At 37.0% G+C, this 72,089-nt stretch overlaps 1 long non-coding RNA gene across 4 annotated transcripts; it reads right to left on the bottom strand.

Annotated features, from left to right (window-relative positions):
* Positions 1-26,328: 26,328 nt before the first annotated feature.
* On the bottom strand, positions 26,329-48,856 carry LOC308192738. 4 transcript variants are annotated; one of them, XR_013949064.1, is made up of 6 exons: positions 48,646-48,856; positions 43,932-44,013; positions 42,705-42,814; positions 42,459-42,604; positions 37,920-38,388; positions 35,626-36,941 (listed from the first exon to the last, which is right to left on the bottom strand). It is a non-coding gene; the product is annotated as an uncharacterized lncRNA (long non-coding RNA). The 4 variants fall into 4 exon arrangements; XR_013949066.1 differs by having other exon boundaries at positions 35,724-36,941; positions 38,372-38,388; positions 48,646-48,701; XR_013949065.1 differs by lacking the exons at positions 35,626-36,941; positions 37,920-38,388 and adding an exon at positions 26,329-26,339 and having other exon boundaries at positions 48,646-48,701.
* Between the last annotated feature and the right edge of the window lie 23,233 nt (positions 48,857-72,089).

The following is a 72,089-nucleotide window of genomic DNA, read 5'->3' as shown; positions in this document are numbered from 1 at the left end:
CTTTGAGCAACCTGGTCTAGTGAGAGGTGTGTATGCCCATGGACTAGATGATCTTTAAGGTCATTTTTAATCCAAGCCATTCTATGAAGATTATGGAAAGGAAGAAATGGGGAACAGGATGTGGGCCTCACTATCCATGAGGAAATGGTTGGCGACCTGCTACGACACTTGGATGTACGCAAGTCGATGGGGCCGGATGGGATCCACCCGAGGGTAATGAGCGAACTGGCGGAGGAGCTGGCCAAGCCACTTTCCATCATTTATCGGCAGTCCTGGCTATCAGGGAAGGTCCCAGTCGACTGGCGGCTAGCAAATGTGACGCCCATCTACAAGAAGGGCCGGAGGGTAGACCCGGGGAACTATAGGCCTGTTAGTTTGACCTCAGTGCCAGGGAAGCTCATGGAGCAGATTATCTTGAGTGTCATCACGCGACACTTGCAGGGCAACCAGGCGATCAGGCCCAGTCAGCATGGGTTTATGAAAGGTAGGTCCTGCTTGACGAACCTGATCTCCTTCTATGACCAAGTGACGCGCTTGGTGGATGAGGGGAAGGCTGTGGATGTGATCTACCTTGACATCAGTAAGGCTTTTGACACCATTTCCCACAACATTCTCCTCAAGAAACTGGCTGCTCGTGGCTTGGGCTGGCGTACGCTTTGTTGGGTTAAAAACTGGCTGGATGGCCGGGCTCAAAGAGTTGTGGTGAATGGAGCCAAATCCGGTTGGAGGCCGGTTACTAGTAGAGTCCCCCAGGGCTCAGTGCTGGGGCCAGTCCTCTTTAATATTTTTATCGATGACCTGGATGAGGGGATCGAGTGCACCCTCAGTAAGTTTGCAGATGACACCAAGTTAGGTGCGTGTGTCAATCTGCTCGAGGGAAGGAAGGCTCTGCAGGAGGATCTGGATAGGCTGGAGCGATGGGCTGAGGTCAACTGTATGAAATTCAACAAGGCCAAGTGCCGGGTCCTGCACCTGGGGCGCAACAACCCCAAGCAGAGCTACAGGCTGGGAGATGAGTGGTTGGAAAGCTGCCTGTCCGAGAAGGACCTGGGAGTACTGGTTGATAGTTGGCTGAATATGAGCCAGCAGTGTGCTCAGGTGGCCAAGAAGGCCAACAGCATCCTGGTTTGTATAAGAAGCAGTGTGGCCAGCAGGTCTAGGGAGGTGATTGTCCCCCTGTACTCGGCTCTGGTGAGGCCACACCTCAAATAATGTGTTCAGTTTTGGGCCCCTCGCTACAAGAAGGACATGGAGGTGCTTGAGCGAGTCCAGAGAAGGGCAACGAAGCTGGTGAGGGGTCTGGAGAACAAGTCTTATGAGGAGCGGCTGAGGGAGCTGGGGTTGTTTAGTCTGGAGAAGAGGAGGCTCAGGGGCAACCTCATCACTCTCTATAGGTACCTTAAAGGAGGCTGTAGAGAGGTGGGGGTTGGTCTATTCTCCCACGTGCCTGGTGACAGGACGAGGGGGAATGGGCTAAAGTTGCGCCAGGGGAGGTTTAGGTTGGATGTTAGGAAGAACTTCTTTACCGAAAGGGTTGTTATGCATTGGAATGGGCTGCCCACGGAGGTGGTTGAGTCACCATCCCTGGAGGTCTTTAAAAGACGTTTAGATGTAGCCCTTAGTGATATGGTTTAGTGGAGGACTTGTTAGTGTTAGAGCAGAGGTTGGACTAGATGATCTTGGAGGTCTCTTCCAACCTAGACGATTCTGTGATTCTGTGATTCTGAAATAATTTACCAGAAGAGGTAATATTTAGTAGAAATAGTAAATGAAATTTGTCTTCACCTACAAGACACAAAGAATTCACATTTCACAAAATTTTCAAAGGAGCTGTACAAAAGCTAACATGCAAGGGATATATTTTACATTGCCTGCCTAAATATTTAGGAAATATTCTACCAGCATATGAGTGTCTTCATTAACAGGATTATTCTGCAAAATAGGCCATTAGAAAAAAAAATGTATAAGGTATTCTTCCCTCATTAGGGCCCTTATTTGAAATGCCACTATTTTATTGATCTTTTCAGTCTTTATTTGTTACAAAAAGCCAGTAAGATTTTAATTAAATGGCTTTAGAAAATCAGAAATATATCTGAAGGGAGATGGAAGTTATGATACTTGTCTGAGATTATGCTGTAACCGATTTATTAGAGGTTTTCTGTGACAATTTATTTTACTGGGGTATTTTTGTAATTGCTTAGGAAAAGAAGGGGGGAAAGGAAGGTAGTGTTGCTTTGTATACTTTTGACACCAAGAATATACGTAGTAAGAAAGGGGCAGGGACACCTTCCACTAGATCAGGTTCCTCAAAGACACATACAACCTGGCCTTGAACACTTCAAGGGCATCCACAGTTTCTCTGGGCAACCTGTTCCAGTGCCTCACCACCCTCACAGTAAAGAATTTATTCCTAAATTTCTTGACAATTAAGTATTTCTAGCACATCTAGAAGTGGAATATGAATCACCTAAGCATTAAATTCAAATAGACCTCGATATGTTCCAGATAAGACAATCACTTCACATCTGGATTTCTCTAGAATTAATTATTTGAATATTGAGTTTCACTATTTTTATTATTTAATATTATTATTAATTATTTTAATTATCATTATTATTAATATAATATTTAATATATTGATGCTGTTTTCATTAATATGAAAATAATTTTCTTATATCAGAAACAATTTATTAACTTATTGATTTCATTGAGAAAAATAGAGATAAACATTATTTTGCACTTAGATTTGCTCTTTTGTCTAGATTTTTAAGTAAAATTTGACAATAACAAAAATGAATAAAATGTTTATATTTAATGAGCTTAAGCACTGTATATATTTTATTGATGTCAGACCAATTATGCGAGGGATGTCAGTTTACTTAATCTATTCAATTGCTACACTTCCTTTATCCTATTCTGAATAATCTAAAAATAATGGAAAAGTTCAATAAAGTCTGGAGCAAGTTATTTGATATAATCAGAAATGCACTGTGATTTAATTGCATGAATTCAAGATGAGATCACATGATCTTTAAGCTACTATAAATTCAAACTTATTCATACGTGTAAAGATTTTGAAAATCATTTTGATAGCTGTTTTCTGTTTTATTTTTAATGGCAACATAATTTCACAATCTGACTTGCAGAACTTATTTGGACAAAATTCCTAGTATATGGTGTGATGCTATTAATAAGCCTATGGCAGACACTTTAATTAAATGATTATTCTTACAAGCAGTAGAAGAGACAGCTGTCAAAAAAAAAAAAAAAGTCATCTCAAGTGAGAAAGCATAAAGGATATTGGACAGATACTGATGAATCTGTAAGCAACTGAATTTAGCATCTATTCCATAAAATTTCCATAATTAAATTATTGCATCAGTCAAGCAAAAGAAATGTATTTCATCTGGTTCAAATATTTTTCACAGCACAAAGCTGGTCATGCCCTCAATGAAATTGAGAGTAAACAATGTAATAAAATTAAATAAATAAGAATAACAAGAGTTACCTACCACCTAAAGGATTCAGTTAAAAGTATCACCTTAAAAAAAATAAAAGTATGACTAAAATATGATATAGAATTTTTTCTCAATGCAGAAAACTCATTTAATAGTATTGTAAATATTAGAAATACCCCGAAATTATGTTAAAGTGATTGTTGACATACAAGCTAGCAATGTTTTATTCTGTTAAATTGCTTTGCTCTCTTTCATTCTAAAGAACAGAAACATTTAATGCACAGTTTACTTTAAATTAACTACTTGGTTAAGTTTGTAATATATACCTTTCATTATTCAGTGAAATCTTACAGCATTAAATCTCAATCTTTTCTTCTCAGCACAGCAAAATGGCAAGAATATTTGAAATTACCATGAAGTTTCAGCACATTTCTTAAAATACCCAGGGAGGTAGTGGCGTCACCGTCCCTGTGGGTGTTTAAGGAAAGGTTGGATGTGGTGCTTAGGGACATGGTTTAGTGGGTGACATTGGTAGTAAGTGGATGGTTGGACCAAATAATCATGGAGGTCTTTTCCAACCTTAAAGATTCTATGATTCTATTCTACGATTCTATTAAAAGAGTACAAGAAACATTTCCCTTCCTTAAGAAACAGTTTTATCTTTAACAAAATAGGAAGTACAAATTTTATCACATATGAATTGGAAAAAAAATATTTCAAGTGAAACTGCACCCATTTTGCAACTGAGCATCAGAAAATCCATAAAATAAGTGGATCTTATTGGATCTTAGTGGACCTTAATCTCAGACTGAAGCAAAAATATGACCTGTAATTGTATGTATGCATTGTACTACTATAATATGGAAATGGTTGTTGACATGTGTCTCTTCCATGGATACATTCTAATTAAAAAACGGCAAAATAGATAGAATTACTAGACTCAGGGATTTAGACAAGAAAGGGAGCAATATTGCAACTCACAGAAATCCTAAATTAGCAATCAGAGAAAAGGTCACTGTTTAAACAAAATTCATTTTTAAAAATAAATTTATTTTTCATGATTCTTAAGCCAATTTTGAATAGGATTGAAGAATTACTTCAGCATCTTTCAGATATTGTATGCAAATCAGGAAGATTTCTACACTAGCTTTGTATCTCCTCAGCAATTAATAAAGATAATTTATCTGTGCCAAGATCTTAACTGTCTGATTTATTTTTAAAGCCAAAACCAAAGGTAATCCTACCTTGCAGCCCAGTGCAAGGTTCACTGGATGCTGAACACTGCAAGTTCCAGGAGACTATCTAGGGAGGTCCCATGCAGGAACAGTAGTAGATGTAGACACAGCAGGTATTGACCTGTGAGGTAAGAAGACTTATGTAATGAAAAAAAAAATAATTAGACAACTTTTGGAGATACTGAAACAAATGGGTCTTTGAATGCACAGATGTGCAGCTAAGTGGCTCAGTCTACAAAATGCAGGGATGTTTATAACAAGAAGTTATACAGAGCTACAATGGAGCCTTACTGCCTGCATCCTAGTGCCAAAACCTAAACCTGAGCTTAAATTGCAGAGTTTAATGAGTTTAACTTCAGACATCTTGGAACAGAGACCCAGAAACACACAAATACAAAAACTGATTTCAAGTGGAGCTTCATGTGTGTGACTTTAACTAGATCGACAGGGAGGCCCACGCAGTTGTTTGGTGAAAGCGGAGTTTCCGCTCTTGAATCCATTGATGTGGAAAAGGAAATTACCTCTTTGGAAGGAGAAGTTAGAGAAAAGTTATTTCTCACCTTTTCCTTCCATCAGTAGGCAACTCAATTTTGTAGAAATACAGATTGAATTCACTCATAAACATTTTCTCTCTTGCTCCTCCCTTCAGTAAGAAGTGTCATGGCTTGTTCAGAATGATGCACTGATTTACTAGCACACAAACACTTTTCAGAGAAAGTGAGAGAATGTCAAATATTAGTCAGACCCAGACAGTATTAAGTAATTAAAGTTTTTATTGTGTGTTCCTTCTGAAGATCAGTGGTTCCTTTCTATAACAAAGAAGCTGTGCAAGGAAGATATCAGCCACAGGAACAACATGTAGACATGGTGTTCAAAAGTGCACAGCATGGAAAAACCAAAGGAACTGTTAGAAATTTGCTAGTATGTGCTACCTGAAAGAATCATATTTCTGTGGTCTTCATTACTGAACATAGCATTCCATCTCATCCGACAGTGTATTTCTTAGCGTATGTTCTCAAATCAAAGTGATTGGCTCCCACATATTAAAATAGTATATTATCAGGACTCAGAAAAAGCAGATAAATCACCTGAATGCCCCTAAGCTACACTGCTTTTCTGTGTTATGAAATCTTTCCATATGTTATGCAATGCTTTTCAAATCATCCAGTCATTCCATGGCTGGAATAATAAAGCATTCATGCATATCAAAATAGGCAAATATGTGAGTAAGCTTCTGCTTTATCCTAAGGGAGAGAGAGACTCTGCACTGCAAAGTTTGGTAAATGTGAGTTGGTATGATTTTTCAGGTTTGGAAATAAAATTACGGAAGCATCTGGAAGCTGTTATGCTTATTATCATTGTCCATCCCTATAAAAGCAACGTATTTGCTTGTTCCATTTCTTGAAAAAGAAAAAAAAAAGGGGGGGGGGGGAGTAGTGGCATCTGAATTGTTCTTGACGTTATCCTTTGAATATGTGATAAACAGTTCAGAAACTTTGCTGAGCTCTGGTGAGGTTTCTGTGTGTGTTGAAGAAAGAAAGCAGCTGGGCATGTATGTGAAGCATAAGAGCTGGATCTGAGTGTTCCGCAGGGTGTATGTTGCAGAAACACAAACAGTCCAAGTATGCCTCCAACTCCCTTTTGATCCTCCATCTCCCTCCCAAAATCTTCCCTTTGATTTTAGTTAAATATGTGACAAGAAAACTGTCTTTTCTGGTATCTTGGCTTATATATATATATTTCACTGAACATAGCAAGTATTGACTTTGGTCAGGCTTCTTGTGGAACAAGATACTACACAAAACATGTAATGATTCCAGTAGCATAGACTCATTTTTATTTTTGTCCTGGAAGATGAAAAACTGTACTTAAAATGGAATTATCCTGCATAATGTATTAAGTAGGATAGTCAAAGATACTGCTCAAAGAATTTTTAAACTCCATCTTTCCACTTGTTCTGGATACATATATTCATACTGAAATTTTGTTCTGTGGCTGTAGATCTTTTTATATGTTTATTTTTGTGATAAAAAATGGAGTAAGATATTTTTGTGCTATGCTAAGCCTTTCAGTAAAGGATGCTAGACTGTAGAGTTAAATTTACTTGTATCTTCCTAAACTCAACTCATTCATTTTGGTTATTAGTACAATAATTTTCCAACTGTCTTTGCTATCTAGTAAGTAGTCTCTGAGGGTGGGATTTGGTCCTGAATTTAACTATCAACAACATGGATATTAACACTTGGGTGAGTCAAACTACATACTCGTTAGTCAATGGAGAGATATTCTAGGGCACACTTTTGAAGTCCTATTTTAGATTTGAAGATATGATGAGAGGAATTGCAAGTTCAAACAATTTTATTCCTAGAGGGCATCAAGTCAATGTGTTCAGATATATACATTTCATCAAAGGAAATGTAGGATGAGATTTTGATTAATACCTATGGCATTCAATACAGTTAACTGGAATTTATAATGCTCATTTTTTTGAAAATCTTTGAAATTTCCGTCCACAGACACTGAAGCTGCACTGATTTCTGAGCGGTCCATATCCCTACATCTATACAAAACTCAGTGATATCTTTCAAGTTTATGTATTTTCTAGTTATTTAAAACACCTGTATTGCTTTGTTTGTTTGTATATTTGTTTTGGTGAGTGAATTTATCAGGCAATTAGGAATCTAGCTGTTGTGAAAGTAGTGCATATTTTGTATTCTTTCATAGTTCTAAGTCATAGTATGCAGCTTCCTGGCTCTCCTTTGAATATTGGAAAGCCTCAGCAGCTCCAGTTTGTGTTGCTGAGTAATGGAATATTTAAAGTGTGCACAAAGAACAGCTGTAGATAATATTATTCTTTAACAATGAAACTCTTAAAAATGTTCCTTTTTGTGCACATATTTGTAGCATTTACTTCAAAAGAAATTGTCATTTTCAGATTTGTGTTACTCCACACTGGTGAGTAAAGTTATCAAGGGCAAGTTATTATCATGTAGTTTATTAGAGGCAATCAAGTGTACAAGCAGAAGGGACATCCTGATGAGAAGTCAGAAGTCTTGAGAAATTACTGTCATTGTGCATGAAACTGAGGTCATGCCTTGAGAGAGGCTTGGATTAATGATCTGTCACTTTCTGTAAACACACATTTCAAATACCATGAACCATCTACGACTGCATGACAATTACTTTAAATAGAGAATGCATTGAAAGTTTGTTGGTATTACAGCTATAAATATCAATGAGCTGGTTAAAAAAAAAAAACACAACTGCTTCTGAAATATGGATCCTTTGACTTAAAGTATATTCAACTGTTAAATTATTAACTCTTACCAGAAAACACATACCCTTAGTTACTAGGAACAGAAACACACAAGCAATTACAACTATACTTCATGATGAGTGATTTGTTCACTAAGTCATCAAAAAATAAAGCTGCGGTGTTCACCCTTCAGCTCTCTGCAACAGCCAATGAAGTCAAATGGAATTTGTTCATTGCCTTCAGAGGGGCGATCAGTTCCTGGCCTTCATGAGATGTGCAAAATCTTCCCTGTAAAATCTCTCTGAATTGCTCCCTGATTACACTGAATTCTATGCTCTGATTAAATATTCGCTGGTTGTAACATTGACATACACTAATTCAGCAAAGCTTCTAAGCAAGATTTAGCTCATGTATGAATGCTAGATGACAAAATTTCCTCCAGATTTTTAATCAGCCAGTGTAATCTGTTTTGGCATCTCTGTGAAAATTGACTTGATCTCCAGGAACCTGCTTCCTTCTGCAAAGGCAGGACAATAAAAAATAACTTTCTGCCATGGGTTGCTGATGGCACAAGGGGCTGGCTTTGATTACAAAAGGGATTTTATGAAATTATAAACAACACACAAGCCTAATCATTAACATGGAAAATCAAGTGGATTTGTCTGAGTTCCCCTAAGAATCATATTTTTTACAAGATTGCTGTTCCAGGCTTAGAAATAGAGATTTTCCCTGCTTAGAAAGGGAAAGAGAAAGAAATTCAGAATAAATTCCAAGAAGACAACAATTAATAATTTAACGTTATTTCAGCTTAGAAACCCCAGAGTCTTGGACATTTTCAATCACGACTACAGTCTTTCAAAGTGGGAAGTTAAGAAGACTGCCTAGCATCTAGGCAGTACTTTCCATCCTTTATTGCTCATTTCCTGAGGATGTGCTGTCCAAAATATGATGAGATTGATGTGTTGGGTTTACATGGAACAGATTTGAAAATGGGGGCTGCAGGGATGGCCTCTGTGAGCAGAGCCCAGCAGCTGCCCCGTGTCAGATCAGAGCCAGATCCAGCCGGCTCCAAAAGGGACCCGCTGCTGGCCAGAGCTGAGCCAGGGAGCGATGCTGGGTGGGCCTCTGGGAAGGCAGATTTAAGAAAAGGGGGAAAAACAACTGCTGCACAACTGCAGCTGGTAGAGTGGGAACCAGCCCTGCAGCCCCCAAAGTCAGTGCAGAAGGAGGGCAGGAGGTGCTCCAGGCACACAGCAGCAGTTCCCCTGCGGCCTGTGGAGAGGCCCCTGGTGAAGCAGGCTGTCCCCCTGCAGCCCATGGGTCCCACATGGAGCAGATCTCCACGCTGCAGCTCGTGGAGGAGCCCCCGGTGGAGCAGGTGGATGTGGCCTGGAGGAGGCTGCGGCCCATGGAGAGCCCCCGCAGGAGCAGGCCCCGGGCCAGAGCTGCAGCCCGTGGAGAGGAGCCCACGCAGGAGCAGGGGGTCTGGGGGGAGCTGCCACCCGTGGGGGACCCGTGCTGAGCAGTTTGCTCCTGGGGGATGGACCCCCTGGTACGGAGCCATGTGGGAGCAGTTATTGAAGAGCTGCTGCCTGTGGGAAGCCCCCGCAGGATCAGTTTGGGAAGGACTGCAGCCCCCATTCCCTGTTCCCCGAGCAGGGGGAGGAGGTGGAAGAGGGTGGATGGGGGGAAGGTGGTTTTAGTTTGCTTTTACTTTCTCGCTGCTTTAGTCTGCTGGGCAATAAATTACATTAATCTCTTTATGCCAAGTCTGTTTTGCCCATGACAGTAATGGTCGAGTGATCTCCCAGTCCTTATCTCAGCCCTTGAGCCCTTTTCATAATATTTTCTCCCTCTTTTCCTTTGAGGAGGGGGACTGAGAGAGTGGTTGTGGTGGAGTTCAGCTGCCCAGGTAGATAAAACCACCACAGTTGGTCACTCAGCCACTTTTGTTCAACAGCTCTGCTACCTAGGTCAGCCTATGTTCTCCTATGAAGAAAAGCTGAGAAAAAACTGGATTATTTAGCCCAGAGAATAAAACGTTCTCCTGGGACACTTTATAGTGGCTTTCCAGTATTTAGAGGGGGCCTACAGGAAAGGTAGGGAGAGACTCATTATCACATAGTGTAGTGACAGGACAAGGGGCAATGGTTTTAAACTAAAAAAAAATGTAGGTTTGGATTAGACATTACAAAGAAATTCTTCACTATGATGGTAGTAAGGCCCTGGAACAGGTTGTCCAGAGAAATGTGGATGCTCCCTCCCTGGAAGCGTTCAAGGTTGGGTTGGATGGGGCTTTGGGCAACCTGATCTAGTAGCAGGTGTTCTGCTTATTGCAGGGGGGTTAGAATTATATGATCTTAAGGTCCTTTCAAATCCAAACCATTCTGTGATTCTATGTTGCACCTGGTTAAGGTTAACATGACAAGGTTCCTTCAACTATAGTTCTCTGTGGTTTAGGTCTAAACTGTCTCTGTTCTAGCAGGTGTAGCATTGTTTTTCCCTCAGTGCTTAAGACAGAAAAGATCAGTTGTTACTCAGAAGGTCCATTAGTAGAAAATGGGATATAGGGCTACAGAAGGCTGTGCTGTTGTAATTTCTCAGCTGGGACATATTCATGTCCTTATTTTTTTCCTTATCGTTGCTAAAGAGAGATGATAGTATTTTGATCTTCTTACCCAGTTACTCAATTACCCGAATACCCCAAATTTAAATGACACAGTCAGAATCCTTTGATGGTACCTTGTGTGATGCAGCTCAGTGCAGCTTTATGGTAAGAGTTATTTCTGTCACAGCATTGTATTCAGTACTATTTGGCATCCCATGCGATGCCATCTAGCTTGGAAGGTCAGTTCATAAAGAAATATGGAAAACAAAGTCAAACTCCTGAAGGTACAGAAAAAAGATACCAAAATAGAAATATTTCCTGCTTTTAACTTTTTTTTTTTTTTTTGAGAAGAAAGAAGCATTAAATAAAGTTATGACACAACATGGAGAAAAGAATGAGAATGAATCTTGTGGAAAATCAGTTTTGCCTTTTCTCCTTTCTGTTGTGTCAATTAATACTTTCATGGTTTCACACCTCAAATGTAACAATTGATATTGCATATATTTTTAACTGCAAAAAAGAAAAAAATATCTATATTCTCCACTAGAAATACAATTAGGTTGTTATGGATAATAATAAAAAAAAATAGCCTGACTTATTGCAACAGGTCTACATGTTCAGCTTGCAGAATGCCAGTCACTCTACATTTAGAAAAGTCAGACTTGTTGGTTTGCAGCAATGTTCCCTGCTGCACTGAAATGTGCTCAGAATAAACTGTAGTGGAAGAACAGCTTAAATTTTTGTCTTTCTCCTCTCCAAAACACAAATAAAGCAGAGTTGTTTGGGATTTATGCTGGTTAATATACTCATTCCTTCTGACCTGCAGCCAAGGACCCCCAGCCCTGGCCCAGATTAAACATTTATTAGGGAAGGTACTTCATCCAGCCTACTCTTCTCCGGCAGGCTCTTAGCACCTTTACTCCAAATGATACGCTAGCCTTGTCTTTCTCCTATACAGAATTCCTATATAACTCTAATCGTAAGCTTTAATCTTTGTATGTGCTGAAACAACAACATCAACAAATCCCAACCAGGCTGATCTGTATTGGGTTTATGTGACAATGGTTTGACAATGGGGGGGCTGCAGGGGTGGCCTTTGTGAGCAGAGCCCAGCAGCTGCCCCAGGTCAGATCAGAGCCAGCTCCAGCCGGCTCCAAAAGGGACCCACTGCTGGCCAGAGCCGAGCCAGGGAGTGACACTGGGTGGGCCTCTGTGAGAGCAGATTGAAGAAAGGGAGAAAAAAATAATGCAGCCCCCATTCCCCATTCCCCTGCACTGCTCGGGGGGAGGAGGTAGAAAAGGGTGGATGGGGGAAAGGTCATTTTGATTTGCTTTTAGTTCTCACTGCTCTGTCTGCTAGTGATAGGCAATAAATTACATTAATCTCCCTATGCTGAGCCTGTTTTGCCCATGACGGTAATTGCTGAGTGATTTCCCTGTCCTTATCTCAGCCCTTGAGCCCTTTCCCATTGTATTTTTACCCCTCCTTCGTCTGAGGAGGGGGAGTGAGAGATCGGCTATGGTGGAGTTCAGTGAGCCAGTAGGATAAAACCATCACACTAACCTAGATGAAAAACTAACCATGGGAGAACTTGTTGAACCCTATCCTTTCCTTTGCCAGCCCCTTTGCAACTCCCAACTCTTAGGCTAAGGCTGATTTTCTTGGGCTAAGTCTCAGCAAAATTCAAGACCAAGTTCTAAAATCAGAGAGAAATCCTACAGTTTCTGCCATTTATGAACATATATTTGTACACGTATATGCATGTTTTTGTTTAAATCATATATATATTTCACCTATGTATGCATATGCATATGCACTTACATACATACATATGTGTAAGTTAAAATGCTCATTAATTCCAACAATACAGTACCAAGTACCACAAATTTAAAACAATATGTGAAATATTTTTTTCCATTAGATTATATGTATTTGGTTAATTTATTTAAAATATTCTGGATTACTGCTGAGTGAGAGAGGGTAAAGGGAAGAGAAAGTATATTTGGCTATGGACACTCTTTGTGAAGTGGTGGATAGGGGAAGAGCAACTGACATCTTCTATCTGTATTTGTGCGAAGCATTTGACACTGTCCCTCATGATATCATTGTTTCTAAATTAGAGAGAGACATGGATTTGATGGGTGGACCACTCGGTGCATAAGGAATTGGCTGGATGGTTGCACTCAAAGAGTTGCGGTCAATGGCTGATATCCAGGTGGATATCCGTAACAAGTGGTGTTGCTCAGGGGTTGGCATTGGGACTGGCACTATTAAACATCTTTGTTGGTGACATGGACAGTGAAATTGAGTGCACCCTTAGCAAGTTTGCCGATGACACCATACCATTTGGTGCAGTCGACACGCTGGAGGGAATGGATGCCATCCAGAGGGATCTTGAAAGGATTGAGAGTTGGGCCTGTGCAAACCTCATGAAGTGCAAGGTCCTACAATTGGGTTGGGGCAATCCCAAGCACAGATACAGGCTGGGTGGAGAATGGACTGAAAGCAGCCCTGATGAGAACAACCTGGGGGGTGTTGGTTGACAAGAAGCTTGACATGAGTCAGCAACACGTTCTTGCAGCCCAGAAAGCCAGCCACATCCTCAGCTGCATCAAAAGAAGCATGGGCAGCATAGAGATGGAAGTGATTGTCCACCTCTAATCTGCTCTCCCGAGACCCCACCGGGAGCACTGCATTCTGCTCTGGGGCCCCCAGCACAAGAAGCAGCACTATAATGATTTGGTGATGAAACTTAATTCTTCATCATTTCTGATGTTTACAACTGTTTCAATCTCAGCTTCTTTGTTAGCTGTTTGTTTACTTTGAAACCTTAAGAAACTATTGGCATTTTTTTTTTTTTAAATTACAAGTGTAGAAGTATATTATGAAGAAACTGCAAGAAAGAGAAAAAAAACTTTTCTTCATGGCAGATTTTAGAATGCTCATAATGGCAAAAATAAATTAGGTGTTTATAATGTCACATACATACATGCAATAAAACGAGATTTCAGCAGAGATGTACAAGATTTAGTGTCAATTAGTAGCCAGTAGTGTAGCAATAATTGAAGACAGCATATAGCCATGTCCTCAGTGCAGCAAATAATGGTTTAGCAGACCTGTGACTAGCATTAGATAGGATTATACTAGTGATTAATACAGACACACTAGAAACTAGAAAGCTTCTACACCATAAACCTTTGAGATTATGAACATTAATAAAACCTCCAAGTTCTTACAAGGAGCTCAATTAGTTTATGAAACTCCCTAATATATTGTCCTTTGAGTGGAGAGAACAGGAACGTCTACAGCAGTGACCTCTGCTCTTACATTGCTGTAACTCACAGATCAAATATTCTGTAGAAAAATGCTCAATTTTTAAGACAAAAGATATATCTTTTGCTGTACTTGGTCTGTTTTGTATTAGTAGATTTTTTAAAAAAATATGTTGAAAGAAATTGTGAACCAGGAGTGACAGAGTAGTGTAGCAGCAGTGTTCTGCCTTTTCTTGGACCCTGCTTTAACTATCTGCAAAACTGGGATAATGCCTTTATAAAATTTTTCAGGTTTAACAATAAAAATCATTAAAGAAGAGCGTTTAGATTTTCTGACTTTCTCCATCGCTTCTCATGTGATGTTGCTTGGTGTAGTGAAAGCTGTTATAAATCCACAGAAGAAGTGATAGAGCAAGTCAAAAAGACTGAAGGCTTACCTTGTCAGTTATGAACTGAGCACAGTTTTTCAATGTTTTCATTTAATTTCACTTCCTGTCAAATGCAAGGAGGATGCCTTAGAAGGAATGAATGATTAATAAAATAAAGATTAATATTTTAGGAAAGCCTCTTTTAACATTTTCAGACATTGACTGATCTTCCGTGTGAAGACTTAGCTAGTTTAATACAATGGAAGAACTTGAATTACAAGTCCCATAATGCAGCATAAGAAGACTAAGAAATTTGTCTCCTCTGTGAGTTTGTCTTGACTCCACTGGGGTACGTCGTGTATTCATCTTAACATCAACAATGTGATATTAGTTGTTTAATAACAGAAAAACAATCAAATAATTGATACTCTGTGCCATGTTCTATATTTACAGAAAGCAAGCCAATATGGAGAGGTTACTGCTTCCAAAACATCACCAGAGCCTACAAAGCAGAATGCACAGGCTGACGCTTGAAAATGTTAGAATAGCTTTCAAAATAGTAATATCACTTGAATAACTTCATTTTAATCATTTGATACTGCAATTCAATAATTCCTGGTCCAGCATCCTAACTCTTGAAATATCAGTAATATAAATCTGCAGGGGATGTTTTTACAAGATACCAAATCCAGGCACTTACAGACACTAAGGAAATTCTACATATGCCAGAATAGCCTCATAAAGTTCCTCATAGACTAGCATGCCCTGTGATCGATTCCAAAAATTGCCTTGTTTATAGAAGTACCATAATCTGAGCAGTTTCACTGTTCGTGTGGTAGGAATGAGATACAATACAACCAAAAAGAAAAGAGAGTAGAATATCATCGTTCTGATTTATCTCTTTAAAGGAGCCCATCACTGGAGAAAAGGAGAAAGTGAAACCAACAGTAATACATGCCAGAATTAGATGTTGCTTTTATTCTGTATGCTTCATGATGACATTCTGCAAGTCCAAAATAAAACCCTGAAACAAGATATAGCCAATCCGATACTATTATCTGCTGCGGCATTCACCTAAGGTCATAGATCCCTGCTGCCACTGATTCATTTGCTACTGAATAGAGAGCCAAGATGTGAATGTCGGGATAGCCTGTTGTCCATGATTTCCAACTCCTGATGATGATTTGTCTGTGCTTTAACAAAAAGACACCTATGATGGACACAGACAGGCCCTTGCAAATAATGGGTATGAATTCCCAGTGGGAAGGGGACACCAGCCATCAACACCAGTGGCTGTCCCAGGAGCCACCCAGCCTCCCTGCTGACTGCAGGTACTTCTTGTGAAAGGTTGTCACAAACCCCTCAAAAACGAGCTCCACAGCTCTCCTACAGTCTGAACTAGCTTGTGTATACATTGATGCTCTCAGCGATGCAGATTGGTGGGTTTGAGATTCAGAAAGTTTGTTCACATCTGTAACACCAACAATTCCCTTAGAAGTAAAACTATGAAGAGAAAGCTGCGTAAATGAGCACCTTAATGTATCTGGCTTCAGTCCGTCACACTGATAGGCACGTAGTCATACCTACAGTCATTATGCATTAAATAACTTTTGCATTAACATTTTGAGCAATGACTATCCTATGGTTGGTTGATGGAAATAATGTTTTCTCTCCCTGTACATTCCTAGCATAAAGAGAACACCCAGAAATACTATACCTGTTTAAAATATTCCATAGACACCCCTATCATGAAGGGTCACTAAAGAGTAAAAATTTTTTTTTTTTTTTACTGAAAAGAAAAATGCTTTAAACTGTGACCAACAGATTATTTAGGATTGTAATTCTTTTTAGATATATAATCTATTATAGATTTTAGATGCCCAAAAAGAGTTTGATGCCTGAAGTACCTCTCCTACTGAAGGTTTCCTAAATTGTAATCTCTGTTATTTACAGAATTATTTTGTGTTGCTCTTAGAAGTAATGTTTTTACAAATGTTTTTTGAATGAAAATAAAAATTCAACCTGTCTTTAATGCACTACTAAAAATTCAATTTAATTTGTTATTCACATTATTTGTTCTATGATCGGAGATAAAAAAAAATGCATTACTGGTTAGCAAATAAAAGTACAAACAGGTAAACCTTTCCTCTTAGCTTCTGACTGTTCTTATAGTTCTTGAGAAATACTTTTTGTTTCTCTGTAAGATCTAACTGGCCTGAGTTACAGAGCAAGAATATAAGAGATAAAAAGAAAGCATCATGAATGTGTAGGATGGTCCTTTTTATTTCACAGAAATATTCTGTGTAAGCCTAGAGAATGTCCATAACATTACTTAGTGTTGTATAATGATAGGCAAATCTGTCATCACCCATTCAGAATATGCCTCAGCTCTGGCAAGCATCCCTTATACACTTTTGCTGAGAGAAACAATCCCAAAGTCATCTGCCTTCCATGTCATGATCAGTCTACCAAAGTACCAAGTAATTTTAGGCTTATATAATGGAGCCTGCAGAAAAAGATACGTACCCCCATCACAATTACCCCCTCGGGCAGTTCATTTCACCTGACTACTTTAGAAAGGATAAAAGAGCTCTTGGGAATCAAACTTCCATCAACTGATGATAAATAAAATAAAATAAAATAAAATAAAATAAAATAAAATAAAATAAAATAAAATAAAATAAAATAAAATAAAATAAAATAAAATAAAATAAAATAAAATAAAATAAAGTAAAATAAAGATTCTGTAGGACTAAGATCTAATTGCTAGATAGTTAAGTGAGAGTGATCCTCTACTCTAAGTAGATTATGGCACTACAAAAGAGATTTATTGAGAGTCTAGAATACAAGAACTGTACTCTCAGTAACTTCCCTTTACCATCTGTTATTTACAACCCTTAATCAGTAGTTAATAAGCCATTGACCTCGGTAAAGTTATTATGACTGAAGAAGGCTTGAAAATAAATAAAGGAAAATTGCAAGCAGTCTTGGTAGGCTAAATATTATTCAGCCTGTGGTCAGTGGACCACATGTGCTTTGCAAAGCATCTTGAAATATTTTACAAAATGATTATAAAAAAAAAAAAACACACACAATGTGCCTGCAGACATCATCAACAGACAGTTCTTGATGGCAGATGTCAGTCGTTCTGTTACTGCACATTAGTGGAGCGACTGTGAATCATCAAGCAGTGTTGATAGGGTGGTCCATGCCTGGAGGTATGGTATTTCTTCAGATGACTAAATTAAAAATAAACTATTTAAACTGCAGCTGTCTGTATAACAAGAGTTGTCATTAAGAGTGACTGTATCAGGAGACCTTAGAGTTAGAAGCACCATGAAAAATGAACCATCTTCTCAGGTGTGACAGTATTTTCTAAAACAGTGTTGAAGAGTGCTTTCTGGCAGTGGATACTTTACCTCTACAGCCATAGATGCTTGTGTTTTTATAGACCATATTTTTCATTTAACGGTTTTCATTCTGGACAGCTCTTTGAACAATATACTGATTTCTTTTTAAATGTTCTAATCAATCCTACATTGATTTCTTTTCCTTAAACCGATTGTTGTAATCATATTACCATTTAATCACATTAGCATTTAAAAGCTCCCAAACTGGATTCTTGAATAACCACCTTCTTGTGCTTTATTCAAATTTTAGCAGGTATCAGAAAAGTAGATAAGCAAGTGGTTATATTATTTGTGAAAATGTGAAATTTAATGCAAGAAAGGACTACAAACTTGTAGAAAAAGGGATTATGAGATGTTCAGTTCAATAGCAAATGTCTGCTTTCCTGCATAATAAAGCTGAACTGGGAATAGAGATCAGAAAACTTAAAATCATTTCACATTGACTTAATCTTCGTTCATAGTAGTTTGTATTTCCTTTTGAAGTAGAAACATGCATAGAAACTTAGAAACATGCATAGTTTACTCATTGAGTACTCAAATAACAACTCATCGTTTCAAGTCCTGACATACTGATGCTGTGTTTTTCCTTCATAAATTGCAACAATTTCTTCAACATACTATAAGACATAAAGATATAAAAGACTTAAGACATAAAGACATAAGATATAAAACATACATATGTTTTAAAAGTCCTTTTTTTTTTTTTTTTTGACAGATGATAAAACAACCAAATCTGATAATTTTTCGAATGTAAATTGCCAAAAATAAAATAAAATAAAAGTACTATCTAGCTGGGATGATTTTATGTGTGACCTATACCCTCATTGATGGAGATCTGAAAAAAAAATCCTGGAAGTGTGGGATTTGTTCAAATAAACAGAGGTGTTTTCATTTACATATATGACATTGCTTTACAGTTCATGTCATGTTTTTTACTTACTTGACATGAAAATGTTAATATCAAATTAGAGAATCTAACATTGGGTTTTTCCACATCGTAAGACTAAATTTACATTATATTCACTAATTTTTTTGTAAAACATCAGATTATTTTCTCCATTTATGGATTCAGAATTCAGTTAAGTTAGCACCCTTCCTTTTATTCTTTTTTTTTTTTTTTTCTTTAATATACTGTGACATTGCTTGGTGCAGTGTGCCTGATGTTGAAGTTAAAAAAGATGGCCGAGGCAATTTAACAGTTAATCACTGCAAAGAAAAAGAGTCTCACTTCTCTCATCCATACAGTGTTCTTCTCTTATACAACCATATCTGTGTGGTTTTAATTCTCCCAAAGCAGAATATCTGGTACTCACTAGGTGCCTTTTTGCACTTGTTTGACTTACTGATCCTGCAAGAGTAATCTGGTAAAAAAATAAATAAATTAAAATAAAATAAAATAAAATAAAATAAATAAAATAAAATAAAATAAAACAAAATAAAACAGAACAAAATAAAATAAAATAAAATAAAATAAAATAAAATAAAATAAAAAAGAAGGTTCTGCTAGATGAGGGGAATTACCTCACTGAAGGTTCCATCTAGAACCAGAGTGGGACAGAATAAGAAATAGATAGATGTGTGCAATTTGGTCTTTTTAAAAGAATTTTCATGCCAATGGGCTTGCTTTCTACTTGGAATATTCAAAGCATGCAGTGAACATATGTGTGATCTCATATAGCAGTTTAGCTAACAGGTGTTTTATTGTATTAAAATACGCAAACACCAAATATTCAATTACTATTTTTTTGACTACTTTCCTTATAGCTTAAATTATATTTTCAAAATCTGAATTATTTCTTACACTCAATAACTTACTATTTATTTCACCTCAATGTTTATTTGTGATTTGCACATGTAATTATAACTTTATTTCACCTAAACAAATTGACTCGTTCCTATGCCATGGTTATTAAAAAGAGAATACAGTTAGAGTTAATCAAAGTAACTACTTGATTATGCATCTTAGCACTTTCAGCGACAGCATCATAGAAAGACATTTGCATGGTTTATTGATGTGTGAATATTTATGGTCCTTGGTTTCTTGTTGATGGCTCTCCATCAAATAGCTGTCTTGCGTTCTATACAATTGTCTGAGTAAATATTCTCAACTGACATTACAGCTTGCATATTCAGGTTGAAAGTCTGAGAAAATGTACTTTCTACATGTTTCAAAGTACCTTTTGCTTGCTGCTGAAACAACACTTATGAGTAAAATATGCTCATTTAGGCATGAGTAAAATGTATTGTTTTGACTAGCTATTGTGCACATAAAAATGGAAAGAGTTCAACCTAATGGCACATGAAATAACACAGCTGCACTCTCTGTTTTTAATAACATTTATTGCTTATAGGGGAGTGACCAGTGTTTGATAATTAATAGTGTCTGCCGATGAGGAAGCTACATTATTTCATCAAGGTAGACAAAAGCCATTACAAGGGTCTTATTGACCAGCTCAGAGATGGAGGGTGCTACTTCTGTTTCAATATGAGAGAAAGCAGATGAGCAGTCACTGTCCAGGAGCAAGTATGAAAGATCTGGAATTTGAAGTCCACCTAGTGTCCATTCCTTGTCAAGGTGTGGAGGATCTTGTGCAGGTTTCTTGAGCTTATTTCTTTAGGGCTACTGATTGTCTTCTGTACAGTGTTTCAGAGCTGATGCTGGTATGAATGTTTTTTAGCCAACTCTCTTTTATGAGCAAGTTCCTGTGTGTTAATAAGATAAGGTATTGCTTTTACTAGCAATTCCTAGACCAAATTCCCATCAAAAGTCAATGGAAGAGACATTAAAGGCTAGGCTTTCTAAAGTTTTCCCAAAATATCTGTTTTGGTAGACTTTGTCAATACAGCAGTAATACTTCTTGTACAGTCTTATTCAGAATATTTTGCTTAAAAGAACTCTTTATATTTCAAAATATATTTCCATTTCAAATCCAATCAAGAGCACAAATCAGAATCTTGTATTTGTAACTGATCTTTAAAAAAGGCATTTTGAGCCTGAGGACTGCCTCAGACTATGCATCCCTAATATATTACAATTATCATAGAATCACAGAATGGCTTGGGTTGGAAGGGACCTTAAAAATCATCTAACTTCAACCCCCCTGCCATGGGCAGGGATGCCACCCACTAGATCAAGTAGCCCAAGGCCTCATCTAACCTGGCCTTGAACACCTCTGGGTATGGAGCATGCACAACTTCTCAGGGCAACCTGTTCCAGTGCCTCACCACCCTCTGAGTGAAGAATTTCATCCTGACATCTAATCTAAATTTCCCCTCTTTTAGTTTAAAACCATTCCCCCTTGTCCTGTCATTACATGGCTGAGCAAAAAGTTGTTCTCCATCTTTTTTTAGAAGCTCTCTTTAAGTTCTGAAATACCCCTAGTCTTACTAAATCTAGAACTGTTTTCACAGAATCACAGAATCACAGAATTGTAAGGGTTGGAAGGGACCTCAAGAGATCATCGGGTCCAACCCCCCTGCCAAAGTAGGTTCCCTAGAGCAGGAAATTCTATCAATTTATTTCTATTATTCCATCTATATTTATTTCTATTACATCTAAAAAAAAAAAAAAAGCCACAATCCCACTTACTTCAATAGTACAATGATGTGACTTTCTATATATAAACGAAAACCCCTTCAAATTACTTTATTTCCTGACAGTTTATAATAGTTTCTATCTGGTATGTCTCTCAGTAATGTAACCAAAATCTCTGAACTAGGCTTCACCTACCCTTATATCAAGATCAGGAAGGTTCTAGAGGGTTTCCAGATTCCAAACATAGACTTTTCTGAATCATTTGAAACATTAAAAGAAGAAGATCAAAATACAGTATAGTTTGTACCAACTTGTTTTAATGCTGATTGATATGTGAGCAGCATAGGTTTGAATGAACAAGAAAAGAAGGTTTAGGAATAAACCGACAATGTAATAGTAAATCCTTTGTGAAACCATAAGCAGCAGAACACAAGGAGAAATAATGAGTTTAGTTCAAATATACTATACTTATTAATAAGAATAAAAGCTGTTATCTCAGAACTACCTCTGTCATGAACTTTCCAGACTCAGCAGAACATAAAATGAAGAAATGTTTTACATTTCAAATATAATGTATTCATTATGTGCCCTGCAGGGGCCATTGTGATGGCCTTATCTGACCTCCTGCATAGCACAGTCAACAAGACTTCACTGAGTTCAGTCTTGTTTGAAATAGAGAATATGGAAGTTTTACTTCAATGAGTCCATGATTTTGTCACGGATATTCAGAAAGTTCGATAAGGCAATTTGGGGAAAGAGAAGAGCAATGAGCATACAGACAGCTGTCACTAGATGTATCTAGGGCTGTCGTTCATGTGAAGCCTACACAAAGAGGCAATGCAAACTTAGAAGTTTGGCTGTACTCTGGATTCTCACTATCAGTTTTTGCACAGCTAAGGGAGATTTCTGAGCAGAAACTCCAAGGAATTCAGTATGGCATTCATAATATGGCATTTCTATCCCTAAAATCACGGTTTCAGATTTTCATACTGATCGTGTTTTTTTAGAATGCATCTAGATTCCATCTTTCCTGTAAGAACCAAGGAAGAAAATTTTACTTTCATCACTGTTTTTCATCTCTCAGGAGAATGTATGGAAGAATGTTAAAATCATTCATATTAAAGCAATCACGAGATTGTTTATTGTGTATGGGTTTACAGCTAATAAAAGAATAATCTTTATCTTCTATAAAGCATATAAATTGTTAAAAGACACTTCTCCAGGGAATATATTAGTGATCAGAAACTGTCAGAAACTCACATATCTGCATCTATTCAGTCCTCAGAATTGTTCAAGGAATTTACTGAAACCATTTTTTCTAAATGCAGTGATTTCCTAATGAAGAAATATATTCCTGACATTCTAGATGAGTGAAGTTTGGCATTGTTTTACCAAAGCAAAGTCATCCCTAAAAGAGTAAATTTTTTCTTGTCTCCTCTGATAGCGTGATCTGGTTACATCTCAGAAGGAAATGTAGGACACATTTTCTTGCAAGGCAATTTCTTGAAATTAGGCCTAGGTAAGGTTTGTGTGTGTGTGTGTGTGTGTGTGTTTCAATACAGACCACTTAAAAACAACTTGCAATTTGAGGGGTATTCATGCACTTCAGTATATTTTTTACGTGGCTCCCTACCCTGAGCAGAAAAAGTACCAATCAGATGATCCTTAAACACCATACTAGACTGTGAATTTCATTTGTAACCTATTGATATTTCAGCTGGTGCTCCAGAATCATAAGGATGGACATAGTAGAAAAGCATGAATTTAGAAGCAGTCTTATTTATCAAGTAAATATGATATCTATATTTTTCTTTTTGCTTTGTAAATAATTTCATTTTTTAACACTTTTTAATACTGATATGGGAAATACTTTGATTTCTTATTACTTATGTTAAGCCTGTTAAGAGAATGATGTGATGCAGTACTGAAAGTTTATTGGTACCAACTCATCAGGTTTACCCCTGGCTAGAAGATACTACTTGCTTTGAAACTAAATAACAAGTCAAACTGCTCAATAGAAGGGATGAGTTTTTATTTCCGATTATAAGAAAAGTGTTATGATTATTCTTCTGGGTCTTCCAAAGGCATCTTTAGAATATCTATGCTAAATATGTTTGTGTCTGAACTCAGACAGAGCAGTAATAATAACTGACAGTTATATAGCATATTCCAGGCAAAGATATCAATAAATTCTACAAACTAATTAAAAATCGTATTTGCAGGGATCACTTTCCCATCACTGAAATCTTGACAATTCTAGGGTGAAAATCAGAAATTTTTATAACAAAAAAACATGTAAAGCAACCTGTTAAAGATGGAAAATTATAAATGTGTCTCCTTGAAACTTCAGTAGAAATTGTGACAGGCAGAAAACGTAAGCTTTGATGGATTTTAGCCAGAACATTTGGTGATTGCTGCAAAAATTCTGTATCATCTTGTGTTCAGAAAAAATAAAGATAACATGCCTGAAAGAATCAGCATGTATATCTACTTTACATTCAGGTCACTAACCAACTAAACCAGAGCATTCTATGCATTGCACCATAGTTGTCCTGGTTCCAGTTAGGACAGAGTTAATTTTCCTAGTAGCTGGTAGGGTGCTATGTTTTGGATTAGGATGAGAAGAGCGCTGATAACATGCTGATGTTTTAATTGTTGCAGAGCAGTGTTTACACCAGGCCAAGGACTTTTCGGCTTCTCGCTCTGTCCTGCCAGCGAGCAGGCTGGGGGTGCAGCAGGAGCTGGGAGGGGACAGACCCAGGACAGCTGACCCAAACTGGCCAAAGGGGTATTCCATACCATCTGACGTCATGCTAAACAATATATAGGGGTGGCTGGCCGGGGTGGGGGGCCGGCTGCTCGGGGATAGGCTGGGCATCGGTCAGCGGGTGGTGAGCAATTGCATTGTGCATCACTTGTTTCATACACATTATTATTAGTAATACTATTATTATTATTATTATTGTTATTGTTATTATTATTTTCCTGTCTTAATAAACTGTCTTTATCTCAACTCACAGGCTTCACTTTCCCGTTTCTCTCCCCCATCCCAGAGAGGGAGGGGGGAGGGTGAGCGAACGGCTGTGTGGTGTTTAGCTGCCGGTCGGGTTAAACCACAGCAATAGTCTAAAACTGGATTGAGCAGAAGGTACCCGAAATCTCCAGATATAAGTGCTCCAGAGCAAAAGGGCTCAGGCAAGGCTTTTGATGACTCACATCTCGTCGGAGACACCAGCACTGCTTTAGCTGTCCTAGGTCTAGGATAGTAGCCTTGTTACACTGCTGAGGAACACATTGCTAATATTCTTAACCCCCCCCCCAATGGAAGGTTTCTCATCTACAATTCTCATCTACGATACAGACACTCAACCTGTATTGAATGAATGGATAATTTTCCTCTGACATGCATATCAGTTTGCATGTACACGTTATTCTTGTAGTCCCCTGAAGATCATATTTTTATTTAATAGATGATTTTGTATGATCATAAATAAGACACTAAGAATGTGCAAGTGTGTGTGTGAGACATATGGCAAGTGCCTCTGTAGAAGAAAGTCAATATCAAAATGCTTTCAGGGACTGCCTTCAGGGCTTTTAGTATCAAAAGTTGGTCTATCTCTCAGTAGAGATGGAATTGAATGAATAAAGAAATGAAAGGTAATTCCATTGAGCTCCTTAAAATGCCAGAATAAGGCAGTCCCAAATTTAGAGATGGAGGAATATTCCACAGGAAAATGCTTTACTTCATTTTGTTTTCTGAGATATTTTTCATGTTGCATTTACCCTGGTCACAGGCCTCATGCTATACTCATGATATCTGAAAACATTACTAGTGCAGTTTGCTTACCTGTACAAGTAACGCTCTTCTTAACAATTAATATGATTTAAAACCAGAATTTATTTTTCATATAGTTTATAAATTAAAGTTAAAGTGAGTTAGTTTAGAATTGAGTCATAATATCATAAATAAAATTCTAATTTCACTTAACCTTAAATTAAATTCTCATTTTTTTTTTTATTTTTACCTCTTCAAAATAATTGTCTTATATTTCCTTGTCATTCCCTTAATAATTTCCTCTACTGCTTGGTTTAGTAAGTGGTATTCAGGAGGGCAGTAGAGGATGAATAAGCTAAGATATAATAATTCTGTTTATTGTTTTACTGATTACAGGGAGTGATTTGTTTTATGAAGCAGCACAGAAGAAAACAGGCACTATTCTGGAAATTAAAGGTCTGCCAGTGTGCTGCACAATTCTCTTCTGAATTAAATATTAATTAAATACTTAAAAAAACAACAAAGTAAATGTCAGAGGCAGAGAGCTGAAATTAAAGAATATAGAATAGCTATTATGAGCATAGCTAAGAAAAAATGAAATATTATCATAGCTAATGCATAATAATGTCTAAAAAATAATTTATTTTTCAGGTCCAGGATTCAGCATAAACAGATATAGATATGACAACAATGATATGTTGGTGCGTACTTAATTACTGCGTGATAAAAATTGAAGATGGTATCACGTCTATTAAACTGCTTATAATTTCCAAATAAACAATCAATGGACTTTATTTATGTAAAAGTTTTTGATTGATGATAATTATCTAGACCTTTGTTTCTTCTAAGGAAAGAGCAAATAACATGGATGTTTTAAAGCAGAAACACAGGCTGAAATTATTTTAAAATTGTGAACTGTTAATGCAGTTGTGATACGAGATTTTTCTCCTATTATACTGTTTTTTCCATTACTCCATGACATGCCAATTGACTGCTGTGAAATTTGAGCATTTTTCACAGAAAAAGGATCAGAACTAAGAGTAACTAGGCTTCTTTCCAATTTGCATTTTGGTAAGTAGTATACTAGGACAGGAAGAGGAAAAGCATTAAACATTGTGAATACGAAAAGAACAAAAGAACAGCTGTCTTCTTGCAGCTTTCTCCTTCTTTCCCACTTTTCTTTCCCTATCCTAATCTCTTACATGTACACCTTTCTTTTTGTGTTCTTTCTACTCTGTTGCTTCACATTCCAGCTTTTTTCATCTTCCCCTTTCTCTTACATATAATTTTTCATAGTTCTGTAACTTTCGAAATTTCTCTATTATAACTTCCCTGTTGTAACTTACTCTTTTTTTCTCTTTCAGATGTTGAAGAACAGCATTAAAAAATAAGCTTATAGATGGTCCTTCTCTCCTCCTTTGCTTGCAAGCTGTGGTGATTGTAGTCATACTAGCCTAGTATGACCTTCCTCTTAGAAAGAAAGGGACCCCTTACTACTCTCTCTTGCTCAGACAGATGATGACTTGTCTTCCTTTGGACAAGGTCATCAATTGTTTGTAATACTTTACAGCCTTCATGTTCTCGTCAAAATTTTCTCTGTACTCTGAAATGTCACATGCCCCACTTGGTAGACTACACAGTGATAGACAAGACTAAATCAAAGGCCCTATGTGTATGGATGTTAAAATACTTAACTGAAACTGCAGATGAATGAAGGGTATTCAAGTCATTGAATTCATTCTTCAAAGAGTCCTAAGCAGTAGAGGGCTGTGCTTGGGACAGAGGCAAAGAAAAAGGGAAGAAATCAGATGGTGTATTCACTTGTGTTGATTAGAAACTCTTTCACTAAGCTTCTAAAGATATCTTAGATATTCATTTGAGAAACGAGGGATGGTTTTAGCTCAGCAAGTATGTACATTATATGCATCAGACTGAGTGAGAACAAATTCTCACTGTGAATTATCATTCAAGCATCTCAGTTCTCTACAAGTACTTATGAATTTGCATTTCAACAGTATGTGAAGCTGAATTATATGAAATCTATTTTAGATAGCATACTCAAGCTTTGCGGAAGAAAATCTTTTCTAGAGCTACAAATATTTTGTCATTTTTGTCTCTTTTATGCTTGCCTTTTTACAGATAAAAGCCAGGAGCTTACTGCTAGAGGTAATCCAACGAGTAGTGGAAACAAGCAAAAAAAAAAAAAGTGAGAGTAAGCACTATGTTAATAATAATTCTTTACAATTTGTTTATTTATACATTCCAGTGGATGCTATTCTATATGGCTATGTGTGCATTTGTGTATACACTTCATTACATTTTATGAAACAGATTTTAAAATAAAGCAACGGAGACAAATTTTTAGATGGAGTTTCACTGAAGCGTCTAGTAGACCATCTAAGAGGGACTCTAAAGAACCACCTGTTGAAGAGGCCAAGAGAGAGGTTTTAACAGTCATGTTGCCTTTGTCTGTCCATTTAAATTTGCAAGGAAGCATAAATTTTGCATATCTTGAACTGAATTCTCAAAATACAAGCAGACAACAGGAGCAGGAGGGAAAAGAAGCATATCATTGACTGGATACATTTCAACTTCTGGTATCTCCTTCTGATATTATTGTCTATAAGTTACTTTTTAAAACATCTGCAGAACCTAGTGGGGGAAATTGGAGTTATGCTTGCTTACTTCAATTTATTTACTTCTGACTTATCTATCAGGGTAATACTCATTAATTTTGTTTCCGTTACATATGAGTTTCAGGTGATTCATTTCTCTTGTTTTTTTTTGCTTATATAAAATGGTCCATTCTTCCTTTAATAATAAAATAGTCATAGTTAACAGCTGTGATCCATTGGCCACGTGCTAGCAAGGAATCACATTCCTGATTTGACATTAAGACAGACGACTATTAATACTTTGGGAACTTCTCTCGTTTCTCTAACCTGCCACTCTGGCAACTTTTAGATAATATTTTTTCTGATGATTCACATTTGCAATAAAAATTTCTCTCCTTAGTGTTCCTTGGTTTTGTTTTTAAAAGATCTGTATTAGCTGTTGTTGTCACTATTTTACACATTGCACAGTTTATTGGTCCACAAATATTGCTACAGTTTGTTTGCTATTTCATGTTTAAATAAATGTTCACCTTACACATATTCTTTGTGATTGGCTAGCCACATTCAAGGAAACTCTCTCACTAAAAGAGATCTGCCCAAAGATTTGCCTACACATCAAAGAGATTACAGTGCATGCGGGAACTTGAGAGGTTTAAGGCTTCTGAAACTAGCAGCATCCCACTATCTTTATAGTAAAAGTAGAAAACTGTATAACTGGGATATATGTAAATCTGAAGGCACCACTGAATTTCTAGAGGTAGATGAGAACTAAAAGCTCTTACAAACCCACAAATCTTTCTTTCCTTTTTTTTTTTTTTTCTCAATTTTTTGACAATTTCAGAAATAATGCATATTTTCCATTGCATTTTTGCTTTTTCCAGTTATCTCAGGGAAATATAGTAGACAAAACATATAAGAACATTGTTGGCATTCACCAAAGTGCAAAGCAGATTTGAGTTGTGCTGTATTTCTGTGCACAGTTTTAGGCGAGCTTTGTCTTTATCCTAAACAATTAATGCATCTCTGTCTCCCACTCTATCTGGTGTTCACCAAAGGGAAATCATTTCTTTACTTCATTGGGAACTGAATCTAGTTCCAAATAAATATTTCAGACTTGAAGCATGAAGCCGTCTGTTTGTTCAAAAGTATTTCCAGGTCAAAATTTTTTGGCTTGAAAGTTATTTATATACATTATCACACTGATTTTCTTACAGTGCTTAGCATTGGAACTTTGTACTAAATAACTAGCTGCTATGTATTCATGCTTTCTTCTAGTCCTATCATTTTACTTAATTCCCTACCTGAGGGTGCAAATTCTCAGTGGTATCTAGGCTCTCATGGTAGTTAATAACAGAACTGTCAGGTTCTGAGTGTAGAAGGAGTCGTAGTGAGTATCATTGCCTCTAGAAGTAACAGAATAGAAACCAGATCAGATAGAGACACAGCAGAAGAGTTGTGCAGGTTTTATTAAAATATAATTGTTGAACACTTGAATTTTCCCCAGTCACTCACCTTAATACTAACTTGTAAGCAATGCATTCAAGAATATAAAAGGTATTACTTAAAACACGTGATCAGTGTGATAGTGGTCTGATGAAAATTAATGAAAACAGTCTCTTAAAACTTCTTCATTCATCAATGGCATGAATTTCAAACTAAACTTTCTTAAATACCAGCAGAACTTCTTTGATGTTTTGCAGTTATTACAATATTAACAATTTAACAATTTATTAAATCTGTAGTAACTGAAAATATATATATTTTTTTGTGTTCAGACTAGACAGGTGATGAAGATTGCTAACTGGGAAAAAAGTCAATGGCTTTCCTCAGATTCTGGTATGGATTATGGCCGGTGATGTTATAACAGACTTAGACAAAATAACTTTTCAATATACTGAGCATGACAAAAGAAGTGACTATGTTAATATCAAGGCCGACTACTGCCAGCAAAAGTTCAAATATATTATCATTCATCTGTGTCCTGTCATCTTGGCTTTTCTTCATCTGCAGTATTGTGAGTGATGCTCCTTGTGGAGATTGAATTGTAATAAATATTTATATCCAAAGCCAGTACAGGTGGTAATGTGAATATCTGCACCTTCCAGAGTTGTAAAGCGAACGTATGTTATAGTTTAAAAATGAACTCTGTGATAAAAGTGACTGAGTGATTTAACTACATTCAAAAACAGAACTGGAATTTAAAATTCTTAATCAATGGAAAAGAGGGCTACATATTTTCCTTACTTAGTATTTTAATGGAAGTTTCTGTCATCCAGAAACCAAAACCACAGTGTTATTGTTTTAAAATTGTCAGGCATGTTTTTATTTGAAAGCAGTGAGACTTGTGTAACTGGAAAGTGTCCCCTTTCTTCTCAGCTATATATAGTCAGTAACAGAGAATGAGGGGGCAATCTGGGCCAGGAGAGCCTGGGTTGTTTTCATACCAACCTATGTGCTTATCCCCAGCGTCTCTGAATCCTGCCCTAAGCTGTTTACTGGGCACTCTCTTTTCCATCCTCTTGTTTTGCTGTTACAAATATTGTGATCTTAGGGAAAAAAATAAAAAAGAAAAAGAAAATCTGCCATTTTTACATGAAAGTGTTCTTTCTTACAAGATGCAGTAAAATCTGGAGATGTTATGGACTACAAAACACAATGGAAAGATTTCTTTTAACAAGATCAACCAAGTCCTCAAGTGAGCTGAGTCAATAAAAGTGAAAGTTTTTTTTCTCAGTCTATACTTATAGGCTTCTTTTAGCATTCTCAAACTTATGAATCACTCATTTTACTAACATGAGAGCTTACAAAGCCCCTTATACAGCTATTAGTCCATGCTCTCATACATCCACGTAAAGAAAAATCACACAAGAAGTATTTTGCTTAGGATCACAGCACTCATAATAGAAAAAGGGGTTTGGAGAAGAAGGTACCCAGCAATCTATGTGGGTCCAGGTGTGCATAACAGCAGGATTCAGGGTCACTCCCTGCAGACACACACATATTCCCCACCTGTTCTCAGTCTTCTTGCCTTGGACTCACAGCCCTTACTTTAGTGTCCTCTTATTTAAGCTTCACAGCACTTCCTTTTTACATAATTGAGGCCTCCTTGCTTGTACCCAGGTCAGCTCACAGCTCTCTCTCTCTCCTCCCAAAGAGTCCAGTCTCCCTAGGGAGTTCCCAAGAACAGTCCCTTCTTTTGCCTCCCTGAAACTCCTTCGCCATTAAGCTCCACATCTTTCTGCCTTAGATTTCTTGTCCCATATACTACCACCATTTTGCTCCTTCTGCTCTCCAATGGGCACCAGTGCCATCCCTCAGTAACCAGTCCCCATCCCCAAAGGGCAGACTGTATCTCTCCCAGAGGAAAAGCCACAGGTCCTTTTCTTGCCTTGTCAATGACTTTCAAAATGCAGTTAAGAGGCTGAACTCTAGTGGAAGTGCACCCAATTAAATAAAATGAATGAAACTCTGTTCAAGGGAAAAAAAAAAGTATAGATATATACATAAAATAAACAAAAAAAATAACAAAAACAAACAAACAAACAACAACAACAACAAAGTACTCCTATCTTTTAAGGACACAGAATGTTTTCCAGGGAAGTCTAGGAACAACACTAAGCTCCACCGACTCACAACAAATATGTTAAAAAGCAACCGTTGACACAAAATAATGGGGATAACTGTACATATTCACCTTTAGACTGGAAATTAGAAGCTGATTTCTCTTTCACTACTGGTGGAACAAGATTCCAGGAGAGTCTTTCAGCAGAAGGAACTGGAATATGAAGGCAGATCCTGGCCAATTAATGAAAGTTGCTACATGGCAGGTTTGCCTGCTGGAGTTGAGGACCCCACCTGATGATCCAGCAGATCCCTTCTGGTCCTTCTTGCATTACAGCCTGCTCTTCATCCTCTTGTCTTTCCTTCTCCTTTTAGTTCTTACATTCTGTCATGCAATTCTGTGTTTTCTAATCCTCACTAAAACCCCAAGAACAATTTAGTGCTCTATAAGATTAATAGTCGCTTATGGACCATATTAAACACAGCCTAAACTTCTCAATAAGATCAAATCTTGTGTTGCACTTCTTAGGAATAGTATAAATGCATGATAAACACAAGAGGCAAGAAATTATATGGTGTGTTCTTTTGCTGGAAGCAGAAGAGAGAGCAATTTTTTGTCATGTAGTTTAGAAAAACTAATGGGAACTGCTTTGAAATTAACCATAATAAGCAATGCAGGTATCATCTTGTGTTCTGAGCGTGTTGTCAGATAATGCATGTTCTACAGGGTGTAGGTGAAAGAAAGAGTCAGCATAGAATGTTAACTAGAAGCTGGCATACATAAAGCTAAAAATAATAATAAAAAACTCAATATTGAAAACAAACAAAAAAAAACACACAACAGACAAATGATAAAAGTAAGTGGTTAAATATACTCCATAGGAACCTGGATGCAAAAAAGCTTATTAAATATAAGGGACGTATCAATAGAAGTTGTGAATTTGACAAGCAATTGGATGAGTTCTTAGAGACTGGAGTGGAGTATACAAAAAAGAATATCCCCAATAAATCAAAAGGAAATATTAAAACTGTACTGTTCAACTCATCCAAATATAGAGACATTTATTGTTTTAGCAATGCATTATAAGACGCATCTCTTCACTGACTGATGTGCTGTGCAGATCTAAGATCTGTAAGCGGGCTTACATTGTCTTTTCTTCTACAATGGCTAGAGAGCATATCTGCCCTGAACACAGAATCACAGAACGGTTGAGGTTGGCAGGGACCTCTGGAGATCATCTAGTTCAATCCTCCTGCCAAGCAGGATCACCTAGAGCACATTGTGCAGGATGGCATTCAGGCAGGTTTTGAATATCCCCAGAGAAGGAAACTCCACAGTCTCTCTATGCAGCCTGTTCCAGTGCTCTGTCACCCTCACAGTAAAGAACTGTTTTCTGTCTGTAACCCTGTAACTATGAGATTCCTACAGCTGAGTTTATCCAGCTGTCCTGTCAGCCTCGTCTTTAAGAAAAGGGAACCATTCCAAGAGAAGCGTTTTGAGACAAATTGTCGTTTTTTTGTTTGTTTTGTTTTGTTTTTCTTTAGAGCCCAACTTATTCCTCATTCTCCTCTTCCTCAATTGTCTTTTTAATTTACTTCTCCAGAAACCTCAACTTCAATGACAACATGAGATTTATTCAGTAGTCAGTTCATTTTCCACATATTGCTGCAAATATATCTTTTAAAAACTGTTATCATGTCCCATCACATAGTTTTTCAGTGGGCCTAAACTCAGCACCTTAAACCACGAGATTTACTTTCCCCTGCTCAGCTACATGTCTGTGGAAAAGCAAATTAAAAATGATTTCAGCAATGCATTGACTTACATGTTAGTGCCCAAATAGATAGTCTTCTCCCCCAAGTAATAAGATAATTCAGCAAAAATAGTGGTTATTTTGCTCTCTGCTTTCCTCCTATTACACACCAGCTCCTAAAACTATGTAATCCACTGCTTTCACCTTAATTTGATTTACACTGAATAATACAACATGTACAATTCTTTTCTCAAGGGTTTTCTTTGTTATATTTTCACATTTTTTCATTGTCTACTTACTAACACTGTTCAACTTCAGTCATATTAACAAAAATCTGCTGTATGACAAATTATAACTCTACTCAATGGGTAGTTTTTGATCTCCCAGTAGTATCACTTGGGATTTATTGTTCTTGTTCCACCTTATTCTCTAATCATCAAAAACTCGCCTGCCTTTCCAAAGTTGAATCAGCCTTACATCAATCTAACTTTTCTGTTTTTAATTTACTTTTTTTTTTTTTTTTCTGGAAAGTATGTTTAATTTTGTATATAATCATTGGTGATGTATTTCACAGAACTGTATTATGTCAATAATAGTCTGTGTCACATCTTGAGTGTGCAGTTCTTTATCCTCAATATTTTCTATTTAGATTTTTAATATATATATTTTTTGTCTCTTTCTGTGAAAGTGTTATCTCTTTGGTTCTGATTGCCGGAAGTCTTCTGGTTTCAGCTATTTTCTGGGCATGAAGAAAGCAGATATTAAAAAGATTACAGTGACAAATTTCTTGAGCCAATGATCACTTTGGGGACTGAATGTGGTGATGCTGGAAATTCAAGTTACAGCCTTTAACCAGGAATAGAACTGAATAACATATTCAGAAACTTTTCACAAAAGGAAGACCCAATTTGCAGGAGAAAATTCATGGAGTAGAAGAAAACGTGCAAAAAGAACGGGGCTGAGCATGGTAGAATGAAATAGCTAAAACAGAACCAAAGATATTTGAGTCTTAATATTTCCCCTACCAAAAGAATAATCTGTGAAATGCAGATGGTATGTATCTTATCCTTTTTACTGACTTGTTCATCCAAAGGATGATAGCTATTTATGTCAATCGCTTCAGGAGCTCAAGAAACAAAAATCTGTGTCATAAATCAAGATCTTTCAATCTGGTAGATGAACTCTGTGAATATTAATTTCATATGATGAACTGTGTTTGTAATTTGTTTCTGTAAAATCTGAAGAATTACATTCAAAACTACATTTTTACTGAGTTTAGTTTGTGATTAAGATTAAGGTAGTATATAAAATATAAACTTGGAATAATCAGAGAGAAGTCAAAGAATATTTTAGTCTTCTTCATATGTTTGAGAAGTACATTTAAAGGTGTGTTGGGTATCTAGAAACACTTAGGACTTCATGCGATGATGTCACAAACTGATGTTTCCTACGTATATGGAGCCCTTGAACTGTCTTTTATAGCTTTTCCTGCACAACGTCTAGTTTACCCACATCCTCTTCAAATTGTTTAAGAAGGCTTTGCTGGTAACAATCTATTAGACTGATCTTATTATTAGCACTGTGTACAAAAGGAGGACTATCTCCCTAATTCTTTCCACCTTGTTTGTTTGTGCAACATTAGTTACAGGTTTGCAGGAGAAGCTCCATGGTCTCTGAATTCTTTTCTTTCCAGGTGTTACCATTGGCAGATCCTTACTCTTTTGAGTCCATCAGTCAGTGACCTAAGAGTTCTCATTTTTTTATTGTCTTTATTATCTCTCATTAGGTTTTGCATACCTTGTTGTTTAATTTATTACTTTTCTGGTCTCCTGTCTTTGTTGTTGTTGTTAATTTATTTTATAAGTAGCCATTCATTAGATATCCTCAAAAAACAGATATCCTTATCCACCTCTCCTTTACCTTACATAAATACTTACAACCCTGTTATGACGTGAAAAAAAAAATCCTATTTTTCAGCATCATTCATCTGAGAAACTCTAAGCATTTTATGAAAAACAATGAAAGAATAACATAATTAAATCATGTAATATCCTGTGATGCAATCAAAAGGCGACTAATAAAAGCCTAGATTTCCTTGAATTCACCCGAGGTTAGCAGAGAATGAATGGTGTGAATTTAGCATGAGAGGTCAAATTTGTGAAGACACTTGGATGCCTAAAGACAATTAGGAGAGGAAACAGTCTAGGAGGTTTCTAATGTGTGTGGCAGATAACTTCCTGACACAGCTGGTGACTAAGCCAACTAGGGACGGTGCCCACTGGACCTTCTGCTCATCAGTAGAGAAGATCTTGTGGGTGATGTGAAGGTTGGAGGCTGTCTTGGGCATGGCAATCACAACAATAGTTTTCAATTCTTGGAAAAGTAAGGATGGGGGGGAGCAGAACTGCCACCCCAGACTTCCAGAAGGCAGACCTGAGCTTCTTTAAGAGACTGGTGTGGCAGAGTTCCTTGAGAAACAGTTCTGAAAGGCAAAGGAGTCCAGATAGACTGGGTACTCTTCAAGAAAGAAATCCTAAAGGCACAGGAGCAGGCTGTCTCCCCATGCCAAAAGATGAGCCGGTGCAGAAGACCAGCCAGGCTGAACAGAAAGCTGTGGCTAGAGCTAAGGAACAAAAAGAGAGTTCATGACCTTTGGAAGAAGTGGCGGGCCACTCATGAGGACTACAAAGAGAGATTCAGAGATTTAGACAATGGCAGTTTAAACTACAGTCATAATATAGAAACTTGGACTATTTTTCCTTTCTGATTTCACAGAATATGTCTGTAGTCTCCCAAAATGTTTAAATTTTGAAGTAGCAAGAAAATACTCAAAGCAAGAATATTAAATAAGAAAAAAAAAGCAGCTTAATGTATAAAACCAATATTTCAGATGTCACAGGATTTAATTAATTTATTAATGCAAGTACCCTGTCTTCAAAATTGAAAGTGCACTTACCCGTGAGAAGGCAAAATAATGTACATAGCTAAGTGCATGACATGATGAGTATACAATAAACCATCACAGACATTAATACCAAACGAAGCCCATGACTTACTTCATAAACATAATAAGTGCTAGCAGAGCACTTAATAAGTAACAGTCTATTAGAAGTTATGGTGTTTTAAAAAGATCAAATAAATCTACAGCCTTTGACTAAGACACAATCAATTTAATTAAAAGTAATCCTTGATCAGTCACAATCAAGATTAATCAGATAGTTTAACAGGGAAACATTACAACTACAAAAATTATAATTTAACAACAAAAAGCAAATCAGGGAAAAGAGATATATCTACTGTATTTTGTATAGTATGTAGACAATAGCATTGCTGACATGACTTAAATAAGCAAATCGGTTCCTAATACTCAGAAGGGTGGTCAACAAATACTTGATTTTATTTAAAATTTATTAGCATACACACTTATCAACTACATTGTTCTGGTTTTTTTAAAGAAAAATTTTCATTAAAAAAAAAAAGAAATGTGAGATATCATCTGTCCTAATTGCTAATTTATCAGTACTCTAAAATGATAAAGACATTTTCTAGACTTAAAGCAGAAGCAAATGAATAAATAGAAACATTTGGATAAGCAAAACTAAGACTGCAGCAGTGCTAGTCAATTTAATTTTTCTGGGAAGCTTGCAAACCCTGGAGGCCAACTAGCATGCAGTTGCACATATTCATACATTAAACTCTATTGCTGTCATACAAAGGCAGCCATAATCAAAATGCTTCTTAAGAATAGGTCCCATATTTTATATATTCTGAGCTGCTGCTAAGGACTGTGCAGGAGACAAGAAGTTGGTTTGGGCCCAAACCATTTTCTGGGATGTTAGTTATAGCAGCAGAGCAGTACAAACCATCTTATCTAGGAACGGTCTCCTGTAGCCCTTAAGAAATAGGTGACTTCTCTGGGGCCTGCACATAGTTCCCAGTGGTGTCCTTTTCACTTTGTGACCCCAGTCAAAGCACTGGAGAGGGGTTCATATAACTCAGTATTAAAACTCAACTGTATGTCTTAGAAAGCAATTCTTCTCATCGCATTCCAAGTGGGATGAATTTCAGTTGTATACCTGTCAATCCTCCTTTCCTGTAGAGAAAAAGGAGACAATTAACTAAGGCTAGATGTTTAACCTCTGGGAAACTAAGGTTAGGTGAAAATATACCCCACCCGTAGTCTCATTTGTCTAAATGCTAACACTAAGATAAACATGGGCAGAAGATCCAACACAGTGAATATTGTATGAATGTATGGCAGAAATATGAATCTGTTACATATACAGATGAAGTTTCAAGATGCTGAAGTGGCTCATAAAGCATAAAGCTAAGTATTACAGAAAACAGTGGAGAAGATGACTCATGAGCCAAGTTTAAGTTCTGTGCTGCTATGTGAACCAACAAATCTAGTCATTTTATCTTCTAAGTTTATTAAATATCTTCCATTCTTGAAATGACTTTAAAATGGGCAGTGAACAGTACCATACACAAATTCCTAGTAGGAAAATAGGTGTAAAATCTCACTTCTTTTTGTGCTGAAATGCAGAAGAGCCGTTTATTAAAAACATCATACCACAGTGTTGCTGACAATAGGAAAGGGCTTGGATTTCATGGCTCAGCAGGTCTCTCTCATATGTTCCTAACAACAGAGATTTTATGTAGATAGCATTCTGCATCTTCTTTCCTCCTGCCTCTAGATGTAATTATGTTATTAATATTTCATTCCATATTATATACATTATATATTAAAAATCACTTTAAGTCCTCATCAGAACTAACAAACAGATAAATATGAGTGAATTATATTATCATTCTACACTTCATGAATCTAAAATAAAATTAAAATTCAATGAACAATGTTACTGAATAAGATGCAGGTGTTCAAGAACAGTCTGTCAGATATTATATGTGCCTGTAATGATGAAGGCAGGTGTAGTTTGATAATAACTTTGTGATTAATTAACAGGTTTATTGTTTTATTGAGTGGAATAGTATGAAACTGGTAACAGTTACTGGCCAAGATATAAATCATTTTTCACCAACTGTTTTTTTTTTTTTTTTTTTCCGGTACCTGCAGTTTCCAGGTTGTTAAAGGAAGTTAGCTGCTTTTGCCTTTAGTTGTGTTTGCTTATCGTGAACTATCATTTCTTCCTTAGGTCATCCTGACTTCAACTGTATGTTTTGTGTTGTGACAATGAGCAACTTCTGTTGTTTGTTCTATGCAAGGGTCAGGACAGCAGCCTTAACGTTTCTCTGGTATACTGCACTGTTGTCTTTTTTTGCCTTTGCCAAAGCATAAGATCTGGGTTTTACACTAAGTCCAGATCTCTCAGTTTCATGATGATAGAGGACAGTCCCAGACTTCATGTGAGACATCACCAGCCACAGCAATAACAGGTTTCTGTGCTGATTTCAGAACAGGAAGTTTTGTTCTTGTTGTTGTTTGTTTGTTTATTTATTTGAAACACTTATATGAAATATCTGAAGCTGTTTAGCTTTCTGGATGACTTTCCAAGCACTTACAGCAAACAGTTCACTTCCTGGAAGGCAAAAAGCAACAAAATCACCACCCAGTAAGGATGAACTGCTATATGCAACTATCACTCCCATGCATTGAAGAAACCACCAAGCAGGGGCACATAAGCTATTTAACAAATAATTGTAATTGCTGAAAACATGCAATTGAACATGAAGACATGTTAAGACAAAAGCTGATAGTTCAGACAATCTCCCAAAGGTCTTACAACCCCCTGAGTATTCTTTAGTATGCTAAATAATTAACACTAAATGTAAGCCTTGCTGCATGACAAAAACAAATCAAGTGTAATAATAACGAGGGCAAAATAATATGTCTGTATTTCTTTTTTTCTTGACAGGTGCAACATTATTCTGAAAAGCTGAAAGTTTGGTGTTCAGGGCAGCTAAAGATTTAGTCCCTTGGAAGCAAAATCTCCCCGGAAGAATATGTAGACCTTATCTCAGCTTTCACATAGTAACGGTGACTTAATTTATGTATAAACAGGACCTCCGTGGTTGTCTCAAAAATATGCAATCAAGCAATTCTAGCATCACTTTAAGGTTACAAAGTAAGGGGGATTTATGGCACCTTTAATAACTCAAGAAATATGTTTTGAACTAACTGTGGAAATTATTTAAATTTGTTTGCCAAGTTACTCTCCCAACATATAGGTAGCTCAGACAGAAATATTAAACCAGTAATGCCCAACAATGCTTTCATTAGCATATATTAAAATATTAAAAGTAAAACCACTTTTTAATATTAAAGCTATTATTGGCTGATATTATTCAAAATCAAATAGTTTTCCATGTTCATGAATTTATTGCCTTTCACTCTTTTGGCCAGCAATAATCACAATGCAGTAAACACGCAATAATGAGAAAAGCTCCCAAAACCCTGTTTAACTCAACTCATCATGAAGCCCTGGTCTGTGTACAACTATAAAAGATGGAATTTGATCTAGCCAGATCCCAACCTTGTATTGTGAATAATCCTAATTCTGCATGTGCTTAACGTATTTGTGCTGAGAGTCATTCCCAACAGTCACTAAAGTCAAGTGATTTAATTAGCATTTCTTAGTAGAAATGTGTTGATTTTTCAGGTGTTGTGGTAGAGCTGATGAGCCTTTACTTTTGTAACACACAGTACATAACACACAGTACTCTTCAAGTACTATTTTGATGCAGCTTGGCAAAAGACCTCTGTAATTGCTCAGATTTGGATTCATATGGTAGATCTTTGTACATTTCAGTGGAAAGACTGTGTTCACCAGAGTAGACCATGGCAGCCTAGCCATGAGCTCACTAATGTTATATATGGAGTTGATGTAGACAAAATATATAAATAAATAATAATAATTAAAAAAAATCGGATACCAGCTTTCTAATAAATTATCCTGATCCTTAATTCTTTACCCTTTATCTACTGTCTATATGGATCAAATACAAGTACTTTTCAGGCATGTGGGTCACTGACAGTGAATGACAGTCTAGAGGTACAAGAAAATTCTTTCCCTTTCTACTGTTCAGAGAATGGCAGGGCATGTAGGTCAGGGCTACGCCTGGGCTTAAAAGCAATAAGGTTCCTGACTGAGAAGGGAGAGGGCAGCCCAGAAAGCTTAGAGCTCTGTGTGTTCTTGACTAGCCTCATTTCTCCAGGGAAGCAGGGTGCCAGACATAGTTTCATTTACAAAGGCAGAGCACTCACTTACTTCAAACTTAACCTTATGATTGTTCAAAATTATCTCCTCTTATCCAGTTAAAAATTCTCTTACGTTGTACAAGCTGAGCAATTCTGATTTCTGAGGAATTTTCCTTTCCACCAGCTGTAGTTGTACAGAGAATAGGAAGCCATCAGTCTTTATCCAGATTATTCTGTATCTATTACTGAACTGCTGTATCAAATCAATTAATCTAAACAAATGTTCATTTTCCCCTCTGCATATATATACACATGCAAAGTCCAGATCTTAATTTTAATTAGGAAGCTACAAACATAAACCACAAGAATAATTGGGAAATAGAATAGGCATAAAGAAATATTCTGGGATTTTCTTCTTGGCTTCTTGCATTCCTATTCTGGCACCAGGCAGTATTTCAGAAGAGAAAGATATTGTCTGTACTGTCAAAGAGCCTCTCTGTCGAGGAGCAGATTTTGGTACCCAGTCTCAAGTCAGTGCATCCTTGTCAGGATGGTGGAAGAATGCGGTAAACTAGATTCCTGCTCCTCAGCAAGGACTACGGATTCTTGACTATTTACTTAGTGGTAAGTACCTTTGCCAGCCCAGAACTGTATGAGGGATCCAGTCCTAACAATGTGACTTGGGTACGCTGAATTCATGCTTACTTGTTCAGATCCAAGACACTGGTTTAGATCCAAGACACTGGTTTCTACATTTTATTTAGGCTCTTTTAGGATGACAGTTTTGGATTTCAAAATCTGAATCTGTATAAATGCACACATTTAAATCTATCCCTCAGGTTTCACTTGGAAAATAAATAGACCACATACTTCCACGGAAATGTATTGCCTGTGTCATGGCTGTGTAATGCTTCAATAATGTGATTTTTAGCTCACAACATGTAAACTATTGCACTTCAGTCTATAAGTAGTTGTATTTGAAAGAGTATGCTATTTATTCAAGTTAAGCAGCATGCTTTTTTAGCAAAGAGATGCATTTTGTAAGAAATATAGAATTTAAACCAAATTTTTGCTTTCCATTTTCCTTGGATGCCCCTCCTCCCCTCCCCCATATTCCCTTGTAGATACTCAGGGACAGTATGTATAACATATTCAGTGGTAAAAGGAAAAAGTTAGGTATATCTACAATATTACTGCTTCTATTTCTGTTGTGATAGATAGATAGGAGCTTGCTTTCTTTTTCACTTGCCTGGCAAGATATAAAGTATGATATTTTTCAGCTTCTGTGCACCTTGCCTCTGTAGGATTTGTACTATAATGAACACTAATTATTTCCTTAATACTTAATATAAATAATAATAAATTAAAAAAAATGCTTAATATAGTATTTTTCCAGATCAGTGCTGTGTGGCTTCCTGTATGTTTTGTACTTTAAACAAACTAAGTTATTTGAAATAAGAACTTAAATAAAAGTTGGAGGGGCAAAAAGAAGGATGAAAGAGGATTTTGTTCACTTAGTGAACTACTCAGAAGAATGCATAATGGGTCAGATTGGGTCAGGTACTTTCTGGTTGTGCTACATCTGTAGTCAAAACAGGCAGACATAAATTATATCATACAGTATAACATCAGTGGTTATGCTAATTTTTTTTTTCAGTACTGGGTGACACAATATTAGGTATGGCCTGGTAGTGAGTCTAAATCGGATCATTCATTCTTAATTAGATAAATTTGAAATAGCCCCTCAAAGCAGCTTTCGACAAAAGCAAGATTTCAAAGGAACTTTAATTTTGATTTATGCAATCATTTGACCAAATTAGTTTTTTTTTTTTTTTTTTTTTTTTTTTAACAAAGATGCCTATCTCATTTGATAGAAGCAATTCCCACTTTCAGTTTCTGTTCATCTACCTCTCTGTCTGAAAACAGTGAAAAAACTTATTTCAGTGGTTTTCATTTTGCAACTTATGAGGAAAAGGGAAAAGTTTAAAATGTCAACGTTCCTTTTGTTGTATGAAAAAAAATCTTAAAAGAATAAAAAGAAGTTTTCAAAGCTGGTGTGTTATATATGAATATATTCTCTGTATTTCCATTGACTTTATCAGAATTATTCAAAGTTCAGAAATAAGTCATTGCAAAATGAAAGTTTTGTCTATCTAACATGTTATCAGTTTAATTAATTGATACATTATAGAACCATCACTCTGTATTTTTCCTGAAATAGTTGTTCAAGAAAAAAAGATAGGTAGTCAAAAAAATAGTTGTTCAAGAAAAAAAGATAGGTAGTCAAAAAACTTGACTACCTCGGCTTTGGCTTAGGCTATATGGAGGTACATATAGCTGGAATGTGCTTTCATCTTTAGAGTAAGGAAACCAAGATCAGGTAACTCAAAATATATTAATTTCTGCTGGCAATCACTGGCATGAAAACCACAGAAGATTGAGATTGCTCACCTACTCTGTGGTACTTCAGGGCCCATTCCTTTTGACATCTGTTGGCATTTTGATACCTTTAACTGTTTCATTGGAAATCTCTTCCTCTCCAGCACCAGAATACAGTGGCTTGACCCAGGAACTGGGTCTGGCCAGACACGTGTTTCCTGAAAAACAAAAGTTCTGTGTTTATAACACAAAATGATATGCAGAGAGTGAGTCCCCCCTCTGACCCTGGGTCTGGTTGGCGGACAGCAATGTTCTTACCTGTCCTGGAGGACACTGGTGCTGAAGAAGGCAGGTGGTGAGGGGGAACAGAAACCCTGTAGACCTCATGGCAGCTAGGTCACCACCTATTCTTCCCTCAGGCATGACAGCTGTAAAAGAAAGGCTGCTGGGGCAGAGGCAGCGGCATGAGGGCAGCGATGTCAGCAGGCTGCAGGCCTCACTTTGCTGCCCTGGCCGTGGCCACCCTGGTTGCTGGGCCACACCACAGCAAGCTAGAAGGAGCTGTGACCACGTTTATCCAGGAAATTGGGCTGGATTATCTTCAAACTGTATTTTTAATATACCTTAGAACAGCCCCTTTACCACTAGGGATAACTGTACTTTTCTGGGGACCTCTGTTATTTATTCAGAGAAGTATGTGGATTCAGGCAGCTGCTTGTTTTGCCCAAGAAGCTCCCTACCTGCGAGGCTTCTGTCACAAAAATCCTGAAACAACTTCTCTCTTAATTAGGTTACCCAAACAATGGGCTTTACAGTTTTCTTCCCTACATGGCCTTCAAACCCTGCTCCCCTGACTTTGCCCATTTATAACACAAACAGTTGCTGGCTGACAGCACAACTGTCAACTGGCTGTCGTTCAGCCATTCCCTCTCCCTCCACTTGTCCCTCGTCACATCTTTTCCCACCTCTGAGCTGTCACCACCTTTCCCTAAACTACACCCTGGAGAAGAGGAGAAAATTAATTGTGTCATTCTCACATAACATCTTTCTACCATCATAACCCTGGAAATGTTATTTCCTTGCAATTACAGTGAGTTTGCATGGGTGTAACTTCATTTATTTAGGTAGACCTGCTTCTGATTGACACATGCAGGTATGCAAGGAGAATCCTGGTCTACATCTTTGTCATTGTGAGTTATTTCAAATGTGAGAACATTATTTACTACTTCAGTTAAATAGGGATAAATATAAATAGATTTATATTGCTGCTGTCACTTCTGCAAAAATAAAGAATTAATGAGCTCTGACCAGATACTCTTGGCTTATTTCAGGTGGGTTCAGTGGCTATCTTTGGGGGAATATGGACACAGTATTTTTATTGAAGGAAAAAATATTGACTAGTCAATTTTAAATTTCCCATAACACTTCAGCTATAAGCTTTCTCTCAAATGATAGTGAAATGGTACGAAACTTTTGTTTTGCTAGAAAATTCCTCCTTTTCAGATCTGACCTGTGGATCAGCAAAGGGTTTTTCCTGGTGCTCACCTTGTTTGTGACAGGATCCATTCAGTTTTGAAGGGCTCTCAGAGGTATGGAGTTCATTTGTTCTTTTGTTGCATTCAAAGGCCTGGTATAGGAAAAAGAAAATACATTTTTTTTTATGCCAAGCCAGATTTTTATTAACCAGATTTGACTTAAAATAAAGGGAAAGAAAACAACAACAACAACAACAAACATACCACTATTAAAAAAAAAAAGCCTCAATAATAACAATGCAGTTAAAATTGTTATATTCAGGCTTCCTGGCATGTGCCCCTTGCTATAGTGTTATGTGATCATATATTGTGCTGTTGGTTTCAGACCAGGGTGCCTAGGAGCTTTACATCTCATCAGCATCCCCAGTGCTTCACCAGGAGGAATATGACTTTGGTAGTGATGTTCACCTTCTCAGAAAGAGTACTTAGGCATTGTAATGGATTGTCCAGGGCTGTGGTGGTGTCACCGTCCCTGGTGCTGTTTAAGAAAAGGTTGGATGTGATACTTAGGGGCAAGGTTTAGTGGGTGATATTGGTGGGAGGGTGGCAGTTGGACCAGATGGTCTGGGAGGTCTTTTACAACCTTAATGATTCTATGATTCACCATGCTCTAGAGTCCAGTGGGGGCTACATCCCGACCCTTTTCGTGCGTTATTCTTTCTGCAGTGCTCTACAATGTCGTATTAAATCTGAATTTACTATATGTAGAGTGTAACATATTCTGGATACATGCTGTTCTCTGTTGTCCTTAAAACTGTTTTTGCCTGTTTTGTAATTCTCAAGTTGGCATTTCTGCAGCTGATCACTAGTGAGCTTTTTATAGGCCTAGGGACTCAGGATCAGGATATACTTCATTATTATTATCCTATAGTCGGACTCCCCAGCATATCACCCTGTGCCTGTGTTCCCACTTTCAAGGACTTGCTCTCATCCCATACCTGTAATCCTCTACACTACATCATGGCATTACATGAATATTTCATTCTACACAAAATAGTTACTTCATACTAGTATTAATTTTAAAATACCCCTCCATTATAAAAAACAAACAAACAAAAAACTATGCAAAAGTAAAACAAATTAGATAATAATGACAATTCTTTATAAAACTGCTGCTACCATGATACCAATAAACAAAAGAAAATTAATCTCCAGGTAGTCCAAGGCAAGCCTGGACTTGATAAGCTTTAGTCCTGAGGCCTTACAAAATTTGCACAAAGCACTTGTTGTCTTACAAACATCGCTTTCTTCCAGGAAAAGTATTAAATGAAATATTCCCTGTCACTTCTCTTCTGGGCAATTCAATCCAGGATAGCATAGCCCTCCAAAATACATTTTGAGCAGTGATTGCCAACACAAGCATCTTAATATAGATCAATAATGTGTATTATTAGCAAACACAAAGAGTAACTAGAAATGTTAGTCTTGATATGGTACCTAATACTTTAGTTGTATCTTGTTTTTATCTCACACATTTAAAAAAGAAAAAATAAAATCAACAGAGGTATTCCTTCTAAATAAAATATGATCACTTCATTGTTACCTACTTTTATTTAATTATTTTTATTTTTTTTCCTTGAAGCAACAAAACTTCAAGTAATCATATATCACATTTATGGACATATTTTTGTACTCTGTCAACTCATTATTTCTCATTAGTTCTTTTCTGTTGGTTTTCATTTTTCCATGTTTCTTTTGAAAAGGTAAATAAGTACTTCATTACTGAGCTTTAGATAAATATAAGTTCATTATATATTCACTGATTACTTTTAATAAAATTATGGTTTGTTGAGATGCTTGTTTTTTTTACACAATATTATAAATTATCACTGAAATTAGATGAGGCAACATTACTATTGCTTCTGTCACAAAAGAAAATACTAGAAAGGTTCTGTGTGATTCTATTTATCATTAATTTCAATACTGTTGAAGAAAAGACACCAAACAAGACAAAACTGAAAAATGTGCCAAAATTAGCTGATATGTCTGTGTTCTTGAAACTAGATGGTTTAGGTAAAGCTCAGAAAATAAAGCATCAAAATATATCATTTGAAAATGAAGGATATAAGTTAAATTAATTTCATCTGTGATGCATTTTTAATGCATTTTTAATTATTTTTTTTTCTTTTCAGGAGATCACCTTACAATTAGAGCAAGATTAAAGCTTAGGATTTTTTTTTTTCCATGTGTTTTTTTTTTTTTTTTCAACTGTGTCTTGGGGGAAGGAGAGGTTGTTATGAAAAGCTTACACTTTCTTCATTTATTTCAAACAGAATGAATGTTTTCCCTTCATTGTTTAGACAAACTTTATAGAAAAAAGTATTATTGAAAGGTGTTTTTTTTTTTAACTTCACAAGAACTCAACAGTCAGCTTTATGTTTCTGAATCCTAATATCAAATATATTTTTAATAAGGATTTCGGGAATCTTTCAGCGGTTGTAAGAAAAATAAAAAAAAAATAGAGAGAGAAACTTGATTTCAACTATGAATCAGTGAACTAATTTTTTACTGATGCACACAATTTTATTTGCCTATTTTATGTCGATGAAAATACTCAGTACCAACTTTAGAGAATGGAATGTCTCAGAAATTAAAATGAAATAGAGGTTCTTTGCAGTGATTTTCTTAATTTTCATTTCTTCGAGGTTCCATAAAAAAACTGCAGTTGTTTATAATTATACACTTGAGTATGGAAAAGAATATTTTCAGTTCACTTTTTGTAAGTCTTTATTCTTACCATACTGGATTCTGTATCGATGGTGCTGGAGGACAGATGTTGGTGTCATCTTGTCCCTTACAATATTTTCTGTGTGATTCCAATAACTGGCCAGATAGATACACTTGCTAATTTTGTGATAATGCTCAAAGGTTTGACATCAGATATTAGCACAGATTTGTGTGTGTGTGTGCGCTGAGGACAGCTCTTTATAGTTCATCAGCATTAAGGACAGTTATGAGGGTATACTGTTAATGCCATTGTTAGCTACATTTCTGAGCTCTCATCCTCCACCAAAAATACTTGCAATTTCCTACTTTACTGCCTCACCTGCCTTTCTTCTTTCTCTTATCTCTGCACAGTTTGCATTAGCTGACCTACTTCTGTTTGTTCAAACATGTCTCAGAAAAGAAAAATCACATCCTTGTATGAGAAAAATCAAAGTAAGACTGCCACACTGAAATGTTTCTCCAGCTATGTTCATAAAGGTTGCTTAGTGTATGAAAATATGCAGAATTTGGCTGATGTCTGTTACAGAGAGGAGATGTTCAGTTCATGCAGTTAAAAATAAATCATGATCTAAGAAGTTTGTTTGTAAAATAATGTCACAAAATTAATTGTAAATGAGTGACCTATGCCTTCAGGATTAATATCAGCAATGCAACAGGAAAAACAAAAACATGATACTAGAGACATACAAAATATTAATAAACATTACCAGTTTCTAAGAATTGTTCTGTTACTGACCTCTCCATCTTCTATTCACATGCACAGGGTGACTGACATGCACGCGCGTGCCCTCTCCATGGCCCTCTGGGTTACACTTGCACCCCTTCTCCTGGGGCTGGTGGTTGCCCATTTACAAACTTACACTTCCATTTCCCCCCTGCAGATGTTGATGCTCCAGCTCTGTGTGCGCCCCTGCAGCTCCCCACAGCCCACTGGGGCTCGTGCTGGTGCAAATTCCCTACAAGGTCCCTGCAGACACATCAAAGTGGGTTCCCACATGTGGCCCCCAGCTGGGAGCAGGCAGCTTGTGGTGGCCTATCGAAAGGCTGCAGTGCTACAGGGCAATGCCTGACGGTGCCAAAGCAGGCCTTGGCTACTGCTGTTTCTCATTCCGTCTCTCCTCATAATGCAATTTTATTTATTTATTTATTATTTTTATTTACCAGCTGACCCCTTCTTCATTTCAGTGCCTTTTGAAGTTCCCTGGTTCCTTTAATCGAGCTGGTTGTGATCTTCCACTTCACCATGGCCAGTTTAGGGCAAACACCCGATAGATAATTCTGTGCGTTCAATTCACATGAAGCGTTTACATTTGCAGTCTAATCTTTGCAGGTTTTGCAACCCACTTTCTAGCAGTGGACATGCAGGCTCTTAAATATCTCTCATAGTCCTTCTTAAAAGATCAGCCTTACTGAATAGATCAGTGTTACTGAATCTAGGAAGTACAATGTGTTGGTGCTATTTAGAGTCTGTTGTCTGATGAGCCACAAAATATTTGTTGACTTCTAAGGTCCACTGCTCATTCAAGAGCGAAAAAGCACTTTGCTTGGCAGTTGCACATCCAAAGGTCACTTTTACTTTATTATCAATAGTTGCATGACAGTATTGATTGTATATATAAGAATCTTTCCAATTTTGGTTGTTTTTTAACTTTCCCCTTTTCATCACTAAACATCAATGGCATAAATGAGCTTTTTCGGCTTACATCTCACAGTGATTTAATTCTTGCATTAAAAATATCTGAACAACACAATTTTATGCAACATCAAGGACCTTGTTGTGGTTTAACCCGGCCGGCAGCTAAACACCACACAACCGTTCGCTCACCCTCCCCCCTCCCTCTCTGGGATGGGGGAGAGAAACGGGAAAGTGAAGCCTGTGAGTTGAGATAAAGACAGTTTATTAAGACAGGAAAATAATAATAATAATAATAATAATAATAATAGTATTACTAATAATAATGTGTATGAAACAAGTGATGCACAATGCAATTGCTCACCACCCGCTGACCGATGCCCAGCCTATCCCCGAGCAGCCGGCCCCCCACCCCAGCCAGCCACCCCTATATATTGTTTAGCATGACGTCAGATGGTATGGAATACCCCTTTGGCCAGTTTGGGTCAGCTGTCCTGGGTCTGTCCCCTCCCAGCTCCTGCTGCACCCCCAGCCTGCTCGCTGGCAGGACAGAGCGAGAAGCCGGAAAGTCCTTGGCCTGGTGTAAACACTGCTCTGCAACAATTAAAACATCAGCATGTTATCAGCGCTCTTCTCATCCTAATCCAAAACGTAGCACCCTACCAGCTATTAGGAGGAAAATTAACTCTGTCCTAACTGAAACCAGGATAGACCTGTATAGGACAACTCTTTCAAAGAGCTCTCTTTTGTCTCAAACTTTTCTGATCTGCTTTCAGTACAGCAACCTTTCTGATGAAACCACTTCATGAAGTTTTGAATATTAAAGATGTGAAGGACAGAATTATTATTGTCCTGGAAACATAATTTTTGTAAAGTATCTTCCTGAATCAGGAATAAGGTCCCACATCTTATTTAAACTCCTGGAATCTATTTTCCCTTTGGTATTAAAAAAGGGTTGATTTTTATTTTTATTTTTTGAATAGGATTAGCTGTCCAAATCCAGTCACCAGAGTGTGAGAAATTGGTCATGAGGATCTGTGTGAAGAAATTCTGACTGAGTGAATAAATACTGTATTTAGAGTTCCTGATTCATTCATTATTTTAAGCCATATTTCTTACTGTGGTAAATGGGAGCATAGAACTTCAAGAGAGATTTGTCTGTTTGCACCAGGAGAGAATACAGACCATCACTTCTTAGCAGGGAGAAATGGAATGGATTTGAAGGATAATAAAAAAGAATTCTAAATACTTTTTGGCATTCATTTTAATATGAATTGTCTTCTCTCTGGAAAAGCTTCGAATCAGAAGCTCAAAATTTAAATATTTTTGCTAGGTATTTCATTTTTAATCAAGTCTAGTTTAGATTTAAAAGATTTATTTGCTTTACTTGGTTTAGAAATAATTAAATCATATCCCTCTATTATTACCTCTGGGTTGAAAGAATTCCCTTCTGTCTCCATTAGGCTTGTACCCAATTGCTCACATTTTTCCTCACTGGCAGTAATTGTTTCATGCAGAGAGTCCAGCTGTTAGGCCATAATATCATTGTCCCAATCTATCATATCCAATGACTTTTGGAAAGTTAAATCATTTCTGAAGCCTACAATGATGAGATATCTAGAGATAACTTGCATGCAGAACAAGATGCTCTCAGTGATAACAGTGTTGTTTATTTTTTATTTTCAGCACTCCCAAAAACTAGTTTCATGAAATCCCACGGGGGGGGGGGGGGGGGGGGGGGGGCGGACATGGGGGGACGGGGACGGGGACGGGACAAGAAACTACTCAAGTTTCAATTTGTAAAACTCATGGAAATTGATACCTCTCTGCATTTTATATGCAGGAAAATGTTTTCTCTTTTACCACAGAAGGTAAATCTTTCAGCCAGTCAGCAACACTTTATAACTTGCTTTATGGTTTGGACTCAAAAGGGTGTCTAATTTTATGTTTTTGACCTTAGAATTGACATGCAAATCTCTTCATTTTTATGTGCTTAGATATTTGAAAAAACAGATAAGTTATTCATAATCCATATTGTTCTTTTCTCACTCCAAAATAAAGAATTTGTTGTAAAATTGTAAGATGTGTGTCAAATGTGTCCAAATTTGGACCCTGGGGAAAGTGATTCCTAAACTTATTGACTGTAAACTGTTTTGAAAGGTTTTAGATTCAAAAACCTTATGTAAATACAAGTTATTACTATTATTATTTTTAAATAACTTTAAGCGGCACTAAATTTTTGACTGTGAAGTTGTGTTATAGGTTTATATAAAATATCATATCTTACCCTTTATAAAACTAGGAGCTGCCATGATGCTCACTTAATATTCTTCACTCATACTGTTGAAGACCTAAGGCAGCTTGTCATCTTAGGTGTGTTAACCAGCATGACAGAGACTATAGGGATATTTTGACACATGTCAAATCAGGGTAATAGTTATATTACCCAGGCAGCATAAGGAGAAGATTATGAAATTCCACTGTACTGCAAACCTGTCACCATCTGGAATAGTACCTGAATTTTTACAGAAAAGTTGTTTTTTAAATTTTTGTAAGTACAAATATCTTGTAAGGTGGTATTGCTTACAACTCAGTCTAGGTATATCTATATTTCAGGTATAGAATTTTAGAGTAAAGAATTTGTTGTCTTGCACCAATGGTATTTTTCTTTATGGAAGAAAAAAAAAAAAGGATAATTCTTGTTGGATGATTTTCCTGAATTACTGCGAGGAAAGAGTATACTGACCTCCTATGCCTTGGATATTTTGAAGGAACTGCATTTGCATAACACTTATAGACCGGTTTTAAGCACGTGGAAAAAGACCCCAAAATTGGTTGTTCCTTACCTATACATACAATGAATGTTGTAGTAAGTGGCTATTTAGATGGACAAATTCACCATGTCCATACAAGCAAATTAAACAGATCCAAGACACAAGCCTGAGAGCTACTGCTGAGTCCTCAGCGCTCTTGCATTCTCAGCAAGGTCTGGGGCTCTGCTGTGGTCCAAAGTAATTGGGTCTAAACTGAGAGGGAATTCAAACCATTGACTACACCAATCATAGAATCACAGAATTGTTAAGGTTGGAAAATACCTCCCAGATCATCTGGTCCAACCATCCCCCTACCACCAATGTCACCCACTAAACCATGTCCCTAAGCACCAGATCCAACCTTTCCTTGAACACTCCTGGGGATAGTGACTCCACCACTTCCCTGGGCAACCCGTTCCAATGCCTGACTGCTCTTTCTGAAAAGAAATGTCTCCTAATTTCCAACCTAAATCTCCCCTGGTGCAACTTGAGGCCATTACCTCTAGTGCTATCACTAGTTACCTGTGAGAAGAGGCTGACCCCCAACTCCCCACACCTTCCTTTCAGGTAATTGTAGAGAGCAATAAGGTCTCCCCTGACTAAACAACCTCAGCCGCTCTTCACAGGACTTGTGTTCCAGGCCCTTCACCAGCTTTGTAGCCCTTCTCTGGACACGTTCCAGTACCTCGATGTCCTTCATGTACTGAGGGGCCCAAAGCTGAACACAGTACTTGAGGTGCAACCTCACCAGAGTTGAGTACAGAGGGATGATCACCTCCGTTTGGCCACCCTGTTGGGGCTGCAAGAGAAGGTAGCTGTGTGGACACCATTAGAACCATGACACAGCTGGCTTCAGAGTCATAAAAATCTCCCTGGCCTGTTATGTTTGCTAGTAGCTGTTGTGTCTGTAGAGCAATGCTGTCATATGCTTTGGGTTGTATGAATGCAAAAGGGGAACGGTCAGACACCATAGCCCTGCTATGCAAGGAGCTATAGGCTGCTTCTTGCAGTGCAGACCATCCACTATATTCACCATATGCTGCAGCTTTCCTCTCCTCTTAGAAATGTCTTAGAAAACCACAAAACAGTGAGGCACAAGGCATCAAAAGAGCAGATGGTGTGAGAGCACTAAGCCATTCATATCAGAGAGACAGGTCACTTTGCTGTGACAATGATGGGAGAAGCAGGAAAGTACTGATAGAAAGGATCTTCATTTGAGCTATTTTTGCTCCTAGCTCAGGTCACTGACACTGCATATGCTACTCCAAGGACGGATGGATGCTGTGATAGGCCTTTTTACAGAAAGGGTGAAGTTCTCCCAAATACCATCTAACAGATACAAATGTGATTGTATGAGCTCTAGTTACAACCCTGCCCATAACATCTCTGTAAAGTATATTCTCTAGAAAATAAAGAGAGAAAACTAGGTCTTCAGTCCTTAACATTTCTGTATATGTCCATATCAGGGAACTTTATATTGAAAATTGCTATTTTGTCCATGAATACTGCTTCATTTTCCCGAGCAAACAGCAGTTAACTAGGGAAAGTAAGGAAGAGGAGTTGAATATGATATATATTAGTTTATAATGTGATACAGCAGAAAGACACAGCTAAGCACGTTACGCTGAGGTTGCATCCTGCTTAATTTCTAAAGTTTTTATAATTTCCATATGCTACCTATGGTATTCCTATTAAAATTCCTTGGGGAAAAGGCCTCTTCTCCTGCATTATTACATTTGTATGCAGTGAAAATTACTGAAAAGACAGAATGGAGTAGAGATGGATTGCAGTGTGTCTCTAAGGTAATATCAAGTATGAGGTACAAAAGACAGATTCCTTGAGCCAGAACTAGTTGGACTTCTTATTTATGTTATTTTGTCTTTTGATTGTCACTTTGGATATTAAAACAAAGTTGCTGCTGTTTTTTTTTTTTTTTTTTTCCAGATGGAAAGCCTCAGCAATCTCTTTTTCTCTGAATATACATAAAATACAAGATACCCCAAAGTATTACTTTGTCCACATTACTAGAATGAACATCACATTCTTTTGTTGCAGTAATTATTATGTTAACACAATTTTAGCAAACATAATCTTCTGCCAAGCTGCTGTTCCCAATAGTGCCTTGAAAATCCTACTTATATAAAGAATGGAAAATAATTTGCATTTAAGATTGCTGCCAGTAAGTCCATTCATTAGTAGAAATTTGGAATCATCTATTTAGGGACAGACAGATTTGCACTTAGTCATGTAAGTTATCACTGCAGCTAATACACAATGTAAGTACAAATCTGGCACAAAATAAATAATTCCATGTATGGAACAACAAAGATTTACAAGCAATAAACTTAAATTCAAATTATTGAGCTACTTGTGTCAATAAGTGGTATTTGAATTAAATGAGTAGAAAACTCTTGCCCCTTTAAGTGTCAGGATGGCAGCAAAGAACTAAGAAAACAATATAAATCAGTGAACCGTAGCCAGAATTATTAAAAGAAAATTGATTTTTAAAAATGTTGAAAATAAATTTTAATAGCTGTGTATGCCACTGAATTCAGCAAATTTCTCTGATAGAATAAATTGATAAATGTAGTTCACTTCACTGCCAGATGTTACTGAAATTGTTTCAAGATCTATAAGCAAGAGTAGTGTATGCATAATCACTTGTTGTCACCACTCTGGCAGCTACTCTCATCTTTGCTTCATTGCATTACATGGTTCCCATTTGTCATTTAGTGTCACAAACCCTCAAGCACAAGCCATTAGAGTGCTCCAGCTAACTTGATGCTACCTCAGTTTAAATGAAGATCAGAAACTCACTTTCTAAGCGTAGCCCTTAGAGACAGACAAGTAAGATTACTCATAAATGCCTAACACAGTTGATTAACAGGTATGTTTCCATTCCAAGACTCATCTCCTTAAATTAGACCCAAAAAGTGCAAAAATGATCACACCTTTATCAATTAAGCTAATCCATCTATTAAAGCCCTCTTTTGAAATGCATATAAACCCATTTAAGGATGATTATTGCACCTTTCTTTTATTCTACTTTCTACTTGTCATTAAAGTCTTTTATGTCTCTGATTAGTTTTGAACCCATTAATTACAGGGCACTACACTGAAAGAAACTGTCTCTACAAATGAGTAGTTAGGGATTTTTTCTTTTAAGGTACAATCTAAAATGAAAAAATAAATATTTGGTGTAGCTGTTTTCATTTCTCTAGGGACACTTAAAACAAAAGGCAAAGGTTTCAATGCTCTGCTTTTTAAGACTGATGGACTATGATGATTTGGCTGGTAGCTTGTAAGATTGTCTACGAGGACTTATTTAAGCAAGCATGTTTTATTGGAGGAGAAGAATCCCTTGTTTATGATTTTAAAACTGTCAAACTCCTATGTACATTTAAAACATATTTCAGAAAGATCCCACTCATGTTTTCTACAAATTTGCTGTAGAATTTGCTGTCTCATATATCACTCTGCAGGGGTGGCTACAGAGCACTGTGTTTCAGCAGATGCTGAATTTTTAATTTTATTTTATTTTTTTCTGCTGATCATGGTATTACTCCTACAAATTGTACACAAAGCTATGGTAAGTTTATTATGATTATGCCATGTACTCTTCTTTCTCCCGAATCTTTTTTATTTTTTTTTTGTTTTATTTTTTATTTCACTCATCCTTCTTTCTTGCTGTTAGGCTAAACTCATCAACAGCCATTTTATGCCTGTTCAGTTCTTTAATTAATAACAAGTAATGACCTCTGAAATTTATAGGTGATACAAAAAAGATGCAAATGTTTGAGAGAATAAAATTTACAAGGCCAAGCATTCAGTGTTTAGAGTAACAGTTATAAGGCAAAACTTTCATACAGCTTGTTTGCACATGTGCTTTATGGAACAGTCTTTAATTTAGAGTCATTCATTTCTCCACTATTTTTTTTCACTAGAAAGTATTTGTCAAAAATATTAATCATGTAAATAGAAGGAAGCTGGATCTATGTAGCATTCACAGCATCTTTTATGTAGAAAACATTTCATCGATCAGCCCTGCTGAATTTACTAATTCATTGCCATTGCTCTTATGTTTGTGTATTTTTGGTCTTTTGGTACTTTTGAAATATCTTATACAGTGACACCTGTCTTTGTGTTTTGTTCTGCATTTGCTTGTATTAATCATAATTTTCAGTGGATATACACCGATTTACTGCAGTATACATAAACGTAATTGTGTCCTATATTGTTTCTTTATCTTTTTGCATAGCATCTATATTAAACTACTGTTTATGCTTTAGGTGTAAAACAATATACTACACAAATTTAAAGAAAAAATAAAATCACGATGAGTCAAAAGAATACGACTATGTTCCAAGCCTCGATTGTGTTTATATCAGGCAAACAAATAAACCAATGCATAACTTCATTAATCATAAAAATAAGTATTCTGATTTTTTCAGACCTTTAAAATCAGAATGATGTTAACCATTTCCTTTCCTTTTACTTTTTGCTGTTTTATCAGCTACCAGTTTTATACTTACCTAAGATCATCTCTTTTTTGCAGAAATCAGATGCACTATAGTTTTGCAGTGGCTAACTCTGCAAGGGAAATTGTAAATTAGGAAAATAAGGATATATTTAAACTGAATTCCTATATACTATGATTATATATATGTATATATACATATGCATATAATAGGTATATTTTAAAACAGAACTCAAAGCTAAACCATATCGTAGATAAAAAGAAAATTATTAAAATATGTAAGCTGTATGGAGAATTTACATGTCAGAGGAATGAATGAGTATTTGGAACTCTTGTTCAAAAATTACAATTCAGATATTGTGGCATAGTAAAAAACATCTATTTCATACAAAAAGACCAGTACCACTTTGGAGAGAGCTAAAGCTAATACTGTAATTAATTTCTGTTAAAGGAAAATGTTACACTCCAGGTGGCTCAATAATGCAATTACAGCCTTGTACATACAGGAAATAACATGGAATTAAATGGGCAAATAATTAGCAGATCAAAACTCAGAGGTAATGAATAACCTTATTCTGGGGGGTTTTGGAGACAACTTGCTTATCAAAAACTTGGCAGTGTTCGAGGTTTGCCAAAGAGGGTGCAGACAACATGTATGCTATGGAATAAAGTCAAACAAAAGAAAAATCATAACCTATAATACAATAAATAACAAATATAAATGTATTTTCTGCACTATACCATCACAAAGAACCTATTACATCTGGATAAATGAATCCAGAATTTCTTCTGTTTGTCATTCCTAGGAATTAAGATCTCAAACCTGCAGGTGTGCAGTCATAACTAGAGGCAAGCGACAGCTAAGAATCTGCCAAGAATGCTAAATGCCACAGAAAAATAAACTAGTTTGCTTAGTTACTGTGAGGATCTGCGGTTTATATCTATTTAAAAGTAAAGGTATTAAATAAAGGTCTTTAAAGTGACAGAGGCTTCCTACACTGGTGTACTCATAATGACTGGTGTGTATCATCATGAAGAGAGTATGTTAAGGGATGTTTATGCACGTGACTTCACCTTCCTTACAAGCTAGTTTATTGGGGCACCCTCATGTACTACTTCTACTGCATTAAAAAACAAAAAACAAAAAATAATAATAGTTTCTCACCTCTCTTCACCTCAAAAGCACTGCCAACAAGTCATGGGGGGTGATCTTCCCTTCTGCTCAGCAGTGGTGAGAAGCATCTGGAGGCTTGTGTCTAGTTCTGGACTCCCCAGTACAAGAGGGATATGGGAAAGCAGAGAGTCCAATGGAGGGCTAATAAGATGATTAAGAGACTGGAGCATTTCTTTTACGAGGAAAGGTTGAGAGATTGCTTAGCCCAGAGGAGTGAAGGCTCAAGGGGGATCTTATCAATGTGTGTGAATACTTGATCGAGGGGGATAAAAAAGTTGAAGCCAGACTCCTCTCAGTATTGCCCATTGAAGGTCAAAATGCAATGGGCATCACCTCAAACACAGAAAATTCTGTCCAAACCTAAGAAACTTGTTACTTCCAGGTGGGTCAAACACCAGAACAAGTTACCCAGAGATGCTATGGGATCAGCATCCTTGGAGGTACTCAAATCCTAACTGGACACAGTCCTGGGTAATGGCTGGGTCTTGTGATAAAGTCTTTTCTGCATCCACAATGGACCGCAGTAGCCCAAAGGCAGGTGGGGAAACCCAAATGGTATTTGTCCTGGCTACTCCAAGTCCAAAGTCATCACAGTTTGTTAGCCTTTGGTCAAACAACCAAAGGTCCATTTCTACAAGCCCAGAGAAGCACAAGGTAATGAAGGCAGGCAGGAACCCAAATTAAGAACTCAGAAAAAAAGAGGCACCCTGGGAGTCTCTTCCAGGTCTTTCCCAGGAGAACCTCAGCCCCATTGTCCAGGCATGAAACCCATCAAGATGAGTCAATACTAGACCCACCTCTACTAAACTGCAGGATTAAGCCCCCTTAACATCAATCTGCTCTAACTGACTCAGTGATCTAATGTCCCTTCCCACCTCAGCCATTCTGTGAGTCTGTGTTTCAAGAAGTTCTCTTCTATGTTGTACATAGGCCAATTTATCTCCACAAAAAGCAAAATATCCCTTATGATAAATATCACATCTTGCCCTTTAAGTATTTAAGATTAATGAACTATTTGTAGTATTCAGAACTCAAAGGATAGGAAAAGGTTTGGGGATGGTACAGTGAAAACGAGACCGACAGTTCAAATTGTGTTGTGGCTTTTGCCTTTTCAGGGACTCAGAAGAAATTTGGATTTCGTGGCTTACATTGATGGAAGGTACCTCCTGTCAGCTTCTGCCCTTTTCTGCTGAATTCCTGCAGGCCCTTTGGCTTCACACAGAAAGTGTGGTGTCCATGTGGCTGCCCATGGCTTGTGAGGGAACTCACACCCATCGACAAGAATAAGATGAGAATCCCAAGTTTGCTGTCACAGTGTTAGATGACTGCTCAGGGACAAGGGAGGCAAAACTGATGAAGTCTCTTGCAAACTGTCTTTTGGGAGCAGTCCTAGTGTGAACAACATTTATGGATGCATTGTAATTGAAATATATATATATATGTGAAGGCAAAACAACCTTTGTAGCACAGCAACTTAAATGCATACATTTTCTTGGAAAAGAGTCCTTTTTCTCCTAAAAAGCGTGACAAAATTGTGAAGTTCTCTGTCTACTCCTGGTGTGATTTTGTGTGGTATCATCACCATAGTCTCTGAACACTTCATGGATTTTTTAAGAACTTTGCATAAAAATGTATTTATCTTCAATGCTATAAATAAATGTCTTCCTACATTATCCTCCCTCTTAATTTTCTTACACACTCCCAGTACTCATCCACATAGTTCATTTGACAGTTTTTCCTATAGTCGTTATTTCACTGTACTCTTATACATGCTCATTTGCGTGGTACGACTTCCAGGTCTTATTTGTGAGACTCATATACTTTCCTCATTAAACATTACTCATAGACTTATTCTTGCAGCAAGCTGCCTATAAAGAAATTAAAGCTATTCAAAGCACTAATATTAGAAGTTTAATATTAGATCTCAATACATCTGTTCTGTATTCTCTGCCGATGCCTGTTTGTCTACTTACCCTTCACCACAAAATTGTCAAGAAGCAAATGCCTGTTCCTGAATAATAAGTACCAAACAGACATGAACCAGTACTAAATAATGGATAGCAATGGCAGGGAAAATGAGATTCAGACCTGTATTGAGTCAGCAGAAGCTTGTGGTAATGCCTGAATTCCTCTTATCTTCTACTGTAAGGAAGTCCATTGGATTTTTGTTAATTTGAAATTTAACGTGTTCTGTGAGCAACCTGTTAGCTATAAAAATAAGAAATAATGGGAAAAAATATTTCACTGTGTGAATTTTTCATTTGTGAAGATGAGGTTCAGACTTTTCTTTTTTTTTTTAAGTGGCTTTGAGGTTGTAATGAATTTCAGTTATGTAATTCTGTGAAGGGACTGTCACAGTCTTGCCAATAATGTTTTGACAGTTAACACAGAAATGCTTGCTCATATATGTGTACTATTTAATCATATTATGCAAACAATAATAGAGTTTTTGAAAAAAAAAGCAGAGAAATTAAAAGGGCTTTTTACATTGATGCATTCTTCTTGCATTTTCTCTGTTATTCACTTCATCTGTAAAGTAACAGATCTGACAAAATCAAATGAGAGTAGACTACCATGGCAGAAAATAGCTTATTTTAGAATTCTGCTTCAGGATGGATAAATAATGCCACAGAAGTTCCATTTTATAAGTGCTGATAGTACAAGGAGTAAAAGAACAATTAGCTCAGATATAAACCTGTGCTATGTACTAGAGATCTAATGGTAGAGATCCCTTCTAGTGCAGCAAAAGCAAAGCTTTGGACTTTTCCCTCTAAGTCAGAAGTTCATTCAATTTCCACTTTTGCTAAAATACAGGGCTAGTGAGATCATATTTTTAACACTACCTATATCAAGTCAGATTCAAGCATATTTGTGTAGTTGAGAGCAGTGTAACAAGCTCCTCTATCCTCAGTTGTATCCTGCACATACGAAGCTTTGTTCTCACTTGCTTTTTTATCCTGTTTGTTCATATTTTTTCCCTATGATTAATGGAAAATAGTTGAAGTTGTATCTTACATTGATCTATCTATAAATCTGAACAGCTGAAGACATCTTTTTCCATTTTTAATCTAGAGTCATACAATACTGCTCTAATGCTCTTATAAAGTGTTTTGAACACCCGAAGTGGTCTTTATCTGAACACCTGGGCTAGCTGTCCAAATACCTTCTACAATCAGTTGAAAAGGTGCCTGTAGGGCACAATTCATTTTGTGCTGCTTTTCCCACTCCCTTCACTATAATGGAAATTCAGACAATTTCAGCTGAAATATACTTCTATAGTAGGAACATTTGAAGATAGGAATGCCACTCAAAGGAACCGATCTAATGTTTAAACTAAAACAGTGCCCTACTTGTTCAGTCTCAAACTCATCTTAAATTTGACAGTAATATCACAAAACTTCATATTAGCAGTATTGTAGCATATTTGTTGAGTAATTTTTGTGGTCATTATAACTGTAGATAGCACTAAATGAGCTTTCAGCCAAATCTAAAGTTCAAGTTCCTTCCTCAACCATATAATATATATCATACACTAGACTTCTCTCTGCCTCCCTCAGATAACCACATGAGCATCTGTACTTTTCTCAGACAAAAGTGGGAATTAGTAATTGATAGGGTGGTACCAGCAAGGCTACAAAGATTTCTGGGTAGGCTATGACTTATATGGCATTATTATCCTATGCTGATTTATCTTCATCTCTCTATTATTGACACTACATTGACAGAGTCTGAGTGTATCATCTGATGTATCACGGCATGCTAAATGGGAAACGGAAGCTGTATAACATTAAAAAGAAATAAAAGGAATGAATACCTTGAGTTACATTCCCACTAGCTCTGTTTTCTTAGCTCCAAAGTATTTCTTAGAAATTTAAGCACCTTACTCACTTAATGTTTAGGTCAAAGCAATGTTTACTTCAGTCCAATATCTCTCTGGAGCAAAATTAAAGAAGCTGTCATCTTTTTTTATCAATCCACTTTTTTGTCTGCCGGTAAAGATGTTAATATAATTCAATCATAACCAGAAGCAAGCTATCACCTTTGAAAAGTCACTATATTAACTAGAATAGATGGCCTAGAATTTTGGTTTGTGTATTATATGGACTACTAAAACAAAAACATGCTCTCCTTCAGATTTTCCCACTATATTTGTTGTTGGTGGTGGTGGTTTGTTTTGTTTTAGCCTTTCTCTCTGCTTGTAGCTCACTGAGGAACCAGTTTAGTAGTTACTGGTGGAGATTATCTCAGTGCTTGCTGTTTGGAGTGCAGGCTGTGAAAGAAATGGCTGATGGATTGTTCCCCATGGTACTGAATGATTTTAAATTTCACTGCTCTCTGCAATTTTATCCCTCCCAATTGACATCAGAAAATGAGGACAAGACTTAGTTCATTCTATAAAGAAAAAATCCATAGAAAATATGCCATTTGTTTTGTAGTAAATATGGATGAAGGAATTGATAAACCTTTGGATATGAAAGGAAAATGTCATTAAAATGAGCAGTACCTTAAAATAATGATTTTTTTTTTTTAGGCTTTATAATAGTTGATGTTATCAAAGGATGTACCAAAGATGTATTATTGAATTTTGTTCACTTTTCTATTTATCCTTTTAATAAAAGCACAGCAGTTATAACCTTCCTAATAAAACTAGTCAAAGGATCACCAGTTAAAAACGACAACAACAACAACAACAACAACAACAAAAACAGTAAAAGTAAAGATAGGGCACAAACAACAGATGTTTCTACAGGTTTAGGTATATTATGCCAACCTCTATGTGGTATATTTTATTACATTTTCTAAATTAATATCTGATAAATATATTCTGAATACTTGTGAGTCTCAGTAGTGGGTTTTCACCGTATTGCATATAATTATTTTATTCAAATTAATTTTCCAGTTTTATATACAATCTGAGGGGAATATTATTTCATTACCATTCGAAGAAAACCCAATGAACATGAACATCCTCAAAAGCTGCAGTGCACACACACCAATAAGCGACTAATTTAAGAGATTTTACTCTTGTTGGTATCAAATGATTCAGAAATTAGATAAACAGCAGTAAACCTTGCCCTACTCTCCCTTAAGAGCTGCAGTCCTAACACCAACTCAGCATGCTCCACCAAGTCTTTCACAAACTCTAACCTGGCCTCTTGAAGTGAGTCCCAGCACTAATGAGAGAAGCACAGCCTCTGTGCCAGTGACTTCTCCTTACCCAGTCCCAAAATTTTTCTGTTTGTTTGTAGCTATCAGAACAAACATAACAGCTTTATCAGCCTCTGCTGGCTCATAGGCCAAACCCACACCAACACCAGCTCCAATTCTAACTTTAATCACAGTTTAGCAATTCTTGTTAGACTTATTCCATATACCTCTCCATCAGTTCCTGATGGATTAGCCTTTGGCCTAATCCTTGCTCTGTTCTGCAGTACCCTTGTTGTTGCTGTTTGCTTCAGCACCAGTCCAGACCAGTTATGTTTTAGAGATGAACCCTAATCCTATTCCTCACCCCAGGCTTCAGTTTAACTGAATTTTGTGCCAATTTATAAAGAACCTTGTACCTTCTTATACAGAGTTTGACCCTTGGTTATCAGCTGCCCTTCCATGATATCACACTAGACTAAGCTCTTCCTAAAGCAAGGTACAGATATCTGTCTTCAAAATACCTATGTTCTGGGTACCAAAGTGTCAGAAATGTCTTTCTGAAAGCTAAAGTGAGGAATGTGAATCTTAAATGTAAAATTTCCCTTCCTGTGTGCTAACCTTTTGGTTAGAAAGCTTTTATGCTAGCTGCTCAACATTGTGACTCCTCTGATTCCCACTAGTATGTCTGAGTCATCTGAGTCATAGGGGCAAAACAATTCCTCATTCTAGGTTTTACCAGTTTGTATGCCTGAATCTTTTACTGGGACTCACAGTCATATAATATGACGGTGAAATACAAGACGTATATTTTAACTGTGAAGTATCTGCAACACTTTATGAACAAATGCTAAGCAGAAATAAAAGCAAACATATTACACTTTGAGTTTATGGGTTATATGTTAAAGCTAATTCAGAGATCATTCAAGCCAGAATAATTTCTTTCTCACATCCTTTTTTAAAGAATTTAACTTTTTCCCTGAATGTTTCAAATTGAGAGTTCTATCACTCGCTATTAAGAGCCAGAGGAAAAATAAAAATAAAAAAATCCCTGAGATGTGATCTTCATATTTTCTTAAGAAACTGAGAAAAAGCAGTCTTAAAAAATAAACTGAAATTATTTCAAGTAAAAAAGTGGTGGGAAATTGCTGTTCGTTCCTTCAGAGATTCTGTCCAAATGAAAAATTTAACATTGAAGAAAATACTTAGGGAAAAATGAAAATGTATATATATCCTAAAAGTCTGGAAAATATCCTGCTTGGAGCATGCCACTGAGCATGTGCTGCACTGAGCATCCCACCCTCAGTTTATCAGTTTGATTCCTCCTTCAGTTTATGTGAAGAGATAAATAGCCCCAGAAAGCAATTTACCTATCTATCTTAAATATTTATTTTAGCCTGAGATAAAACACAACCAGGACATGCCATTCACTGTCTCCGTTTGCTGATTTAGGGACCTTAAATTCTGAACCCTTCACCTTGACAGTTACATACTTTGTGACAGACAAAACAAATCCCATCAAACTAAGGTAACCAGTTACCAAGAAGTAACCTTCACTTGAATATTTCTTGCCAGATACAAGTTGGATACAAGTAAAATCTCTGTAATTAAAAAAAAATGTCGTGAGCCTTGTACTGTGTTGCATGAAAATTTTAAAGTTTGAAGTTATGTAAACAGGAAAAAAAATTATGCAGGATATACCATTTATATTAAATAAATCCCATCAGCATCCACTGGGGAGAGGAAAGTTACACAAGCATGTTTCATGGAAAACATTTGATGTTTTTGAATTCAAATTCAAAATTTTACAATATTTAGCTGTGCTGTTTTTAAACTCTTAGTTTAATCTCCAGCTGTTTTTAAACCTAAAGCTTTCTGTGCTTTTAAGTACACGAAATGGATTTTCATTTTCCAAAATAAGTAATATTTGATTCTAGTTACTAAGAAGAAAGTTCTAATAAGTGCTTTAGATAAGGCATTCAGTTATTCATTCTGAACCATGCTGAGTAAGGAGGCCAAAATAGAGATTGCTGTATGCAATTATTTAAGAAAGTTATTTTACTGAATAAATACAATGAACAATATGCACCAAAATAAGTATTAAAAAGTTTCTAAAATTGGCTGAAACTCAGCTTGAATATCAATATTTGTCAGCCCCTTCATTAGCTTAAATCAAATTCTACTTAACTGATTTTCCAAAAGTTCAATTTTATAATTAAGAATATCTCCAATTTCATTAGATTAAAGCGTTTCACACGTTTTCCTTATACCAACTGAATTATGTATGTTTTACAAACCATTTGAATAGTGTCTTCAACACTATTGACTTCTTCTTCTAGTGATATAGGACCATATTACACAGGTCTCTTTGTTTCACACTCCAAAGCCCTAAATGCCAGAAAATCATTATATTAAAACATTATATAAAAGTTAAATTTAATGAATCTATTTTTTTTTCTTATCTGGTTGCATTAAAAATGAGTACTTGTAGAATTAAGAAACATCGACTGAATAATGTCTGAACTCCATACAAAGCTTACAATTTCTAATAAATAAATAAATAAATAAATAAATAAATAAATCCTACTACTGTTTCTGCTCTCAGCTTAGTTATTCTGAGCTGTATAAGCCAATCAAATCCACTTACTTAAACAATTATAATAAGGTGAGAAAAGTTTCATCAGAATAATTAACAGAAAATGAATTATGTCAAGGAATTTCTGGAAAGAACCGCCATGCAAATAGCAAGTTGGTTAAGCAGATTGCCATCTAAGCCATGTATGAATAAGAACATTCTTCCTATATCTAATGCATAATCTGACAATATGTATGAGTCGTACCAAGAACTCACTACTAGACAGAAGCTTAACAAACCACCTAACAACTTTTATATATGATACCTATACATCTTTATGCATCGTCTTTTGATTTCTAAAGTATTGGAAGTTGAAATCTTTTGATGGCTATAATAATGTATTTAATGCCTGACTTGGAAGAAAGGAAAGAATCTGAAATACCATCAAGGCATGAAGATGGAACTATGGATAATATGCATTTGTAGTGTACTTGGGCCACAAACTAGGATGAGCATACCACAGAGAAGAAAAAGAGAAGATGTATCCTAAGAGGATATCCTGAGAGGATTTACTGGCAGCACATTTACCTCATGATAAACTGGTTGCTTGTTCCTCTGCCTAGTATTTGCCACAATGATTACAAATGAAGTATACAGGAGGAGCAAGATACGTTGGAAGAGTAACTTTATTTTTGTAAAATATTTTATTTATTTTCTAACATTGTTTTCACTTCTAATAATTATAATTCTAAAATTTTATTCAAAACCCTGAGATCCAGCCTAACTTTTGGTGCTGACTTGAAATTGGTTTAACATTAAAGGCTCCAGAACTAGCATCAGGGTACAAGATCAGGCCAGCTCTGATCCAAAACAGTAACGTCAAAATTTGCCAGTCCAGAGCTCTCCATCTCTATCATTGCCTTTACCAACATACTTTTACAGATCTTCATCTAGAAACTTCTTCCTGTAGCTTTTATTGCTAGTGAAAACTTTTTTTCCACCACTGGTTAACCTTTGAGTTTGTCAGAAAGGTTACAGGTTTTGAATATTTTGGCCAGATTTAATTAATCTTTTTATTTTGGGAGATATGATTCAGGGCTCCATTTTGAATAGAATTCCTTACAGTATTGAAATGGCTGAACCTAAGAACCAAAAACTGCTTTTGATCCATTTTTTTCAACCTCTGCATCCTGCAGGTGATGACAAGATCATTTACAGAATTCAACTGTTTAGCTTTTAATTCAACTGTCTCTTCTAAATTGGTAAACATATTCTTCAAAGAATTTATTTCCCTTTAGTTAAATAAATTATTCTTGAATCACAATATTTTCCAAGCTTCCATCTTTCCTGTCTTTTCCGGCAGTCTAATAATTTCTATATTATTTCAGATAAATAATAAAAATACTTCCTCTTGATCAATCTAAAGAATCCTCTTGAAAATATGCCAAGCTTTTGACTCCTTTTTGTCTCCTCATTTTCTGGTTCTTCAGTTGTGATCACATTTAGTTCTGAACAGCCACTGGACAGGGAGCTTTGCTCAGTCTTTGTGTAGAGTACTCTCTCCACCAGACTTCTGGCCAGCGAGAATGGATTCCAAAGACAAAATCCTCTCTGTCCAGAAGAAATTCCACTGCTGGCTGTAGCCTCCATTAAAAATTGTGACATTCTTCATGTGCAGATGTTTGAGAAATAACTGTTCTTTCAATTACGGAGCTTTGCACACTTGGAAATTGATAACCTGGTAGGATTGTGTTGCTATAAAGGACTGGGAAAAACACATCATAAAGGCAGAGATTCTTCTCATACACTTATGAAAGATACAAGCAGACCTTGGAGACAGTGGAATAAATTCATCCAGTGAAAGTGGAAGAGTTACTTTTAGAGAATGTTTTTTGCTTTTGTTTTTGTTTTTGTTTTCATAGAAGAATGTGGAGCAGCCAAAGCTACCTGAAGCATACTGAAGCATACTGAAGAGAGTATGTGGTCAGAAATCTGAAATAAGCAAGGGCTGGAACCTTTCTAGCCCCCATATAAACAAAAACATTACTCACAGTAGTAGACAGCATATTTATATTTATGATTTGTTAATGTGTAATTAGTTTCCAAAATAATCTTACATGTATTGTCAAATACATTTTTGATTTACAGTGTATACCAACTAGGCAGTCAGCTGCATAATGCAGTTTGTCTACAATGTTCATGAATAGATAATCATTGTCAGTAATTTTGAATTAATTTTGAAGAACAGACTGTGAATATGCAGATTAATGGTATGTTAGACATCCCATTTCACAAGCAAGCATACCTATTTCAAATAATATCAGCCAGGTAATGACGTATCTTAACTTTCACTACACAGAGCATGCAAAAAGATGTGTTGCTATGGTACATAGCAGTCACGTAGGGTTCACTTCTCTAATACCAGTAATCTTTAATCCTTTCTCCACAGATACAGATTTGAGCTAGTCTTCTTGGGATAACCAAGTTATACTGACATGCCACTAGATTACTTAAATCAGGGTGGTATAATTGAGTAATAAAAGCAGAATCTAGTCTAATTTTTACAAAAAATAAAAAAAAAACAACAAAAATGTTTTGAGCTTCAATGAAATATTCCATATTTTTAAAAAAGTGACAATTTCAGCATTGACAATTCATGTTGATTACACTGTTGCTTGAATATGAACAGAAAATGTATTGCCCCAGTGCAGTAATATTTGTCTTAATATAAAACAATCAAAATTGATCAGATTTGATTAGATGTAATCAGATATATATATAGGAATTTATATTTCATACTTGATTCTGACATTTAACAAAAATATATTAAAAGCACATAAAAAATGAGGAAAAGTTTTTATTGTGTGTGTGTATTTTTTTATTTTTATTTTTATTTTTTTTTCTGAGGGGAGTTGTATTTCTTTCAATGATCTCAGAATTGTACCTACATTTTACAGAAATCTGAACATCAATTTTGAAAATATTTATTATTATAAGAGAGAGTAAAGTTTGGCAAGTGCTAAGCCACTTAAAATTTAACAAGATGATTACCCTGGAAGCTGTAATCAAGCATCTGTAGGTTTTTAGATGCATATCTAATAATGAATACATTCTGCCCTAAAATTAGAGAGGCTGCTATGATTTCTATTTTTTCAAATTTTACTGGAGATCTGGGGAAAGTTATAAGATGTTATAAGATGAGGGATGCAACATTCATTTAGCAAATAAACAAGCTGAATTCATGAAGATTAACATTTTTGAACAATGTATGGATTTAGAGGTAGAGTTAATGGAGGTTTTATAGCCAAATCCCTTCTAAAGCTTAGAGAAGCTTTCACCTGTCCCAGTTTTCTCACAGGCACCTAAAGAAGAGAACATAAGCAAAAAGATATGAAAAAATGTAAAGAACAGGGCAAGCAGTCATTGGAAAAGACGGGAAATTTTTGGTTGAGGCAAAATAATTGTCCATAATAATAATAATAATAAACTGTGAGAAAAAAAATGGTTTTATTCGTTCATCAGAAAAATGATCATTTGCTATAGTGATCACAGCATTAAATTAACTATTTCTTACACTGGTTGTACATATAAGTGCACTCAACACTTATCACAACGGGCATGAAAGCCCTAAGACTGAAGCAGGTTCTCTGAAGCATGACTAGCTAGTAAATGACTTTCAGTAACATATGCTGTGACCAGCTGATCCCTGGGTTTTCAGATGACTCTGATCATCCTGCTGAATGCAAAAGTGGAGGTACTTAAGCCCACAGGAATGTGGAAAACTTTAAACGTCTGAGACAATGAGGCAATTTATACTTTCGAAGCAGGTGTTGCAAAAGAGACATAGAAAATATTGGCAGAATCCACACATTTCTGGTATATATTTCCCACTCTTCCAATATTATAGGTCAGCTGACTACATCTAATTGCCAACTGATAATGTGAATGGAACAAAATCTTTCAACATCAGTATGCAAGTAAAGTCAATTTTATTGACATTTAAATGTGAAAGCTGTTAAGATAGTCTTTAAATAATACATTTTTGTACTTAAACAGTGTGCTCTACATATATTTTTCAAATAGTATATTATGTTTGATGTATTTAAACCAGACAACTGTATGTTAGTGATCTAATTCTGAGCTGCTTCTGAAGTAGTCTTCATAGACACTAGAAACGAGGTTTGTGATATCTTTGTAAAATAGAATCTTGCTACTAGCTCTTAGCCACCTAAGGCTAGGTAGCAGGAAGCTATATCACTTTCACAGAAGTGTAGAATCGCAGAATGGTTTGGGTTGGAAGGGATCTTAAAGACCATCTAATTCTAACTCCCCTGCCATGGGGAGGGACACCTCCCACTAGACCAGGTTGCTCAAAACCCCATCCAACCTGGCCTTGAATGCTTCCAGGGATGAAGCATCCACAGCTTCTCACCACCTCAACACCATCACAGTAACTAATTTCTTTTTTATATCTCATCCACTTTTTCCAAGTAGATTTGTTGTCTTCAAGTATTTAAGTACCAGCAGACAATATCATTTTCCAGACATCTTTTGAGTAAGCAACTTGGCCAGGCACACGTAGTCCAAATGGTTCCTACAATGTGTTGAAGACAATTTTCTGATGCAGGTTGTGGAGGAGCCGACGAGGTGCTTCTGGACCTTGTCCTTACCAACAGAGATGGGCTTGTTAGGGATGTGAAGGTTGGGGGCAGCTTGGGTTGCAGCGACCATGAGATGGTGGAGTTCAAAATAGAACTTGGTGGAAGAAGTAAGGCTAAAAGCAGGATTGCTACCCTGGACTTTCGAAGAGCCAACTTCGACCTCTTCCGGGACCTGCTTGGGAGTATCTCATGGGCTAGGTTGCTAGAAGGCAAGAGTGCTTGTGAGAGCTGGGCTACATTTAAACAGCACTTCTTCCAAGCTCAGGATCGGTGCATCCCTAAGAGTAGAAAATCAGGGAAGGGGGACAGGAAACCTGCATGGATGAGCAAGGAGCTCATCGACAGGATCAAAAGGAAGAGGAAGGTCTATGAAATGTGGAAAAAGGGCCTGTCCTCTTGGGAGGAGTATAGAAGTATTGTCAGGGCCTGCAGGGACGTGATGAGGAAGGCTAAAGCCCACCTAGAGATGAGGCTTGCAAAAGAGATAAAGGATAATAAGAAGGGTTTTTTTAAGTATGTAAACAGTAAAAGGAAGATTAGGGATAATGTGGGTCCCTTGCTGAATGAGGGGGGTGTCCTGGTAACAGGAGATGCCGAGAAGGCGAAAATACTGAATGCTTTCTTTGCTTCAGTCTTTGCTTCAGGGACTCCCCCTCAGGGACACCTCAACCCTGGTGGGAGGAGAAAGGGGCTGGGAAATGGAGGGCTCCCCCGTGGTTGACGAGAGAGTGGTTCGGGAATGTCTGAGTGGGCTTAACGCACACAAATCCATGGGTCCCAATGGGATGCATCCACGTGTGCTAAGGGAGTTGGCAGAGATGATCACCGAACTGCTCTCTATCATCTTTGAAAGGTCCTGGAGAACAGGAGGGGTGCCTGAAGATTGGAGGATAGCCAATGTCACTCCGGTCTTCAAGAAGGGCAAGAAGGAGGATCCAGGAAACTACAGGCCAGTCAGTCTCACCTCTGTCCCTGGAAAGGTGTTGGAACAGCTTGTTCTGGATGTCATCTCCAAGCAATTGGAAGAGAAGAATGTTATGAGGAGTAGTCAGCATGGATTCACCAAGGGGAAGTCGTGCTCAACCAAACTCGTTGCCTTCTATGATGGCATCACCAGCTGGGTAGATGGGGGCAGAGCAGTGGATGTCATCTACCTTGACTTTAGCAAGGCTTTCGTTACTGTCTCCCAAGGCATCCTGATAGCAAAGCTGAGAAAGTGTGGGATAGAGGAGTGGACAGTTAGGTGGGTTAAGAACTGGATGACTGGCCAAGCTCAGAGGGTGGTGATCGGTGGCGCAGAGTCTGGCTGGAGACCTGTAACTAGTGGCATTCCCCAGGGGTCAGCGCTGGGTCCAGTCTTGTTCAACATCTTCATTGACAACCTTGATGAGGGAATAGTGTCTGCCCTCAGCAAGTACGCCGATGACACAAAGCTGGGAGGAGTGGCTGACACGCCAGAAAGCTGTGCTACCATTCAGCGAGACCTGGACTGGCTGGAGAGATGGGCAGGAAGAAACCAAATGAGGTTTAATAAGAGCAAGTGTAGAGTCCTGCACCTGGGAAGGAACAACCAGACATATCAGTACAGGCTGGGGGGGCGACCTGCTGGAGAGGAGCTCTGAGGAGAAGGACCTGGGGGTCCTGGCGGACAACAGGTTGACCATGAGCCGGCGGTGTGCCCTCGTGGCCAAGAGGGCCAATGGGATCCTGGCGTGCATTGAAAGGAGCAGGTCAAGGGAGGTGATCCTCCCCCTCTACTCCTTCCTGGTCAGACCTCACCTGGAGTACTGTGTCCAGTTCTGGGCTCCCTGGTACAAAAAAGACAGGGATCTCCTGGAGAGAGTCCAGCAGAGGGCCACAAAGATGATACGGGACCTGAAGCATCTTCCCTATGGGGAAAGGCTGAGAGACCTGGGTCTGTTCAGCCTGGAGAAAAGAAGACAGAGGGGATCTCATCAATGTGTATAAATACCTGAGGTGTGGGAGACAGAGGGATTTGGCCAACCCACAGTGGTTTGTGGGGATAGGACAAGGGGTAATGGGCCACAAAACTGAGCACAGGAAGTTCCGCACCAACATGTGAAAGAACTTCACAGTGAGGGTGATGGAGCACTGGAACAGGCTGCCGAGGGAGGTTGTGGAGTCTCCTTCTCTGGAGATATTCAAGGCCTGTCTGGACGCCTACCTGGGCAGCCTGCTCTAAGGAACCTGCTTTGGCAGGGGGGTTGGACCCGATGATCTTTCGAGGTCCCTTCCAACCCCTTCGATTCTGTGATTCTGTGATCATAAGTATAGAATAAAAAACTAAGAGCAACATAGTTTAGAACAGAAGAAGAAATGAGCTTTCCTAGGTCATAGAATGCAGTTTCCAGCCTAGCTCATTACGTAATCTAATGCATAAATTTTCTAACATCTACTTTTATATGCGCAGGTTGGTTCCTCCTCTCCTGGTACTTGAAAGCTACTCCAGAATTAGTTCCGATGAAGTTTAGGATCAATCTTTTAAATTATAGTCCATACCAGGCAATCTCAGTATAAACAATGCAATGAGAGTTCAGCCCTTTGTCAGAGAGAAGTACCAATTTATAAATCCGTCTAGTTATAAATAAGGGCTGTGGTTGACAGTGGAGGCATTACATCTCCTGTAATGCCTGTGGAGGCATTACATCTCATCTATTACTCCTTGTATTACTTCAGACTTCCAGAATCACTTCTGGCAAACACTGTCTCTATGACATTATGATCTTACTGTGTATGAGAATTTATGTTCACTTTCCTGTAAATATCACCTATTTTCTTCTCCTGCACAAAATGTATGTAAAAATGATATTAATTTCTGATTTGATATTAACGTTAATTATCTTTGTCTGAAAAACTGATGTAATACCATCAGAATATTACTAGTCCTAACCGTCTTTTTATTAAAATATTTATATATATAATAAGGCTTCATAGATTTTATT

This window comes from Anser brachyrhynchus (assembly GCF_964034855.1).
Source record: "Anser brachyrhynchus genome assembly, chromosome: 3".
NCBI classification, from domain to species: domain Eukaryota; kingdom Metazoa; phylum Chordata; class Aves; order Anseriformes; family Anatidae; genus Anser; species Anser brachyrhynchus.
Note: the sequence above shows the minus strand (reverse complement) of the source record. Positions and strands in the feature narration are given on the sequence as shown.